The sequence below is a fragment of the Anolis sagrei genome, chromosome 1, assembly GCF_037176765.1.
Source record: "Anolis sagrei isolate rAnoSag1 chromosome 1, rAnoSag1.mat, whole genome shotgun sequence".
Lineage (NCBI taxonomy): Eukaryota > Metazoa > Chordata > Lepidosauria > Squamata > Dactyloidae > Anolis > Anolis sagrei.
The window spans coordinates 23,362,471-23,425,413 of NC_090021.1; the positions used below are offsets into that span (position 1 = coordinate 23,362,471).

Consider the following 62,943-nt stretch of genomic DNA (forward strand, 5'->3'; position numbering starts at 1 on the left):
AACATGCAAATGTGAGTAGATCAATAGGCGGGAAGGTAACAGCGCTCCATGCAGTCATGCCGGCCACATGACCTTGGAGGTGTCTACGGACAACGCTGGCTCTTTGGCTTAGAAATGGAGATGAGCACCACACCCCAGAGTCAGACATGACTGGACTTAATTTCAGGGGACAACCTTTCCCTTTACTTATGGGGTGGCTTATTTTGGCATGGTACTGTATTTGTTTTAATTTCATAGTCATCCCAAATCTTTGAGTCCTGCTTTTGAGGGAAATTACAGATCTCAGATCCCATAAGCATGTGAGATATTGCTCTGAAATTTTATCTTCATTGCTAGATGAGGTATGCTGTAGAGAGAGAAAACTAGTGACGAGTGGCTTAGAGAGCTGGTATATTTTCTTGGGACTTTATTGCACGAAGGAGGCAAACCAACACCAAAGCAACACCATATGTGTGATGGCATGCCCAAGCCTTTGGGAAAACTATATTGTCTGGCTTTACTCGCCAAGGGAAATATGGATGGATGGTATCCTTGAAGTGACTGGCTTGACTCTGAAGGAGCTGGGAGTGGTGACAGCTGACAGGGAGCTCGGGGTGGGCTGGTCCATGAAGTCACGAAGAGTCAGAAACGACTGAACAAATAAACAACAACAAAATCTGATACCTCCTGTTAAGATTAAGAGCCTTAGCAGACAGAGGCACTTTAGGCAAGGTGAAAAGATAACCAAATGAGTTTACTAAAGCAAGATGAATAAAGCGTTAACTCCTCCTGGGATTATCATAAGGTAACTTAAAACAATACATTACAAAAGGAGATTTTGCTGGTTGTAGTCATATTTCTGGAATTTTTGAAAGTCTCTTGCCTCTGGTGCAAAGCGATGGTTATAAACTGTCTCAATCTTCTTCCTTGTGAAACTTAGACTGGCCAAAAGCTTCTGTTGCCTCTTGGACTGCTCGTATAAAAGTACTGCTAAATGTAGGTGCTAAGAATGCCTGTTTTTCGATTACTTGGCCTAGGATTACCAGACAATGCCCCAACCCTCTAGTAACTGTAGAAAAGGGAGGAGTCCAGCAAGAGAGCTCTATACAGGGAAATTGAATAGACCACTTAAGACTGGACTCTGGGGGGTGTTATGCTCCACCCACAAATGAATACAAAGGAAGGTGTCTACATTATTGGGAAAATCTATGAACAGGAGAAACCAAAGCAAAGGAGAGGAAAAGGCAGTGCCAAGACTTCTCAATACGCATCCAAATATTAGTCTGTCCCCTGCTTCTGTTGGGCAAAATGCATAAATAGTTGCTAATCCCACAATGTTCCCATCATGTATCTCAGGCATTGGCAAATTTCAGCCCTCCAGGAGTTTTTGTCTTCAATTCGCACAATTCTTAACAGCCTCGGACCCCTTCCTTTCCCCCCTCAGTCGCTTAAGCTGTCAACTGCATGAAATGGTCCATGTAGATGGGGCCTTGGTTATGATTGTGTAATAAAAAGGTACATCTCCTGGCCCAACCTCCCAAGCCCACCTTAACAGTGAGATATTCTTGTCAAGCTTTTCCACAACCCCGTTTTGTTTGTTCTACCCTTGTGTTATAATGTGGAAATTGTCTCCCTCGCTCACAGCTCATGTAGGTAATAGCCAAAACAGGAAAATGTATAAACAATAAAAGGCAAAGGGGCACAAACAACATTTACTTGTAGTGTTTTATTTGTACAAATCCAACTTCTACGTTTGTAAAAGCATTTAAACACAAATATATTTAATAGAGTTTCCAGTTTTTCTACATTCTGAAAGCTATCTGATGAAGACTCAAGAAATGGTAAAGAGGGATGGAATTAAGGTAAAAATACATACTCAAGGATTTTCCTGTTAAAATACAGTAAAGTATACACCACTGCATACACAAAATCTCCAAAGAAAGACAGTTCTTGAGGCACATGTCTATGAACGGGCTAAATTAGACTGCAAAATCCATTTTTAAAGGGACATTTGAGAGTTTTAAGATGATTTCCATCTCACTAGCGAGAACACCATATGGATAAAGTACGTCAGTGTGACTGCATAGGCAAAAACCTAAGAGAGGGAGAAAAAAGAGAATTTACCATGTGGATTTAACAAACCTAGTTCAGGGGTGTTTGTTTTGCCACTTGTTTCCCATGTGGTTGTTTTCCTGATAGGGTCAGGTGGATCCCATGGCAAATAGGGTAGTTAATCTATTCTGGGGTTTAGAGCAAGCTTTAAAATAGCTATCCAAAGTGCTGAGCCTATTTTCTGGACACCATTTGACACTTTAAATCATTCCCTTAATGCTTGGACTAATTCAAAGCATATTCACAATTCCAATGACAAGCTAGTAACAGTTAACATTGATTTTGACCTTGCATACTATTAATCAAACCAGAGTAAATTAAACCTATAGTTAATACAGTTGTATGTCTGCACCACCTAGTGAAGGCACCATTTTTATATCTAGCAGCAAGCAAGCACAGTGTCAAATCTTATCCAATTCCTTGTACAAGGAATTGTGTCTGCCATTAAACCGGAGAGGGGGCTCAGTAGCCATATATATGTTTTACCTAAAGGCCTGGGTTTCGGTTTCTGGCATCTTAAGGAAAAGGCCTAAACTAGGCAGCACATGCTACAAGAGAGCCAACATAGTGTAGCAGTTTGAACAGGATTTAGAAAGACCAGGGTTTGATTTCCCGCTGAGTCACAGAAACCCATTAGGTGGCCTTGACCAAATCATCCTAACCCTAAGCCTAACCCTCTTCTCACCATTTCTCTGCGCTACCAAAACAGAGTCCCACAGAGACCATCCCATGACACAAGGCCACTTCTAATGGTTTTCTGTGGAACTTTGTTGCGGCATTACAGAGAAATGAAGGGAAGTTTCAGGAGTCAGATGCTACCTGACACCCAACAAGAGAAAATGAGTAGAAGCTGGATGGAAGTGAGGAATGGCAGGGAAAGCACATGAGATGGCTGCCATCCCTAAAGATGGAACCGCACAGTAGGGAATGAAAGAAGATTGTTTCCGCCACTTTTCCCTTCTCTTCCCGTTTTTGTTTGATGAAGTCCTTAAACTTAGAGGAAGCCAAAAGAAAACTTCTTTTGATAAATCTTGCCAAGAGAGTCATCATAAATCAGGAGGGAATATTGTACTAAATGAACAAGTCATGATATTAGAGCCAAGAGTTTTGGCAAGTTACTTTTTGCATCTAAAAAAGGTAGCCCAAAGGCAAAGGATTCTGCGAACTACAGTGCTCAACAAGAAGTTCCATACTGGTAAGTGAGAGATTCCAGGCATTATGGTAAAAAGAAGTGGATTATTCTAGCTGCAGATTGAACCAGGATCAAGCAACGTTCTAATAGACATGTGCATTCTATAGAAACCTTGTCCTGTTTCATGTCCCATCTTTCATTGGGGACCCCGATCTATTATTTGTAAGCCTCCCAAAATTGGGAGGGTTGTTTTCGGTTCTTTTGGACCATTATGGGGGCAGGGGAGCTTCCCACCCATTGGCTCCCCTTCCCAGCATGCATTTTTCTTATCTGGCACCTGCTGTTTCTACTTTTAGAGCAAGAGGTCCTCGGCTGTAGGTACTGATAGGGGTGCGTGTTTTTGTGGCCTGCCTGCACACCCCATCACACATGCACTCTCCTTGGAAAGAGAATGCGTGTGTGGCATGGCATGCAGGCAGGTCCAGAAAATGCGTGCGCCTGCTAGTGGCCTGCTAGTGCTTACAGCCAAGTGCCTCTTAGCCTAGAGCAGTGTTTCTCAACCTGGGGGTCGGGACCCCTGGAGAGGTCACGAGGGAGTGTCAGAGGGGTCACCAAAGACCATCTGAAAACACAGTTTTTCCTGTTGGTCATGGGGGCTCTATGAGGGAAGTTTGGTCCAATTATATTACTGGTGGGGTTCAGAATGCTCTTTGATTGTAGGTGAACTATAAATCCCAGCAGCTACAACTCCCAAATATCAAGGTCTATTTTTCCCAAACTCCACCAGTGATCACATTTAGGCATATTGAGTATCCGTGCCAAGTTTGATCCAGATCCATCATTGTTTGAGTCCACAGTTCTCTCTGGATGTAGGTGAACTATAACTCCAAAACTCAAGGTCAATGCCCATCAAACCCTTCCAGTATTTTCTATTGGTCATGAGTTTTTTTATGTGTGCCAAGTTTGGTTCAATTCCAATATTAGTGGAGTTCAGAATGCTCTTTGATTATAGGTGAACTATAACTCCCAGCAACTACAACTCCCAAATGACAAAATCAGCCTCCTCCCCCAACCCCACCAGTATTCAGTATTTGTGCCAAATGTGGTCCAGTGAATGAAAATACATCCTGCATATTTACATGATGATTCATAACAGTAGCAAAATTACAATTATGAAGTAGCAACGAAAATAATGTTATGGTTGGGGGTCACCACTACATGAGGAACTGTATTAAGGGGTTGTGGCATTAGGAGGGTTGAGAACCACTGCTCTAGAGTAATAGGCGCTCAGCTGCAGGCACGCTCTGGGCCTGCCTGCCTGCACGCCCCACCACACATGCACTCTCTGAGAGTGTTTGTGTGGTGGGGTGTGTAGGCAGGCCCGGAGCATGCCTGCAGCTGAGCTCCAGGCCTGTCTGCCTGCACACCCTACCACACATACATTCTGTCCAAGGCAAGGAGGCAAGTTTGGATGCATACAAAAGCAGGCTTTTGTGTTGAACAGATTTTCTTGTGCTTCCAAAGAAACGGAAGACATGCCCAGGAACAGGAAGGCATCTTTGTTTTTGTTCTCTTTCCCAAACAATGAGGGCAGGGAAGGGGCTAGTTGAATTGGGATCATTGCACCCAGGATAGAGGGAAATTAACTCGGACTAGCCTATATGCTTTTTTTCTCTAACATAACCCCTACTTCAGTGCAAACAAGCCAAAAACATTATAGCAATTGAGAAGACAGGGGTAGCTTTCCTCCTTTATTTTCTGGATCCAGCAAAGATGGAGAATTTAGGGGAGACAATTGGGATTGGGGAGTTGAAACCTCACCTATGTTGCATGGTGGTCTTAATTGAGACAAACCCATGACATGTTTATTAAAAAGTAAGACAGAAAATGAAAACTATATTTAAATTTCACCTAATTTACTCATCAGTAAATTTCATAAATATGGATACAAAGATAAGAATGTTTCTGATTCAAAAAACATCCATGTGTTGGTTTAATTGTTTTCTTTTAACTTTTGTGAATAGAACTGTTCCTCAACTTGTTTTAAATTGTATTGTCGAAGGCTTTATATTGCTAAAAGCTGCTTTGAGTCCTGTGCTGGGAGAATGGTAAGATATTAACACATCAAATCAAATCAAATCAAATGCATATTTGTATCAGATCATGTGCATTTGGCTTTCCACATTTGTAAGTTTGAGTATTGCAGATTGGATTATTTGAAGATTATTTGATTATTTGAGGATTACTAGGAATCTCTAAGTCCTCCAATGGGGCTTTATAGTCAACTTCCTGTGGAAGAAGACCACAAGATTGAGTTGGAGGATCTAGAGCAGTGTTCCCAAACCTGCCTAATGCCACGACCCCTTAATACAGTTCCTCATGTTGTGGTGACCCCCAACCATAACATTATTTTTTGTTGCTACTTCATAACTGTAATTTTGCTACTCTTATGAATCACAATGTAAATATCTGATATTCAGAATGTATTTCATTTACTAGAACAAATTTGGCACAAATACCCAATACTCCCACATTTGAATACTGGTGGGGTTGCAGGAGGGGGGAAGGTTTGATTTTGTCATTTGGGAGTTGTAGTTACTGAGATTTATAGTTCACCTACAATCAAAAAGCATTCTGAACTCCATCAATGACGGAATTCAACCAAACTTGGCACACAGAACTCTCATGACCAACAGAAAATACTGGAAGGGTTTGGTGGCAATTGACCTTGAGTTTTGGAGTTTTAGTTCACCTACATCCAGAGAGCATGGTGGATTCAATGATAGATCTGGACCAAACTTGGCACGAGTACTCAGTATGCTCAAATGTGAACACTGATGGAGTCTGGGGGAAATAGACCTTGACATTTGGGAGTTGCAGTTGCTAGGAATTATACTTCAACTACAATCAATGATCATTCTGAAGCCCACCAATGAGAGGGGCTGGCTGAGAGGCTGGCCAATCACAGCAGAGGAGGGTTTTTGGTGGGAGGATTCACCATCTGTTTCCAAAAAGGAAGGAAATGACAGGTGGAGAGATTTTCAGCCTTCTTTGCCAAAGCCGTTCCTAAGACCATCAGAAATATGTTTTCTGATGGTCTTTGGTGATCTCTCGCACCCCCCTCCCCCCCACCAGTGGTCCAACCCTCAGGTTGAGAAAAGCTGATCTAGAGATTCCTAGCGAAGTGTTTTCTCAAGTTTAAAATAATTTTTAATTTTTTTATTTTTATTCCTGTGTACACTGGTGTCCTGCTTCCCTTAACTCAGGGCCCTTCTACACAGCCCTATATCCCAGAATATCAAGGCAGAAAATCCCACATTATCTGAGTGTGGACTCAGATAACCCAGTTCAAAACAGATATTGCAGGATTTTCTGCCTAGATATTTTGGGATATAGGGCTGTGTGGAAGGGCGTTCAGAGAATGTGAAGGACTAACTGTATATTGAGCTTACTGCTGCAATGTTTGATGAAAGCATCCTCTTCATCATCATCACCCTCATCATCTGCCACTGCCATTTGATTAATCAGGGCACCTGTGTGGCCAGTGTTTTAAAATTAAATCAACCAGTGTCACTGTTTCAATGTCAAGATGCTAATTGAAAAGACAATGTCCTTACTCACCACTGCTGCAATATCTATCTGGTAGTTTTTGTATGGAGCCTGATTCTTCATATGGTACGTGATATAGGCTTGCAAAACTGACGCACTCAAGTAGAAGATCGTAGCAATTACTTGGTAGAAAGCATCCTGGAAAAAAGACCAGAGATTCTAAGAAACCAAACAAACATCCAGGCAAAGGCTGCAATTGCCCCCTTCCCTCTTTGTGCTGCAATAAACGCCTGATCCAAGCAGGAAGCTCATTTTGCATTCATGTTCATCAGTAGCCATTTCATCTACTATATTGTTCAGTAAATATCTTCAAAGGTTATGTATGGTTTTCTGAGGGAAGTTTGTGACACTTTTTTCCTCAAAAGGAAGCAAGAATCATATAATCATAAAGCTGGAAGAGACCTCGTGGACCATCCAGTCCAACCTCCTGCCAAGAAGCAGGAAAATCGCATTCAAAGCACTCCTGACAAATGGCCATCCGGCCTCTGCTTAAAAGCCTTCAAAGAAGGAGCCTCCATCACACAAGAATTGTTATTGCTTTGGTAGAGGCCACTGGGGCCCTTGTCCTATGCTTAGGCAAAAATAGGCAATTGGCGTAGGCTGGATCTACACAGTCATATAATCCAGTTCCTGAATTAAGATTACTTTGTATGGGTGGCGCAGTGGGTTAAACCCCTGTGCCATTGGGACTGAAGGCCGACAGGTCGCAGGTGAGGCGGATGAGCTCCCTCCATCAGCTCCAGCTCCTCATGCAGGGAAATGAGAGAAGCCTCCCACAAGGATGATAAAAACATCAAATCATCTGGGCGTCCCCTGGGCAACATCCTTGCAGACGGCCAATTCTCTCACACCAGAAGAAACTTGCAGTTTCTCAAGTCACTCCTGACATGACAAAGAAAATGGGATTGCATAAATAGTCAGCCTGCATAAATAGGAGTCTAGTGTCTAGATCCAGGGAAGTCATGCTACCCCTCTATTCTGCCTTGATCAGACCACACCTGGAATACTGTGTTCAATTCTGGGCTCCTCAATTGAAAGGAGATGTTGACAAGCTGGAATGTGTCCAGAGGAAGGCGACTAACATGATCAAGGGTCTGGAGAAGAAGTCCTATGAGGAGTGGCTTAAAGAGTGGGACATGTTTAGCCTGCAGAAGAGAAGGCTGAGAGGAGACATGATGAGGACCATGTATAAACATGTGAGGGGAAGTCATAGAGAGGAGGGAACAGGCTTGTTTTCTGCTGCCCTGGAGACTAGGACACAAAATAAAGGCTTCAAACTACAGGAGAGGAGATTCCATCTGAACATGAGGAAGAACTTCCTGACTGTGAGAGCTGTTCAGCAGTGGAACTCTCTGCCCCAGAGTGTGGTGGAGTCTGCTTCTTTGGAGGCTTTTAAACAGAGGCTGAATGGCCACTCTCAGGGGTGCTTTGAATGCAATCTTCCTGCTTCTTGGAAGGAGGGTTGGACTGCATGGCCCATGAGTTCTCTTCCAACTTTATGATTCAATGATTCTATGATTATGTTAATCTAAACTGTCATGGAATCCAGTTTGAAGCAGATAATCTGGATTCAAAAACTGGATTATATGGCAGTGTAGATGGGGCCTCAGCCAGGCAGTGTTGAGTGGCATCAGCAAAGCAGATTGAGTGGAGAGCTATACCATGCACCTAACCTGCTCCTCCTAAAATAGCCTGCCCCTCTTCAGTGCAGTTACCCATAGACATAGTTGGGTTTTGTACAGGGCCTAGGGAAGTGCACCATTTTGTCTTTTGCAACCTTGGAAAGTTTATTCTTTTGAGTTATAGAGCACTTTGACCAAGGAATTCCATGAAGTATATAGTCTAACCTCCAGCAAAGGATCACCGCCTTGTCGGGGCGCTGGAGCTTGAGCACCTCAATGATGTCATGAGCGAAACCGTGAAGGGCCACCCAAGACGGGACGGTTGTGGCAGAGAGGTCAGACCAAGCGTGATCCCTGGGGAAGGCAATGGCAAACCACTCCAGTATCCTTGCCAAGAAAACTAAATGGACCAGTACAACCAGAGATATGTCGGTATGCCATTGGAAGATGGGACTCCCAGGTCGGAAGATGGCCAAAATGCTACTGGGGAGGAGCAGAGGATAAGTTCAACTAGCCCCAGATGTGATGACGCAGCTAGCTCAAAGCCGAAAGGAAGGCTAGCGGCCGACGGTACTGGAGGCGAACGACGAATCCGATGCTCTAAAGATCAACACACCATAGGAACCTGGAATGTAAGATCTATGAGCCAGGGCAAATTGGATGTTGTTATTGGTGAGATGTCAAGACTAAAGATAGACATTCTGGGGGTCAGCGAACTGAAATGGACTGGAATGGGCCACTTCACATCAGATGACCACCAGATCTACTACTGTGGACAAGAGGAACATCGAAGAAATGGAGTAGCCTTCATAATTAATAAGAAATTCACTAAAGCGGTGCTTGGATACAACCCAAAAAATGACAGAATGATCTCAATTCGAGTGCAAGGAAAGCCTTTCAACATCACAGTGATCCAAATATACGCCCCAACCACAGCTGCTGAAGAAGCAGAAGTAGATCAGTTCTATGAGGATCTGCAGGACCTACTGGATAATACACCAAAAAGAGACATTATTTTCATTACAGGAGACTGGAATGCCAAGGTGGGAAGTCAAATGACAACTGGGATCACAGGCAAGCATGGTCTGGGAGAACAAAATGAAGCGGGACGCAGGCTGATAGAATTCTGCCAGGAAAACTCGCTGTGTATAACGAATACTCTCTTCCAACAACCTAAAAGACGGCTTTATACATGGACCTCACCAGATGGTCAACACCGAAATCAGATTGACTACATCCTTTGCAGCCAAAGGTGGCGGACATCCATCCAGTCGGTGAAAACAAGACCTGGGGCTGACTGTAGCTCAGATCACGAACTTCTTCTTGCCCAATTTAGAATAAAACTAAAGAGATCAGGGAAAATACACAGACCAGTTAGATATGATCTCACTAACATTCCTAGCGAATATACAGTGGAAGTGAAGAACAGATTTGAAGGACTAGATTTAGTAAACAGAGTCCCAGAAGAACTATGGACAGAAGTCCGCGACATTGTTCAGGAGGCGGCAACAAAGTACGTTCCAAAGAAAAAGAAAACCAAGAAGGCAAAATGGTTGTCTGCTGAGACACTGGAAGTAGCCCAAGAAAGGAGGAAAGCAAAAGGAAACAGGGATAAGGGGAGATATGCCCAGTTAAATGCGCAATTCCAGAGGTTAGCCAGAAGAGATAAGGAACTATTTTTAAATAAGCAATGCATGGAAGTGGAAGAAGACAACAGAATAGGAAGGACAAGAGACCTCTTCCAGAAAATTAGAAACATTGGAGGTAAATTTCAGGCAAAAATTGGTATGATAAGAAACAAAGATGGCAAGGACCTAACAGAAGCTGAAGAGATCAAGAGAAGGTGGCGAGACTATACAGAAGATCTGTATAGGAAGGATAACAATATCGAGGATAGCTTTGACGGTGTGGTGAATGAATTAGAACCAGACATCCTGAGGAGTGAAGTTGAATGGGCCTTAAGAAGCATTGCTAACAACAAGGCAGCAGGAGACGACGGGATCCCAGCTGAACTGTTTAAAATCTTAAAAGATGATGCTGTCAAGGTGATGCATGCCATTTGCCAGCAAATATGGAAAACACAAGAATGGCCATCAGACTGGAAAAAATCAACTTATATCCCCATACCAAAAAAGGGAAATGTGAAAGACTGCTCCAACTTCCGTACAGTGGCCCTTATTTCTCATGCCAGTAAGGTAATGCTCAAGATACTGCAAGGAAGACTCCAGCAATACATGGAGCGAGAGTTGCCAGATGTTCAAGCTGGGTTTAGAAAAGGCAGAGGAACGAGAGACCAGATTGCCAATATCCGCTGGATAATGGAGAAAGGCAGGGAGTTTCAGAAAAACATCTACTTCTGCTTCATTGACTATTCTAAAGCCTTTGACTGTGTGGATCATAATAAATTGTGGCAAGTTCTTGGTGGGATGGGCATACCAAGCCACCTTGTCTCTCTCCTGAGGAATCTGTACAAGGACCAAGTAGCAACAGTCAGAACTGACCACGGAACAACAGACTGGTTCAAGATTGGGAAAGGCGTACGGCAAGGCTGCATACTCTCACCCAACCTTTTTAACTTGTATGCAGAACACATCATGCGATGTGTGGGGCTGGATGAATGCAAAGCTGGGGTGAAAATTGCTGGAAGAAACATTAACAACCTCAGATATGCAGATGACACCACTCTGATGGCCGAAAGCGAGGAGGAGATGAGGAGCCTTCTAATCAAGGTGAAAGAAGAAAGCGCAAAAGCCGGGTTGCAGCTAAACGTCAAAAAAACCAAGATTATGGCAACAAGAATGATTGACAACTGGAAAATAGAGGGAGAAACCGTGGAGGCCGTGACAGACTTTGTATTTCTAGGTGCAAAGATTACTGCAGATGCAGACTGTGGCCAGGAAATCAGAAGATGCTTACTTCTTGGGAGGAGAGCAATGTCCAGTCTCGATAAAATAGTGAAGAGTAGAGACATCAGACTGGCAACAAAGATCCGCCTAGTCAAAGCCATGGTATTCCCTGTAGTAACCTACGGATGTGAGAGCTGGACCTTAGGGAAGGCTGAGCGAAGGAAGATCGATGCTTTTGAGCTGTGGTGTTGGAGGAAAGTGCTGAGAGTGCCTTGGACTGCGAGAAGATCCAACCAGTCCATCCTCCACGAAATAAAGCCCGGCTGTTCACTGGAGGGAAAGATACTAGAGACAAAGTTGAAGTACTTTGGCCACATCATGAGGAGACAGGAAAGCCTAGAGAAGACAATTATGCTGGGGAAAGTGGAAGGCAAAAGGAAGAGGGGCCGACCAAGGGCAAGATGGATGGATGGCATCCTTGAAGTGACTGGACTGACCTTGAGGGAGCTGGGGGTGGTAACGGCCGACAGGGAACTCTGGCGTAGGCTGGTCCATGAGGTCACGAAGAGTCGGAGACGACTGAACGAATGAACAACATATAGTCTAACAGTCCCAGTTTTACAGGAACCATTCTGATTCACTTTCTGGTGTCCCACTTTTCCAATTTAAAATTGTCCCGGTTTCTCTCTCCACCTAACACTTCCCCCTTTGTTTGTAGTTTATGTCAATTGATGCAACCTGAGTTCAAAGTGCAAAAGTAGTTGGCACTCTATCAATTCAGCAGAGGAGAGGAGCAATCTTGTTCTTTCCTATAGACCAGGCATGGGCAAATGTCAGCTCTCCGTGTGTTTTGGACACAATTCCTAACAGCCTCAGGCCCCTTCCTTTTGATGATTCTATGAGTCATCATCCAAAAACATTACTTTTCCAGTATGCAGACAGTCCCCAAGTTACGGACAAGATAGGTTCTGTAGGTTTGTTCTTAACTTGAATGTGTGTGTAAGTCAGAACAGGTACATATTTAAATGTAACTCCAGACAAATTATATATATATATATATATATATATATATATATATATATATACACACACACACACACATACACACACACACACACATACACACATGTATATGTATATGTACACACACACACACACACACATATAGGTTTTGGATAGCATAGGGAAGGGCTAACACCCTGTGTCTGTGTCCCTGTTCAGAAGATCTAACCTCACTTTCTATCCTTGTTATCATTGGATTTTGAAAAATTTGGCTAGTTGTGGAAGCAAGAATTGGTGATAAAGCTTCAGAGGAGACTCTTTTTCCCCAGGATAACTCTTTAAGGAGTGAATTTCTCTTCCGAGTGGTAGAGAAATTCTTGTTGTTTCACCTCCATTCATAACTATGGGTAGTTTGTAAGTTGGATGTTTGTAACTTGAGGACTTCGTGTATGGGACTGGATTTGTGAGATCATGTATTTTGGGCCTTTCACTAAGTTTTTAAATTCCTTTCAACATGAACTTAAATTCCTTCCAACATGAACTTACCACAGCAACCCAAGCAGATTTCCCTCCGTGAGCTCCACACATATATAGGAACAAAAGCAATGTTGAAATTACGAAGCAAAACACTGAGACGAACATCACCCAGCCTTGACTCATTGGGTCATGAACTCTAGTAGATGCCACCAGGATCCAAACCAGGCCGCCAAAAACCTGCAAAAAAATGGGAAAGCCATCTGTAATTTGGAAGGAAATATACAGACTCCTGGCAGAACCTCTTCCTGCTATTGCACTAATTGCATTTTATTTACTTCTTTAACATATATATAGTCTACTTTTCATTACCAGAGTAATTATAACCACTCTGAAAAATAGAGAAATGGAAATATATAGAAAACTAAGAAGCATGTCATACGTACAAATATGAAAAATAACACAATGAAGTTAAAACTAACAGTACATATACAGAAGTATGGCTTGCTGGAAACAGCAACCTTCCTCAAGCCTCCACAAGTTGTTTCTTATGTATGTAATTCAAATTGCTTACTGTATTGTATATGTGTGCAGTGGTGTGCAGTTTTCCTTAAATATTTGTTGTGGGAGGGGCTGCAGACCATGGGATCAGAACTGGGATTGTTCAGGACTCAGACTCCATTTTAGAAACAGTATGCTTTCTGATACCAGCAGGAACTGTATGCTTTACACTTCAATAGGAACAGTATGCTTAGAGACTCCATTGGACTTTCAGACTAGACAGAGACTCAAATAGATTCTCAGAACAGAGAGATGCTTTGGACTTTGGATTGTTGACTATAAGAAATGACCTACACAGAGAAACTACTTCAAATCCTATTTGTAACTGGATTGATATGCAAAGTACCTGTATGCTGAATACATGAAGTTTGTGAGTAAACCAACTATGTTACTTTTAAAGAAATCTGCTTATTTTTGTCTCTTGAGAGCATGATTTAAATGCAAATATGTTTTAAGGGAGAGTAGATGTGTTTGGGAAACTAAACGAACACTTCTGAAACTCTGCTGTATATATATGTGCATATGTTTGTTCAGAAAAAAACATCTATTTCTGTTTTATTGACTATTCTAAAGCCTTTGACTCTGTGGATCATAATAAATTGTGGCAAGTTCTTGATGGTATGGGAATACCAAGTCTGTCTTGATGGTATGGGAATACCAAGACTTGTCTGTCTCCTCCTCATTGTATAATGACCAAATAGCAACAGTAAGAACTGACCATGGAACAACAGACCGGTTCAAGATTGGGAAAGGCATCCAGCAGGGTTGTATACTCTCACCCAACCTATTCAACTTGTATGCAGAACATATCATGCGATGTGTGGGGCTTGACGAATGCAAGTCTGGGGTGAAAATTGCTGGAAGAAACATTAACAACCTTAGATATGCAGATGACACCACTTTGATGGCCAAAAGTGAGGAGGAGCTGAGGAGCCTTCTAATCAAGGTGAAAGAAGAAAGCGCAAAAGCTGGGTTGCAGTTAAACATTAAAAAAAAACAAGATTATGGTAAACGGTTTGATTGATTACTGGCAAATAGAGGGAGAAAATGTGGAGGCCGTGACAGACTTTGTATTTCTAGGTGCAAAGATTACTGCAGGCGCAGACTGCAGCCAGGAATCAGGAGACGCTTACTTCTTGGGAGGAGAGCAATGTCCAGTCTCGATAAAATAGTAAAGAGTAGAGACATCACACTGGCAACAAAGATCCGCCTAGTCAAATCAATGGTATTCCCCATAGTCACCTACAGATGTGAGAGCTGGACTATAAGGAAGGTTGAGCAAAGGAAGATAGACAGGACTGTAGCCCGGGGGGGGGGGCTTAGTGGTTCAATCCCCCCCCCCCCATTTTTCAGGTTAAAAAAACTGGTTTACTCATGAATTTTAACTGGTTAACCAAATCCCCATGCTAAGTCTATGAGACGCAAAAAAGTCCCTCCAGAACTGCAAGCACTATCTCAAGCAAATATTGACAATTTATTCACACTGTCATTACTTGCAGCAATAGCAAATGTAGTGAAGCAACCAAGTTGGGGGGGGGGGGGGAGTGTTGAATGCTCTCATTAAGGAGGCCAGACTTGGTGGAGGTGGTTGACAGGGGCGGAGCTGCAGGCTATTGAAGACTGCTCTGCCCCCTGCTGTGCTCTTTGCTTCAGCGTGAGCAGGTTTCAACCCTACCCCCCCCCCCATGAAATTTTCAACCCCCCCCCCCCCCTCTGAAATTTTCAACCCCTCCTGAATTTTATTTCTGGCTACAGCCCTGAAGATAGATGCTTTTGAACTGTGGTGCTGGAGGAAAGTTCTGAGAGTGCCTTGGACAGCGAGAAGATCCAACCAGTCCATACTTCAGGAAATAAAGCCCGACTGCTCATTGGAGGGAAAGATAATAGAGGCAAAGATGAAGTATTTGGCCACATCATGAGAAGAACGGAAAGCTTAGAGAAGGCAATGATGCTGGGGAAAATGGAAGGAAAAAGGAAGAGGGGCCGACCAAGGGCAAGATGGATGGATGGTATCCTCAAGTGACTGGATTGACTCTGAAGGAGCTGGGGGAGGTGAGGACCGACAGGGTGCTCTGGCGTGGGTTGGTCCATGAGGTCATGAAGAGTCGGAAGCGACTGAACAAATGAATAACAACAACATGTTTTGTGAAGTGGCATATCTTTGTCCCTAACAGTTCAAGGAGACATTTAAGATATCAGTTTAACAGCTGAGAACCCTAATTGCCTGGCATGAATGCCATTTTTACCAAAAGGTTATGGTATTTTTCAAAAGATGGTTACTTCTAACAATGTCATGCCTTTCCAAAGATCATAAGATCTCCAAAAGGTCGTGGAGATTTCCGTTTTCCAAAATGGCTGTCTAACAGGAATGCTTCAATTGTTCATTCCTGCACAGCAGAATGGGGTTGGACTGGATGTCCTTTAAGTGTCTTTTGTGATTCTATGATTCTGCAATCTCCTGGCCTGGAAACTTGTAATCCAAAATTGTTCAAAGTGGTACTTTGGGAGCCTAAAACAGCAAGTTTTCCAAGTACGAATGCTGTCAGATATTCAGGTCTCGAGTCGTTTAGTTCTTTAAATGTAAACAATGGTGCTTTCAACTGTATTTGGGAGTTCAAATACAGTTCAGTATATGTACTGTTAGTTTCAGCTGCATTATGTTATTTTTCATATTGTATGTATGACAAATAGGTAAGCAGCACAGCTCCTTTGGAACGAGTGGGAGGCAATTTCACCTGGCTGGCCTCATTAAATTGCTGGCAGTGGGATCCACACTCTGTGATGCCGGAGCTTTCAGGTCATCTTCAAGGGCAGCCGGTATGTACTGCACATTGCAGTAGTCCAACTGGGAAATTATAAGGGTATGAACCATGAGCAGAATGTAAATACCACATTAAAACTTTTCTTTCTCCCAGGCATTTTGTAATACAAGAGTTATAAGCTTGTATTTTGTGTAATAGTTTCATCTGGCTTCTGATTTTGAGGGTTTTTTTCCCCCACCAGGCATTTATTTTGTAAGCTGGCTCAGAAATCTTCTGTTGCTGGCAAAAAATGTTTTCCAAAATGGTAGCTGAATGCATATTGAGGCCAAGGAACACATTCTGCCATTGAGAGGGGATATGTTTTCATGTAAATGGATGAGAAGAACATTCTAGTTCAAACTAAATTAGGGTGGTCTTGATTCCCAGCTTCAGCTCATACAGCATTTGAATTGAATTCAAATTAATGTGTATGTATTTGATTTGCATTGATTTATTCAAAACTTCATTTCTCATCTCTCAGCCTTGTAAACTGCCTGTATTACCTAGATCAAGTGCAAGAATGGAAACACCACAATCCAAAAACATATAACAATAACCTCCAGACGGCAGCAATTTCACAGCAATGTCAATAGATATTTCCTTCCAATAGTTTAAACCACCAAAAATACAGCCAAGGGAAGTATTGTGTTTATGAGTAGGAAGCCAAGAATCCTACCAAAAAAATCTTCCCCTGCTGTTTTGAATTAGCCACAGGTTGTAATTATTGGAAATAGCAACCTTCTTCAAGCCTCCACTAGTTATTTGTTATGTATATGAATGATAAATAACAGATGTACAGATTGCTTACTGTATTGTATATGTGTGTTGGTATGCAATTTTCCTTAACTCTATGTTGTGGGAGGGGCTGCAAATCTCAGACCAGAGAGATGCTTTTAGATTTTGACTTTGGATTGTTAAGATTATAAGAAAGATGTCCTATGTTATCTGCACAAACTACTTCAAATCCTATCTGTAACTGGACTGATAAGCAATGCACCTGTCTGCTGACTACATTAAGTTTGTGAGTAAACCAGCTATGTTACAGTCAATGAAGACGACTTATATTTTGGTTTCTTGAGAGCATGATTTAAAACCAGGAAGTTCTAAGGGAGAATAGATGTTTTGGGGCAACTGAAATGAACACTTCTGAAACTGCTGTTTTTTTGTGCATTGGTATATCTTTGTTCCTAGCAGTTCAAAGAAATATCTAGGTATATCAGTCTAACAGCTGAGAAACCTAATGAATACTACTGGATATTTACTACTAAGGAGGAGTTTGACTCACACGAGTTTTTGACTCTTCTCAGGAAGATCATACTTTACAAAAGGTTACAATCTCTAACAAGGTCATCCTTTTCCCAAAAGGTTATGAATAGCCATTTTCCAAAAGTAATGTACTACAAATTGTAGTTAATCTTAATTATGGTGTTTTTAAAAAGAAAAATGAACTACAAATCCCTGGAGTCCACACAATAGAGCTATGACAGTTAAAGTGATGTGGAACTGCTATAATCCTGCAATGTGAATGATCTCCCAATTCCTTCTCTTTTTCACCGGCACCAGGACAGTTGCCCAATAGATTAATGAATTCTCCAAATGGAGAATTCATTTCCCAAAAAGCCTTCAGACATTCATTAATTCAGGACTCCTTTGCATAGTTCAGGACATAGAGTCTGAGGGAATGATGATCACGTCCCAATTTAGTAGTCATCAATTTAGTAGGCATTGTGTTAAACCCTGGACCTTGTAGTCTAGAGGACATTAGAATATGCCACGCATGTCTAATATGAAACAAACATTCCACCAGCAAATAAAAACTTTTTTGACAGCAACAGACAGTAGTGAACTTTTAATAATGTACTGCTTTCTTGGTTTTTATCTTCTGTCTTTTAATGCTTTCATTTCTTCAGGTTGTTTAATTGCATCTTTAAAATAATTGTATATGTTTTGGCAATGTCTTTGTGTGCCGTTTAATCTATGCTTGCGTTAATCTTTGAAGCTACCTTAAGTCTCTTGAGTGCTGGAGGGACAGAATGCGTTGTACCACCTTGTAGCACCGGGACTGTGGCACAGCTGGCTGGGTGTCAGCTGCATTAAGATCACTACTGACCAAAAGGTCATGAGTTCGAAACCAGCATGGGATGGAGTGAGCTTCTGGCCAATTTTGTGTAGCTTGTTGTCAACCTTTGCAACCCGAAAGACAGTTGCATCTGTCAAGTAGGAAATTTAGGTACCACCTATGTGTGGAGAGGCTAATTTAACAAATTTACGAGGCCATAAAAAATCTCCAACAAAAGCATGCGGGGAATGCAGAAAGTACTTCATCAGTGTCGCAGATGAACGGTGAACCGACAGCTCCCCTGGTGGCCAGAAAATTGGAATGTTAAATAGCCTCTGACTGTCTGTTCATATGTGTTGTGTGTCTATGGCACTGAATGTTTGCCATATATGTGTACATTGTAATCTGCCCTGAGTCCCCTGCAGGGTGAGAAGGGCAGAATATAAATACTGCAAATAAATAAATAAATAAATGTATCCATTGTATGGGCACCTGCAATTTTACCTACCACATCCAAAAAGATATGCTCTCTTTAGACATTTTAGGTCCTCCAGTATGATTCTGTGGTATGCTTCTGCCAGAAGATGACCATAGAATTGCAATGGCAAACCTAGAAATGCTAGAGCGTTTTTTTCTATGTTTTCCAATGTGATTTTATAATATGTTTTTACTAGAAGTTGACCAAAGAGTCCAGTTGGAGGACCTAGAACTACTAGAGCAGGCATGGACAAACTTGGGCTTCCCAGGTGTTTTAGACTCCCACAATTCCTAACAGCCTCAATTCCCCCTCACCTTAAGCAGCTGAGGGGGAAAAGGAAGGGACCTGAGGCTGTTAGAAATTGTGGGAGTTGAAGTCCAAAACACCTGGAGGGCCCAAGTTTGCCCATGCCTGTTTTGTAACCATTTTTCTTCAATAAAAAAGGATTGTTTTTCACAGCCAAGTGTGGTGGATAGTTATCTTAGGGCCTCGTTCCCTGCTCTGGATTGCAACAATGCCTATGCTAGAAGCATGATCTTTCTAGGCATTTTCTACCCCCCCCCCCCCCCCCCCCAGCACAGATCTCCAGTATGTTTCCACCAGAAGTTGTTCATTTCAAGAGAGCAAACTATTATCTGAAATTTAACATTTCCACAGTAAGGAACGTATCCCCACATGGATATGGGTTCATATTATAGAATATTTAAGTGCATTTAAGAAAATTAATTCAAATCAAGGGTTGCCATGGCCCACGAGGTCCCTTTGAACTCTGTGATTCTATGATTCTATGATTCAACTAACATGGGCAGCATTAGTCACTACTGTCTTCATCCATTGATACACCCCCTTCTTTCTCTCACTGTATTTTAGCCTGATGACATACAAATTAGTTTTTTTTAAGCTTGACCATTCCTATAGGTAAACTCTTTAATGGCACCAACTTGCTGAGGTGTAGTAATTAGCATTGTTGAATAGAATTTGGGATATATCTAGTTTCTAGTCCTTAGTGAGCCTCGAAACTAACTTGGACCAGTCACACTACCTCAGCCTACAATATAACCATATGCATGGGGTCAGCGCCTGCACTGTCCAACAAAATATGCAAACTCCAGAAATTTTGTCAGTCCTCCAGGCAATTCAATTGCATCTTTCTGCTAGAAGTTACCACAGAGTCACCCTGGAAGATTTAGCAAATTCCTAGAAACATAATATGTAGGAATTACTAGAGTATTTGCTAGGTCCCTGGAGAACCTCCAAGCTGACTTTAGGGTAACTTCCGATGGAAGTTATTCAGTTGCAGAAGGTTTGATACTATCCACATTTTTCTGTTTCCATGATAAGTTCAGGGATACATCATCTACAGGTATGGGAATCATACTGTATTTCAATAGATTGTAGTAAGGATAAATCAAGAAGCTGAGACCCACATATTACATACCCTCTTGAGAACATTGCAAAAAAAAATGGCAGATATAAATATTTCACCAGGAGATTCAATTTTGGGGAAAGCTGTGTTAATAGATGGTGTCTACTTGCATAAAATATACACTCCTGGCTTAAGAGAAAGGCAAGGGCAAACCTCCTCTGAACAAATTCTTCCAAGATAATCCTATGGTAGGTTCATTTTGGGATCACCATAAGTCAGAAGTGACTTGGCGGAATACAATAACAAGAAAGATTTCACCAGAAATAATTACGTTTATAGAAAAGGTGAATACATTCAATTAATTGCTAAAAAGCTCAAAGCTTTTTAGCAGTCAGTTTAGAATGAGAAAAAGAATTGGTAGTTATATATTAAATTTCCATTTTAACTTGTATCATATGCAGCCATTTTAATTTGTATCATATGCAGCCTTAAAAGAAAGAACCTGAAAAATCCCATGCAAAAAGTAAGAAATAGTTTTGAAAATATTCAAAAGGGCTCAATTTTGACTAAACAACCAACTGACAAGTCTCCACTTTATTAGCTTTTTAGCACCCTGTAATTAAATTAATAACCCAATTAATAAACAAATCCTAGAATTCAATTAGCAGTAAAATGCCTATGTAATTCAGTCATTTTAGTTTTACAAATTAATGTAATTAAGTTGCCCGTTTACATTATAAAATTTCCAACTTAAGAGATAACTTGATTGATTGCAACTAATTAGTTCGTAGTTCTATATCTCACTTTGTTGTGTAACTAACAATAGCATTAAGGAGCCTAAAGACGTTTTGTCAGGAATGAAAGGTTTCATAGGTCAAATTCCAAACCCCTTTGTAAAATGTATCTGAGATGCCTAGAAAATGTCAACCTTGTACACAATGTACAAAAGTCAAGCTCAGCTGCTCACACCCAAAAGTAGCTTCTCCTACATACCTAAGCTGGTTCTTTATAGTTGACCCCAAAGCATTGGTTCTACCACAAAAACAATGATGTTGACGTGGGAACCCTAAAAAAGAGCCATTGTGTTCTGGTTGCTTCATGATTATTTCAACATTTATGTTTTCCTTTTTGTAATGGAAGGACTTTTGTAATGTGGTGTTGCAGGAAAATTCTGAAAGTACCTTGGACTGCGAGAAGATCAAACCAGTCCTTACTCCAGGAAATAATGCCCGGCTGCTCACTGGAGGGAAGGATAGTAGAGGAAAAGAAAAAGTACTTTAGCCACATAATGAGAAGAAAGGAAAGCTTGGAGAAGACAATGATGCTGGAGAAAATGGAAGGAAAAAGGAAGAGGGGCCAACTAAGGGCAAAATAAATGGATGTTATCCTTGAAGTGACTGGCTTGACCTTGGAGGAGCTGGGAATGGTGACGGCCAACAGGGAGTTCCGGCATAATCTGGTCCATGAAGTCAAGATGAGTCGGAAGTGACTGAACCAATAAACAAACAGCAATGGAGGGACTGCATCTCTGTTGCAGGCACCCTGCTATGTGTAGATGTAAAAGGTCAACCTTCTCCAATCAAAAGGCATCTTAATAGCAAATGATTGTAGATTGTAAAACTGGAAGAGATCACAAGAGCCATCCAGCCTAACCTTATTCTGCCATGCAGGAACACAATCAAAGCACTCCCCACAAATAGCATATCTAGCCTCTATCTAAAAGCTTCCAAGGGAGGAAACCCCACCACACTCCAAGGCAGTGTATTGCACTGTCAAGCAGTTCTTACAGGTGGGACATTTTCCTAATATTTAGGTGGAATCCATTGTTTCATGACTTACTCAGATTTTTAAGAGTTTTCCCTTTGGACTACAGCACCCCAGAATCCTCACAGTCATCCCAAAGACTAACTTTTATAAGAGCTGAACAAGACTTCTATCAGCAATCCTGAAAGGTTGTTGCTGCTCAAAGTAAACAATAGTGAACTAGGTAGGCAAATCCTCAGACTCTGGTGAAAACAGCTTCTTCTGCCCCTTAAAGTAGACTCTGCTTAATCTTGGCAGTGTGATGCAGCAGTTAAAAAATCAGCTGCCCCTCTGTTTCTTTGGCAACCCGCTTTGACTGGCTTTGCCAAAAAAAACACCTGGCTCATGTGATAAGGTCATAATAGAGTCTATTATTCTATTATTTCCATGTTGTGAGGAAAGTGTTTGATGATGCTCCACAGTTGGGGGAAGAGGTCCTGCTGGAAGTCACACAATGTTGTGTGATGGCCAGCGTGAGGCTCCACCCATTAGATGGATAGAAAGTGCCCTAGGACACTAAATCCCCCCTGTCTGATGAGGCCATAGTTCAATATTAATATTAAGTCAATGCAAAGTTTATGATATGGCATAATATAGGGTATAGTATTAAAGGTAAAGGTAAAGATATCTCCTTGACTTTAAGTCTAGTCGTGTCCAATTTGGGGGTGGTGCTCATCTCCATTTCTAAACTGAAGAGCAGGCATTGTCTATAGACACCTCCAAGGTCATGTGGCCAACATGACTGCATGGAGTACCATTGCTTTCCTGCCAAAGCGGTACCTATTGATCTACTCCAATTTGCAAGTTTTCAAGATATAGTATTAGTTGAATCTATTTATAATAGTAACTCTCAAGCAACCAGAAACAGCATTTACCCAGCATCTGCCAATAACTGAGTGTCTACTGTAAAATGTCAGGTATAAATATATTCAGCAACATTTGCCCAATCTAGATCCACCACAATATACCTAGCTTTCATCAATAAGGATTTTAAAAAACCAATAAAGCTTGGATTAATCAAAGAAATGCATACATCCAAAGCAAAGCAACAGCAACAATAAAAATGCATGTTGGCTGGGGAGGAAGGAACTTGTATGTCAACCCAATATATGGAGTATATATGAGCAGGGAAGGCTGAGGTAGAGGTCTCACTACACTACAGCATAAAACGTGTCTACTCAGTAGCCATTCCTTCCAAGTGCACTATATCGCGTTGCAACATTAGCATATTAAAATTGCAGCCCTGGTTAATCAGTGCATCACTTTGATGGGTTTTTCAGAGTGGAGTCATTCTCTACCTCATTGGCATTCCGGGGGGGGGGGGGGGGGGTTACACAGATAAATACAGTTATGGTTGTAGTTTAACTCGCCCTCTGCACACAAATGGAAACAAAGGCACGCCAGTATAACAACGGATGTTGCCAACTAATCAGAACAAACACTTTGGATTTTTTATTTGTTTTGTTATCAGTAAAAATAATTACCATTTTTACCAGTTTCTTTTTATTCTGTTTACACAGACATATGGGAAGGCATCATATAACTATTTTAGCTGCACATGCAAGAGAAAAGCAGGGTAGAAGTGTTGTAAATAAATAAGTAAAGGAAGTCTAATATCAAATCAACTGATGTCTGTCTCACTTGATATTAGGGTTGGCCAATTAAAATGGCCACTCCACAGAAATTCAAATGACCTATCTACATTTTCTCCCCTCTCCCAACTACCACACTCTGGCCTCATCTGCATTCACAAACAATAAGATGGCTAGGTAACTATTCTGATGGCTAGGCATCAATCTTGAGATGCTTGTGGATGGTGTAAATTTGAGGATGATGTTTCTGACTTTGGGCATTTGCCCTTGGCTACCCAAGCTGCTTAGGAGTTCAGGCTTGGAAAGGCCAATGATTCAAACCTCTGGTGCTGAACTAGAGTGAGAAGGTTGTGATTTCTCTGTGTTGTTGTGGTGTTGTGGTGTTTTCGGTGGTGTTGTGGTGTTTGTGTGTTGTTGTGTTTTGTCGTGTTTTGTGCTTTGTTTTTGTTTTTTTTATCGTTTCGGAAACAAATTGAGAATATACTGTAAGTTGCTTCTGGTGTGAGAGAATTGGCCATCTACAGAGATGTTGCCCAGAGGATACCATTGTGTGGGAGGCCAACCCTCTTCTTTCTGCCATATAGCAAAAGCATAATCAAAGCACCGCTGACAGATGGCCATCCTGTCTCTGAACAACAGCAATAAAGATGTTACTAGTTTGTGTTATTTCTTGTTTCTTAATTGTGTAGTCCTTACTTTGAAAATAGTTGTTGTGCTCTAGAAACTTTGGTTTTGTGCCCACAGACTATGTTAAATTGGTGGAGACTATATGAGATACTCAATGATTGAGAAATTAGAGCAAAATATGCTATAACAGGCTGCCTCTCCTGCAAAGACTTTTTTTTCAGTTTAATAAACATTTCCTATGTGTTTATGATAGAACCACTTAGGAAATGATGCTTATAACCCAGGGGGGAAAAGCATAGTCCAGGAGAGGAGGTGTATCTTTTCACAAAGAAAACAGGGAGCCCTTGAGAGCCTCTTGGAGCATATCCAGGTACAGGAAAATAGCTGGACATATCTCTGCTGGTCTCCCCTCCCTACAACAACATGGCAATGGCTATGCTGCTTTAAAATTGTGGTTTCGATGAGGTAGCAGCACCAGGAGCCATGACTACAAGACACACATACAACTCCTAACACAAGATCCCAACCCTTATTTCAAAATTCGGCAATCCTTGAGTAACATCTCAAAAAGACTTGCTCGTTTGTGCAAAAATATTGACACATGACTCCTCAGGGAAAGTTAGACTCAACAGCCCCAGGCAAAGGGGGTTTTAAGTTTCCTTCCTGGTAAAAACATCCACTTTAAAGCAACATGGTGGCAAGATTTATTAATACTGTTACTATATACTCAGTAGGCCTATCATCTCCTTGCTACAAAACACTGGAAAAATGACTCTTTTGGACATTGTCTCTCCAAATTTTCCAGCAAGCATCCCCTTTTAAAGTCCTTTAAAAATCTTTTTAGGAGCAAGTGTTGGCATAGCTGTTCAATACCATTTGATCAGCAGTGCTTAAAAGTTACCAACTAAAATCCCCTTTCCCCCCTCAAATCACAGCTTATCTTTAGCCAACATCACTTTAATTGCAACATCCAGCATGAATCTCCTAAAACCTATGTCACCAGGAGTAAAATCAATCAAGTGTCCATTGTCACCAAAACTCAGCCCATATTCCTTCCCAACCTCCAGAGGGTGGGCACAAATGGACAGAAGACAGTTTCAAATACCACCAATGATGGTTTATTAGAATTCCTGCCAGACCACTTGGCCAATCACCAGCTGAGGTTTGGAGATATTTAAACCTTTGGCCAATCAGCAGCCAGGAACAGCCCTTCGCCCAATGATACCGCAGATCCTAGAAGAGCTCCAATCCTCTCTGTTTGTCATGTTACTAAATAATTCAAAGTGCTGGCTTTAGCATATAAAGCCCTAAACAGTTCTTGCCCAGCTTACCTGTCTGGACGTATCTCTCCTTATGAACCATCCAGAAATTTAAAATCATCTGAGGAGGCCCTGCTCTCGATCCCACCTTCCTCACAGGCATGCTTGGTATGGACGAGAGACAGGGGCTTCTCAGTGGTGACCCCCTCGACTGTGGAACTCCCTTCCCAGGGATATTAGATTGCTCTCCTCCCTCCTGACCTTTCAGAAAAAGAGTAAAAACCTGGCTCTTTGAGCAAGCTTTTGGAAACGCAGTGTAATTAGATAAACACAGTATGATGAAATAACGAACACGGAACAGCTTAGACGATGCAAATGGATAAGGAATTGAACTGGAAGACATGGATTATATAGTTTTAATTGGTTTTATATGGATTTTTATTATTTGATATTAAATGTTTTTAATTTATAGGTATATATGTATGTATGTATGTTGTGGCATCTAATGGTTGCCAAGCTGTGTGCCACCCTGAGTCGCCTTCAGGCTGAAAAGAGTGGGATAAAAATACTGTAAATAAATAAATAAATGTGTGTTTTTCTATATAACACCCATGAAAGCATGCTGGATATGGGAACTACTTTCCACCAGTGTCCATTCTAGCCAGAGCGGAATAAATCGATTTCTGTTCCTGCCTTCAACTCCTGTATGTTTCATTGGATCAATTGGGAGCTATAGCCCACCAGGAAGATGCAAGAATTCAGGCAACATATAGATGAGGGAATTCCGATAGTCATTCAGTGTGAGATCAGGGTCTGTGAGAGGAGTGGCTTTGAACATCCCAACCAAGTGAAGTCAACAACTCTTGTGTTGCATGAGCGGTGTGCGGATGTGCATTGTCATAAAGGAGAAAGACTCCCGCCATCAGAATCCCATGACGTTTGTTTTGGATGGCTCTGCAAAGTTTCTTCATGATCTCTCAATATATTCCGTACCCATTTTGTCACATACTGTCTTGACATTACATCCTCTCCATAAACTGAAACAATTTCGTGATGAATCGCAACGGCGTTCATGCCTTTAGCATTTAGGTAGCATGTTACAGCGTGCACTTTACACTTAGAGGGAAATGGAATGAGGACACTCATCTCCAACCTTTGCCAGTCGATGAGCTACTGACAAGTGGCACTGCTTGTTCGCTTCCGCTGGCTTCCCACTACAAGGCAGTGATGCCAGCTTCCCCCATGAAAATTCCAGCCTTGTAACCTCACTTTCCAGATAACCCTCATAGCTAAGCAACATCAGATTACACAAGTTATGTATTTAAGATTAATACAAAAACTACAAGGGGCTCCAGCAGGTTGCTTTTGTCATAACTTTCTTTGATTATGCTCACTCCTTTTTCCTGCTGGGCTGAGTACTGAATCTTTTTGCAATTTTAACTCTGTTGGCAGCAACAGAAAGAAGAGGGAAAGTGGAAGGATGAGTCTTCCAAATGTGACTACATTGATGCTACATCGATATTATATGGATGATCCCTGTTTATCATAACAACAGTCTTCAGGCTTGACGTTTGTATCCAATACTAGGGCTTATCTGCAACCCACACCTCTTCTTAGGTAAGACTTCACACACAAACTGGATTAGACCACTTTTCTCTAGCCATGCGCTGAATTTTGAAACATCTAGGTGACACAGTATGACAAGCATGACTACTGAATGCAAGGGACAGCTTTCTGAGCTATAGGGAAAGGACTTATTTCGAAATCCTTGCTGCAGGGCATGTTTCCACACTATGTGTGAGTGAATTTTGGCTGACTGTTGCTGAGTACTTTTCACATAGGCAAACTGAGTTCCCTTTGAAGTGGGCATTGCCAGTTTCATGCTTTCTTCTCCCCATGTGGGCATATAGCCACACCAATATCTGTGATATTTATAACAAGCGAAACATGAGCAAGGGCATTCAGCCCAGAATGGCATAACAAGAGATAAGCACCAGTGTTTGGAACACATGTTTGGCAACCCTAACATGGGATCGAGACCCCCACTAGACAAAGTGTGAGATAGTTGCATTAGGTAGTAGTGAGTATTTGGATATGTGAAAATATGTATACTGTGCACCATGATCAGGAAACTTAAGTTAGCCTGAGTTCCTTTCATACTTCATGACTACTGCCAACTCAGATTCTGGATAGTAAGGAAGGTAGGATATAAATCAAATAAAACACAAGTATGGAAGTTTGATTTATATTCATTTTAATTGCATCTTATGAAATCCTAGGCTTTGTAACCTGATGCAGAGTACTGTCACTTTCTGGGAATTCTAAAAGGTTCCTAAAACTATTAATTTCAGGACTCCATGAGATGCAACAATGGAAGCCAAAGTGATATCTTTCATAATACACATTTACAGCTTGAGCACCCCTTCTCAAGAATTCTGGTATCTGAAACATTCCAAAATTGTCTATATTGGGGGGCTGGAATAGTGCCACCATATAGAATTGTTTTTCAGTGGTTCAATGTACGCAAACTTTGTTTCACCCACAAAAATATTTTGAAAATATTGTGCATAACATTACCTTCAGGCTATGTGTATGTGAAACATAAATGTGAAACATAAATGAATTTCATGTTTAGATTTTGGTCGTATTTCCAACATATCTCAATATGTACATATAAGCACTTATTCCAAAAAAATATGAAGTTCAAAACACTTCTTTTCCCCAGTATTTTGAATAAGAGTTTTTTTTTAATCATGTCAGAAGCAGCTTGGGGCAAGTTGCTCCTGGTGTGAGAGAATTGGCAGTCTGCAAGAACATTGCCCAGGGGACACCTGGATGTTATACCATCCAGGTACTATCTGTCAGTCCCTGCATAGGAATCTGGGGCTGACAGATGGGAGCTCATCCCATTTGCAGATTCGAACCGCTGATCTTCAGGTCTTCAGGTCAGCAGTTCAGCAGGTACAAGGGTTTAACCCATTGCGACACCACATATTAGGAAAAAGACCCTAGTGCTTTCAGATAGAGCTCAAAATACTTTCCCATCATCAGAGTTGAAATAAAATTTAAAGTCCTTTTCTTCAGGAAACCAAGACAGGGTTCCAGTATGGTTCTATGGTGGGATAAATACCATGATGTAAGCAGTTGCATTGTACAGAAGTGAGATTGTATTCAAAGTTGTGCAAGCCCTGTGACGCCAACATAAATTTGCACAACTTTATGAGTCCTCCCAAGGAGGTTTCCTCAGTGTAGATTTTAGCGGTGGGTGTGGCGTTGGATCAACAGCTGAGCAATGAGATTGTGCACAGCAGTACCACCCATTCCACAATCTGTTGTAAAATAGCAAAATGTAATACTGCAATAGAACCAATAATGTGCCTGAATGGGGCAAATAAAGCGGAAACCAGAATTCCAAGAAGCTCCAGAGTGATCCTGGTGTTTTGAGGTGTGGACAACTGGATCTGGATGGATCTGGCCTGAACTAGTGTCAATATATCAAACAAACCACTGCTGTGTCATGGTAGACCTTGGCTAGCTGCCATGCTGTGATCTCACCAGAAGCAACACCATCAACAAAGCTCTGCTAGAGAGCAGCTTTTGGCCAGTGAAACAACAATGGCTACTAGGATTTTTAAATTATTGTTCTTTGTTTCATGGCTCTCCTCAGTTCTCATTTGGTGCCTTCATATGTGGTTGTCACAACTAGTAACCAAAGGAACCCCCGGTGGCGCAGTGGGTTAAACCCCTGTGCCGGCAGGACTGAAGTTCGCAGGTTCAAATCTGGGGAGAGCACGGATGAGCTCCCTTTATCAGCTCCAGCTCCTCATGCAGGGACATGAGACAAGCCTCCCACAAGGATGTTAAAACATCACAACATCAGAGCATCCCCTGGGCAACATCCTTGCAGACGGCCAATTCTCTCACACCTGAAGCAACTTGCAGTTTCTCAAGTCGCTCCTGACATGACCAAAAAAACCCAAAAAACTAGTAGCCATTGAAAATTGTATCCCCCAGGAATACCTCTGTTCTCCTTTTAACCCAGATTAGTGGCCATCTTTTCATCTTGTAGAAACAAATACCACAATGTAACTATATACTTTTTGCACCATAATATCCTTTTTATGCCCAAATTCTCTTACCATTCTACTTCAGTGAAAAGATCACTCTCAAGCAAGGATGTAAATATACACCCCTATTTTGTTCTCACATGTGAAGATGAATAATTACAATTGTTTAGTTTCCACTAAGGAAGAAAACAAATACTCTTTTACAGAGATCTTGTCATATTCAAACATCTCAAAATGCTACAGAGGAATTATTCTGCCTAAAAAACCTCTTTTTTGCACAAAAAATGTTTTTCTGCACATAAGGGAAGAGTTTACCATGTGGTAAACAATGGTTTAGGTGCAGGACCCAGTTGTTTGTGCAGGAAACAGGTTTTGATATTAACAAAAATGTATTTTTCTACTCAGATTAATTTTTCTGCAACACTTCAGGACATTCCAATAAAGAGCTGGGGGTTGTACAATATGGTCAGAAGCGATATACACAACCACCAATGACTGTCACTCCTATATTTTTAGGATACTTCTAAGAAGTTTCTAAGAGCAATCACATAAATATGGACAGAGGTCATTTTTAAATTTTCCTGTTATGCAGAGAACATGACTGGCACATGGGATGCATTGAAGGCAGTACATGTGGCTTCAGTTCCACTACACAAGCTGAAATTCCCCATTTAGACATAATATTGGGCAGGTCTAATTACTAGTGATAACTGATGTTACATCCTACCTCTATACACACCACTAATTCGCATTAAAGTGTAATGGAATTGGTAGTTTCCTTTTCAAGCCATTTCCTAATGATTTCCTGTTTTCTCTACTAATGCTCCCACCTCATTGATTCATCTCTCAATGTATTCACCACAACCCCAAGATCCCTCTCATTAGTCTAATAAGTCATTGACAACTTAGACAATTTCACATATACTGACAAAGCATATAAGTGAAGTAAAGTACATTTTATCCCAATACGGACCATTATTGACTTCTTTGTATTTACATTAATTTCCCTATTCAAAGAGAGCCTCTTGAGCTTCTCCACATTTCATCTTTTCAAAACCAGATTGAATAATCTTGTATAATGAACAACCTGATGGCCACTTTACTACTGCTCTAGGTCAATCATGATCATCTTAGAAAGCATAAATGTTATTATTTATTTATTTATTCTGGAATTTCTACCCCCGAAGGGGGACTCAAGACGGCTTACAATGGGCACCGATTCGATGCCACTACATAACAATTACAACAATAAAACCACAATTGAACATAAAATATAATTAAAACAAGTAAAACAGTAAAACAGTCTCAATCAGCCATATTGCCGTTCCAGTCAATGTCCCTCTAAAGTACTACATACATCTACTGACCGAAAGCCTGGTCCCAAAACCATGATTTTAATTTCTTTCTAAAAGCCAGGAGGGAGCAGACACTGGGTGAGATTCTATGCTGTACTGAAGAACCATAATACTTTGCCAAGCACAGCTATGCCCTTTCTCTGCACACTCAGCCTACCTGTTTTCTGGCTGGGTTTCCTCCCCCAAAGCTATTTATTGTCTGGGGAAGAATTAAAGGAAGATGAGGGACAATCAATTCCTTTCATGCAGCCACCTACATGAAGATGGTGGCAACCTTCCAGACCTTCAAGGGACCCTGAGGAAATCCCAACCCCTCTCCACAGGAGGTATGGATCTGGCTGTCTGCTTGGTTGTCTTTCATCTCCCCCTCCATCCATCTTTCCTCAATCACTGAATGGCCACAGGGTGGAACACCCTAGAGAGGGAAAGGTATTGGATGGAATGGCTGGATTGCTCCATCTGCCATGACCCAAAAAGTTGCAGAAGCATGCATAACTCTCAATAACATGATGCTGGACCCTTGGTTGCCTCAGGCAACACCACAAATGATGCCTCTCCCAACTCCCTCAAGTCAAGTCATCCACAACCAGTCAAATACTTTTATCACACAAGGCAGAAAACCCCACAGACCCCTTTCCTCATCCACACCAGTGAAAAATACTAAAACAATTGACAATAAGAGCTGGCAATTTATCGCTAATAACATAATATGACAGCTAATAAACAGGGATGGTTATCTGTGGAAAACTATTGTAAGGCATATACCCACACAGAGTTTGCCAGCATTGTCCTAGTGGTACATACATTCATTTGCATATTGGAAAGGGCATTGCATGTTTTGACACGCTCATGCAGCACAGGAATAGGTTATAGAAAAAGGAAAGGGGGCTGGCACTTCTGGAAGGAAGGAAGGAAGGAAGGAAGGAAGGAAGGAAGGAAGGAAGGAAGGCTGCCTATACAAGCATACCCTCCAACTGTCTTGATTAGGAAGGGACAGTCTTAATTGATCCTCTGTCCTCTCGGGGCCTGTCCAGACGTTACCTTTCTCCCAGGAGTTCCCCCAGCAAACAGGAGAGTGGCCAAATGCCATTCCCTGTAAATGTGGAAGCAATAGCTACAAACGGCAAAAAAGCGAGATTTTCAGGTGCGGGAATATCCTGGTTCTGAGCAGAAAATCCACATCTTTGAATGTCTGTATGTCCCTGCACTTTGAATTCATGGGTTGTTTATCTGGGTTTGTTCCTGGGTTTTAGGGTGCATCTAGACAGACCCTTAAAGTGGGAGCTCTCACATTTTAAAGTGCAGATGACGTACCACAGAAAAACAATTTCATTTGCCACAAAGTAGGAAAACCCTGGTTTGTCATGAATTTATTTGTTAGTGGGTTTGTTCCACTCTTTCTTGGAAGACGCGGGACAAACCCACTACTTCAGTTGTCTGGACTGCTTCTTCAGGAGTTCTGGACTTTTGAGAAAAATAAATCATCCCAGAAATCCGCGAGAACACCAACCCTCTCCCCAAAACCCTCAAAACAAAAAGGAAACTCACTGGAAGCCATTTGGCTTCTCCTTCTGTCTGAAGAAACATACCAATGATGCCTGGAAAAGAAGTGGGGAGTCAAATCATTCCTGGCTCCCCCTCTGTTTTCAGGAGTCATTGGTATGTTCCTTCAGACAGAGAGAGAAGCCAAATGGCTCACGACGAGTTTCCTTTTTTATTTGGGGGGGGGGGGGGTTGGGGGGGGTTGAATGACCACATGTTACCCCAGAAATGTTCGGGATGGCAAGTGGACAGCCAACAGCCAACAGGGAAAGCCTGAGTCCCTCTTCGGAGGTCAAGAAGACCGGGTTATAAAAGCTCTAAATAAATAAATAATTTTTCACCTTCCTGTGTGGATTTAAATGGCCTTTGGAGCAGGTTTCTCAAATGCGTGTGTGGAACCACCCTTAGATGTTTGTTCCTGATTGGTCAGTTCCTAAAAAGAAGGTGACAGTTGAGTAGGACACGAACACTTTGTTTGTGTGCCAGTAACATCATGAAACATGTGGAGGGCACATTTTTCTCTGGCCAGGACAAAGTTGCGGCCCCCTAGTCAACGTTGTACATCTTTTCACAATAAGTGCAATCATGAACAGACATATATAACCCAGGAACAAAACCCTGTCTGCACAGATGACCCTGCAGCTTATATAACTCAGGAACGGAACTTATACAATGAGTTGCATCTTCGCATCTTAAGTTGTTCTGTTTTTTTTAAAAGCCAAAATTTCCGGTAGAAGTCTCACAGCAGCCATTTTGGAGGCTGCAAAATCCCACAACAAAGCAGCAAGGGTGGATGATGGAGGCAGAAATCCCGGCACCAACAGATCTATATCTGGACATCTTCTCAGGTCCCAGAGTTTTGTTTGTTTGTTTGTTTGTTTGTTTGCCCCTGATTAAAGCACGTAATTTAGTGCTGTCTGGAATTGCCCTTGGATTTTAAAAAGATGCTTTTAAAATGGATCAGTTCCCCCCTTCTTCTTTGACTTGCTTCATTTGCTGAGTTTGAACCATATTAACTCAGCAAGAGAGAGCTGAGGAGGAGAATTTTGCCTTTTACTGTAGTCTCAGGCAAAAGCCAAACTCAAGGAAGCCCCTCGAGTGCTAGATGAGTGCCTGACCGCTGTGGCTGTCTGGATGAGGACGAACAAGCTGAAGATTAATCCCAGCAAGATAGAGGTCCTCCTGGTCGATCGTAAACCAGACCGGGGTATTGGGTGGCAACCTGTGCTGGATGGGGTTACACTCCCCCTGAAGTCACAGGTCCGCAGTTTGGGGGTCCTCCTGGATTCTTCACTTACGTTTGAGGCTCAGGCGTCGGTGGTGGCCGGGAGGGCCTTTGCACAATTAAGACTCGTGCACCAACTGCGACCATACCTTGGGAAGGCGGATCTGGCTAAGGTGGTCCACGCCTTAGTCACCTCTAGATTGGATTACTGCAATGCGCTCTACGTGGAGCTGCCCTTGAAAACGGCCCGGAAATTTCAGATGATCCAACGGGCGGCAGCCAGGTTGTTAACTGGGGCTCCTTACAGAGAGCGGTCAACCCTCCTGTTCAAGGAGCTCCACTGGCTGCCATTCATCTACTGGACCCAATTCAAGGTTCAGGTTCTCACCTACAAAGCCCTGAACGGTTTGGGACCCGCCTACCTACGCGATCGTATCTCTGCATATGAACCCTTCAATCTTCTGGGGAGGCCCTGCTGTTGATCCCGCCAGCATTGCAGGCGCGTTTGGTGGGGACGAGGGAGAGGGCCTTTTCAGTGGTGGCACCTCGACTCTGGAACTCACTCCCTAAAGATATCAGACAGTCTCCAACTCTAGCAGTCTTCAGGAGGAGCTTGAAGACGTGGCTGTTCCAATGTGCCTTCCTGGAATAATGATCCCATAGCACTTTGTCCTCCAAAGCACTTTACATTTCCCTGAGTCTGTTTGTATGCCCTCCACAAACACCAGTATCACCTTGCATTCATGCCCCAGCATTATTTCCAATTTTAACTCTACATTTGGCCTTCCCACTGTTTTAATTTTGTGTTCTTTTTTGATAATGTTGTGTATTTTATTGTCTATGTTTTTAAATTTGCTGTATTGATGTTTTATTGCTTGTATTGTTGTGTTTGGGGTCGGCCTCATGTAAGCCACACCGAGTCCCTTGGGGAGATGGTAGCGGGATACAAATAAAGTTAATAAATAAATAAATAAATAAATAAATAATAATAATAATAATAAAGCAAACTGCTGCTTAACTTATATGTTGTTCCCTATTAATAACTTATACCATGGGGACCACATTTTAAACTTGTTTGGTTTTCATCTGTTATACCTCTGTAAAGCTACAGCATCTCCTCCCCAATCGCCAGAAGACAATGCTTCAGATACTCCCAACAATGCCTGCATTGTTTTGTCTCTTTACATTCCTTCCTTTCTATCCCCCCCCCCCCATAACAAACTGCACAAGGGTGCAGGAGTCTTCTGTTCCTTAGCAGACCGCCTGGTTTAACAGGTTTCTGGCTCCTGCCTGCTGCATACCACATAAAATCGAATGGACCATTAATCCTTCCCCTCTTTCCCTCCCCAGTGCTTTCTATCCCTCTTTGCACACTGATCTTGCCACCACCCCTTGGCTAAATCTTTGCTCCTTATCAGATTTTCTGCTATTGTCCTGACTGGGTGGAAAGTTGATTTTAAGCAGTCAAACTCTGCCCCCGTTCCCTAATCTTTCACTGGGTGGGCACCACCTGTGCCAGCTTTAGTTCTTGCTATCTCCACAACAGCTCTCCTATGCATTATCTGTTTGTTTAACAGAGGAAAAATAGACTGGGTGTGCTGGAATCTTTTGACTTTTGCAACAAGCACACAGTTTGGTCTCCTTCTCTTTGCTGCTACTTTAAGGTTGGCCTCTCTAGAATGCGTGTCACCGAGATGTTTCCATTTCCATTTGCTGTAAATTTACCCAGTGAACATCAGCATTTGGGGGAAATGGAATGGCAATGCAAGTTGGTCGATATGGCCTTGAAAAAGTTGTGTGTGTGTGTGTGTCAGGAGCAACTTGAGAAACTGCAAGTCGCTTCTGGTGTGAGAGAATTGGCTTTCTGTAGGGATGTTGCCAAGGGGATCCCCGGATGTTTTGATGTTTTGAGGCAAGTTGTTTCTGATGTAAGAGAATTGACAGTCTGCAATAATGTTGCCCAGGTGACACCCAGATGTTTTACTAACCTGTGGGAAGCTTCTCTCATGTTCCTGCATGGGAAACTGGAGCTGACAGATGGGAGCTCACCCCACTCCCCGGATTTGAACTGTCAACTTTTCGGTCAATAGTCCTGCTGGCACAAGGGTTTAACCCATTGTGCCAAGCTATGTCTCACCATATGCTAAATTAGGTCAAAACCAACCCTCTTTAACAAAAATAGGCATCTTTCCAGTTAGTTCAAGCTATAGTAGAAACCAATAGATTCATTTGTTACCTTTTCTATAATGTTTGCATTGTATTTTAAAGCCCAATTTCTTTTTGTTCCATTTCAGTATCATTATGTGGATAATTTTAAAGCAGATACCAATATTTATATGCAGTTTTAATTGAGCAAAAAAAATTTGTGTACATGTTTGTACATAATTTCCCCTCATATATGTATTTTCACCTCTACGTTTTGCTTTTTTCTTCATAAGGGGCGCATTGTGTATGCAAATTCACCTGGCATACATATTTTCTTTAATCAGAGAACTGCATTACAAAATTTGAAAGGTAATTGTGTGTTTCCATCCACATTATTAATTCAGGAATTGTGAAATAGGTTGGTTAATATTCAAATGAGAACACAGCCAATTTCACCCCGTTCCCTAGCTAATAGCTTCTTTTATCTGCAATCCAGTTTCCAAGGTGTCTGCTAATTTTTATTTTTTTTAAAAAAAATGCAACAATAGAGTACAGAGCTAATATTTTCACCCAGAATCAAAGCATCACTATCAATTGTCAGACTCTGCTACTAAATACAGCTTTATTTTATTTTATTTTATTGGGGGAGGGGGGCACATGTTACTCCTTGAAGAAACCCAGATTGGACCTCTTCTTTGAAGCAAAAATTAAACTGTCCATCCATATCCGAAGTAAAGATGACCACTTGTGGGGATGGGTTTGTTAAATCTTTATCATTCCAACAGCAGTCTCACATTGTCTGCCACCAGGCATGTAGCCGGGGGGGGGGGGGGCCTCGGGGGGCTTCAGCCCCCCCCCCCCCGAAATTTTCATGGTGGTTCGCGAAAAGGCCTTAATGGTGCATTATTTAAACTGTTATGTTTATTCATATCATGATCTGATCACCATACTCAATATATCCCATATGCATGGGGGTATTGGGGTAATGATACAAAAGGTTTGCTAGGGTAGACCCTCTTTCACTCAGACTCAGCCCCCCCCCCGAAACTCAGCCCCCCCCCCCGAAACCCCCCCTGAAAAAAATTCAGCCCCCCCCCCCCCCCCCGAAACGAAATCCTGGCTACGGGCCTGTCTGCCACCCTACTGATTTACTTTTCATAACACAGTCGGCTTCCCCTTTTATGGGTTTAACATTTCTGGATTTGATCTTGCATGAATTTGATGGATATGGTCTCTCTAGAAATCTCCAGGTCTTCCACCATGATTCTGTGGTATAAGTTGTTCTTAGAGTTGTGCTGATGACTTCGATCCTTACCAGATGCACTCTTCTCTGTGTCTTCTCTCTGTTTTCAGGTGTTGGCAAAATGGCATCCCACAGAAGCCATCCCATAATGCACAGCCACTTCTGGTTGGAATCCATGTTGCCAGAACCTGAACACGGAAAGTTGTTCTACTTGATTCCAAATTGCAAAAACTACAAGGGATGGGAAGCCATCCCAGAAGACTTGGAAAGGCAGTAGGGAACAAAGGATGGCGGATCCCTCTGCTTTCCCTCACTTTTCCCTACTTTCCCCCTGCCTGTCTGATGATGTCCCTAGAGATTCCTACTACTTCATCACACTAGAGAATAAAGGAGTTAAAGGGTCCTTCCTAAACTACAACCCCCAGAATTCTGCAGGATTCATTCTCTAGTGTTATGAGGTTCCTAGAAAACATTTCTCCACAGTGTTATGGTGGAAGACCTGGAGATTTCTAGAGAGACCATATCCATCTAATGCAGTCCTATGGTATGAAATAAACTGGACCCTATCGAAAGTATAAAAATCTTTTTTACTTCAAAGAATATCTTTTCAGGGAATTCTAGGGAATTCAGTTCACCTCTGTGGACTGGAGGACCTAGAATTTTGTAATTTTGCCAATTTTGTATTCTTTTGACAGGTTTTCAAATAAAACATTACCTGAAAGTTGCTGATAAAGAACACTGGTCATTATGTTTTTGGGGCTATATCTCTTAGGATTACTCATTTGGGGACCACATCTCCTTGAATTACTTGTGAGTTTTAATCCAGAAACTATAAATCCAGTTGATATCCAGAAAAAAAGTATTTTTTTTAAGTGTGGCCAAATATTCTAGATATAAGAAGAAAGAAAATTAGGGACTTTTTCACATGGCCTCTGGGGCCGTGCCATTTCACCAGCAGTCACTGGTGAAACGGAAGGCAAGTGGAGAGCCTTATGACACCCTACGTGCCCTCCTTCCCCATCATATGGTGGGGATGACACAAGGTGTGTTGGTGCCCTCTCCTTGTCCCCATCAGATGGGTGAAAGGGCAGCAACGTGTGTTGCCCCATCGCCCTTTCCCCTGTCATATGGGGAAAAGGAGATGAAAGTGCAGGTAACTCTGTCAGAACTACCCAAAAACACTTTCCTCTCCATTGTAGAGGAGGAAGCATCTTGCAACACTTCATCTCTACTTTGGGAGGAATGTTGAATGGGGCCAAGCCACTGTCATCTGATGACGCTTGACGAGCCCTGTCAACAAAAAGAAGAACGGGACAAAAAAAAAATACCCATGTGAAGAGGTCCTGATGCCGATATCCAAAACAGGTTTTAAAGTTCATGCTGACTATCATGAATGAGTGAGTAAACTGCTCCCCTCTAGATATGCCTATCAAAGAATTAAATGTCCCTTTTTTGTGTTCCAAAAATCACATTATGTGTTCTAGAATGAATTAAGAACTCTAATAACCCAATATCCTAGAAAGCATTGTTATCATTATTAGGCATCTGTTTTAAAATGCTGAATTTATGTATTATTAATTATTACAGCAAACAAGAATAACAATAAAACTCCTCCCTGTTTCCTTTCCCTTGATGAGAAATTAATATAAGAGGAAAGGGGGTGGGGGGAGAGAACAAAGGAAAGAAGGAAGGAAGGAAGGAAGGAAGGAAGGAAGGAGAAGCATTTTTTCAACATCCTACTTTCATCTCTATTAAATTGTAATAATAGAGTTTATAATGAAGAACACAGACGATCCAAACTAATCCATCCTTTCAGATCACAGTTACGTAAATCATTCTCCCCTGCATTCATTGGGAACTGTAATGCCTATGTTTTCATCACAGCCATATTGAACTAAAGGATAGCAGTTTTTAAAAAAGGTTTTGCTTCTGGTTTATCCCAAAAAAGTATGAGACAATTTTTTTCATAATGCCTATAAACCATAGCTTTCTATGCCACAGATAATGCATGGCAATTTTCCCACCCTTGAGTTATTTACCAAACAAACAGCTGTCGTACAAAATGAGTGTCTGGCCTCATACCTGAATAGCTCACTCCTGACACCAACAGAGTCTATGACAGGCATTTTCTCTAAGGCACAGTTTTTCAAACTGTGCTCCTCCAGATGTTTTGGACTTCAGCTCCCACAATTCCTAACAGCTGGTAAGCTGGCTGGAATTTCTGGGAACTAAAGTCCAAAACACCTGGACTAGCCCAGTTTGAGGAAGGAGGAGCACAGTTTGCTCTAAGGAATAAATTCTAGCGTTTTGGAGCAATCTCCAAGGGCCCTTCCACACAGCCATATAACCCAGAATATCAAGGCAGAAAATCCCACAATATCTGCTTTGAACTGGGTTATCTGAGTCAACACTGCCATATATTCCAGTTCAAAGCATTCAGTTGTGTGGAAGGGTCCTAAGAAGGACCTTCCTGTGTCCCCAGCAAAGAGGTGTCTGTGTGAGGATAGTGAGATGGAAAGAAGATCCTGTGGCCACAATCTAGTAAAGTTGGAGGTGTGATTTATTGCTTTCCATTTTAAAATGCTAATCCATGCATATTAAATAGGCATGATGGACTACAGATACCCAAAGACACAAATTCTCCATGCTTTAAGTCTTATTAAGGGACTTTCCCCCCTTTTCTCAGAAAAGGTTTATCACACTCAAAAGGTCATATATATAAAACCGATAGTTCGTGTTTCACTTTATTTTCCTCTCTCTGTGGATTTTGAGGGAGTTTTGTGCCATAAAACCACTTTTACTGCTGCTAAAATAGATTTACGAGATTGTCCAGATGGTAACTGGCTTGCTTTTGCATCCAGAAATATGTCACAACTTTTATGTCCGCTTTCCATCTTGCAACATGGTCACAAAGCAGCTGCAACAAGAACACATTTACACTGATGTTTATTTGGAGGACAATACTCCAAAGAACTTTTCACACCTGTAGTGCTATGACATAACCTTTCACTGCCTTAATTTGACAGGTACAGTTCCTAGTAATCTGTTGCCATTGCACCTTTCAGTTACTTTATAAAATATCCTATTTCTTTTTGCTTCATGCCAGAAGGCTGAGAGGAGATATGATAGCCATGTATAAATATGTGAGAGGAAGCCACAGGGAGGAGGGAGCAAGCTTGTTTTCTGCTTCCTTGGAGACTAGGACGCGGAACAATGGCTTCAAACTACAAGAGAGGAGATTCCATCTGAACACAAGGAAGAACTTCCTGACTGTGAGAGCCATTCAGCAGTGGAACTCTCTGCCCCGGAGTGTGGTGGAGGCTCCTTCTTTGGAGGCTTTTAAGCAGAGGCTGGATGGCCATCTGTCAGGGGTGCTTTGAATGCAATATTCCTGGTTCTTGGCAGGGGGTTGGACTGGATGGCCCATGAGGTCTCTTCCAACTCTTTGATTCTATGATTCCCCCCTTTTTTCTCTGCTTACCTTAGATCCTGCAAACTGATTTGAAAGCGCAAAAGTAGTTTGCGTTCAATTAACTACTAAGGGCGAAAAAAAGGGAGTGGCAGAATCTTGTTGAGGCAAAAGCAAACTGCTACAGCCATTCCTGGTTTATGTGTTCTTCCTCATTAATAACTTCTTGACCACATTCTGTTGTTTCTTGGTCACACAGATGCCAGATTTTGCATGTGAAATGTAGGGTATGCTTTGATTCATTCCTGCATCCCATGGAATCTTGTAGTTTAATGAGGCACCATTTCGCTCTGGCTGAGAATTGCAAGTATCCTCTTGTCATCTTCATCAATTTGTATTAAGGCTTCAGATATCCTCCTTCTAAAGTTGTAGCATTCCTTTGTGTTTCTCTGACTCCTTCCATTCCCCCCCCCCCCCCAAACAGAACAATCCTATTGCTCACAGTTGAAAGGCACTGTGCAACTATTTAATCTCCACTTATTAATCCTGGTAATAAAAGTGACAAAAGAGAAACCATGGCAAGATTACATAATGAAGATGCTGTCTGAATTTCCCATAAAACTGAGGCACTGTGATGGTGAGTGAAGGCCTCATTTGGAAGCAAGCTTGCTTATGTGGACTCGCAGAGGAAGAAAAAGATGGAATAGCCACCCAAAGTCTTTCGTAGTCTTCTTTTGGAGACTTCTGGACTACTACTCCCATCATCCCCATTCAGAATACTGGAGAGAAGTTTTAATTTCACCCTCTTTCCAGCAAGCTTGCCTTTAGTAGAGAAAAGCATACAGATATAACTATATCTGAAGGGCATGAGTCATGTAGCCCTCCCATTGTCACTGCATTACAATTTCCAGTACCTTTAGCCATCTTAGCTTAGGAATTGCAGTTCAATAATATCTGGAGAGCTCCTGCTCTACCTTTTTTCCAGCTCAAGTGGGCTGCTACTTAAGAGGGAGTGTGAAGATAGTTCTTATCTCTTGCTCTACTTCTTTTCCAGAACAAGCATGCTGCTACGTGAAAGAGATTCATTATCCTGAAATTATTGGGCATCCAACAGCTCACCAAAGAACTAATTGACCATTGGGGAGCCAATCATGCTTGGAAAGTAAACAAACAGGGATAGTTTTCCTATTGACACCTCTATGGCTCTCAACTTAATTGGGCTTACAATAGTTTGCCAAATTTGTCAGATGGTTTAAATGAAAGCTTGGAAGAAATAACTTGGGGTGGGGGATTTTGGGAACTGTCATCCTCTAAAGCAGTGGTTCTTAACCTGTGGGCCACAAACCAACAGTGGGCTGCAAGGATGAAAATTTGGTCTGTGAGCCTCCTTCCTCTTTATTTTTTATTTTATTTTATTTCTACTCCTTTCACGTCACCTGCCACTTCTTTCCTGTCGCTGACCAGCCCCGACCCCTTGGATAGATCATGTCAGCTCTAGATTTTAAATATGGTTTTCTGTGGGCAAGCTTATGGCGACTACTGGATGGCATATGTTCTGTATCAGAAACTAGAGCTGATGTGGTCTATCCAATGCAATTTTCTGAATCAGCATCCCAAATGACCAAACTGAATCGAAAGTTGACCAAAAGTTGACCAAACTGATTTGTAACCCTTTTGATACTAATGTTGGAAAGTAGTCCCTGGTCAGTTTCTCAAGTCGCTTCTGACACAAAAAAAATCCCTGCCTTAAAAGCATGTCTGGGGATTAGGGGTATTTCTTTTGTATTTTGTTCATAAAATGATAAAACCTTCACGTGTTTGTCAATTGTGTAATGCACACCAAAAAGAAAAAGCAATTCAGACCAGGTGGAGTTCACCCAGTATCATAGGCAACACAAAAAGTTATTTCCTTCTATATGTTATCTAACTGTTAAAAGCATAGATTGGTTCACAGGGATGGCAGGATGAATTGGCCACTGTAAAGGCTCACCCCAAGCCTTAGCAACACTAACAAATGTTTTGGAATTTCCCCAAACTTTAGGCTGTTGTTGAAATAACCAAAAAGGCTCAAGTCAGCTGCAGGGGACTCCCTGGTTGGAGGAAATGGGTAAACACAGCTGGTGTAACTGGCATGGCTTGAGTCATAAACTGTGATTTGGAAGTCTCAGAATTGGAACTCCCAGCAACTTTTTTTGTCAGAAACTATATCTTTTGACCCTGGCTTTGACTTAAATCCAAAGCCTTCTTTACGTCCCTCAAAAACTAGACAAAGGGCAGCTGAATCCTGGCAAAATGTCAGGCAAAATCACCACTAAGACACCTATGTTACTAAGCATCCTCAGGAATCAGTCGTCATAAATTTACTAAAAGAACAACCACTAAAAATACTACAACAGCGTATTGTTATTAAGCCTTCCCGGGAGCAATACTACCTGCAATCTGCCCTATTAAAACTTGATTGGGCATAATCTCTGTTGAACACAGGGAAGGCACTTTTAAAGTACACGTTGTTCTTGTAAAAGTCTTCCTATTGAAGGATATTTCAATAATATTGTATAGAAAAAAAAAATTACCATCCTCCTGCCTATACTTGCAGGTTGAGGGCCTAGATACCCTAAAGTGGGCATGGGAAAACTTTCTAACTTGTGGGCCACATGGCGGGCCAGTGCAGGATGGGCAGGCTGGAAGGGAGGGGGTTCTCCCCAAGCCCTCCTCCCTGCCCTTTCCTCTCCTTTCTCTTCTCTTTCAGAGACATAAAATGAAGGAAAGACAGGAAACGTTTGGAAAAGCATTGGCCTTGGTCAGGCTGAGATGGTGGACTTGAGAGAAAAACTGTATCCATTAGAGACCCCGTATTGCCTACTCCTGATATAGAATCCTAGAATCCTGGAGATCCCCAGGTGCCATCGAGTCCAACCCCCTGCCATGCAAGAAGGCACAATCAAAGCACACCGGATAGACAGCCTTTACAGAAAAGCCTGCAGAGAAGGAGACTCCACCACACTCCCAGGCAGCCTATGACACTCTCCAACACCTCTTACTCTCAGGAAGTTCTTCCTAATCCTTTCAGTAGAATCTTTTCCCCTTCCATTTGAAACCATTGCTCCCTTGTGCCCTGGTCCTTTTAAATCCTGAAACATGGTTCTCATGTTCCCTCTCAACCATCTCCTCTCCCAGCTAAACATCTCCAACAGGAAAGGAGTAAGGAAAAAAGAGAAGGATGGAAGGGAGGGAGGGAGAGAAGGATGGAAGGGAGGAAGAGAAGCAAGGAAGGAAGGAAGGAAGGAAGGAAGGAAGGAAGGAAGGAAGGAAGGAAGGAGGAAGGGAATGGAGGGAGAGAAGGAAGGAAAGACAAAGGGGAAGGGAAGGGAGGAAGAAGGGAGGAGAAAGAAAGAGGGGGAAGGAGGGAGGAAAGAGGAAAGGAAGGATGAAAGGGTGGAAGGAAAAGAGGAAGGAAAGGGAGATGGAAGGAAGGATAGGATGGTGAGTGAGAGAGGGCCTGAGAAAAGAACCCAAGAGGACGCATCTGGCCCCCGGGCCTGGGTTTGCCCATGCCTGCCTTAAAGGCACCAAATCCTATTGGAGGCTAAGGAGGGTCATCCCTGGTTAGTATTGCAACCATTCCAGATATATACTGTTGAAACATTACCTATTGAATATCTGCCTTTTTGCCAGCTGCTTATATTATGAACCAGATCTCTAATATTCTACTGCAATGGACAGACTTTTGGAAACTGAGGTCCAAAGCATTCCCTGGGACCAGTCACATACCTTCCCTCAATCTAAACTATTTCAGGTGGTTGTTGTGAAGATATGTGCGAGAAAAAAGTTATGACCATGCCTTGCTCTGAGCTGCTGGAAGCATGGACTAGATAGAAGTGTAAGAAATAATTTTCCAGGATGGAAATGAAGTGATGGAAAGCATAATCTTTTAGCTTGTTGTAAAGGAGTGTATCAATCTATTTAGCACTTACCAGTGCTAAAATTGCAGTGGGTTTTCACCTTAGTTGGAAGTTTCTCTATACATTCAAGCAGTCAAATTCCTGCCATCTCTCCCTATCCAAGAGCAATGAGCCATGCTTTTCCAGTGCGCTGCATGCCCAGTAGCCCTTGAAAATGTGCTTCTGTACTCTATAGGCCACCAATTCAGCCAAGTAATTAGCTGCTTGAATGCTACACACACACCTGCACAAAGTAAGGCTGCTCCACACATAAATTAACAACAGGAGAGTATAGCCTTGAGGTTCAACCAACTAAATTTGCTCTGTGCATTAAAATTTGGTCGACAAAAAAAACAGAAGCAGAATTTAAATACCCCAAATCCCATCAGTATCCAAGAGAGGCAAGTAAGGAAGTTAATCAGCTTCATGTGTTGTTATCGAGGAGAGAAATCCTTACAGAGAGCATTTCTGGCCATGATGATTTGAAGATGCTGGAAGTTGTAGTTGATTTTTCCCCCAAGCTCTGAGGCAGGGAGGTAAAGAATACAGTGTGACCCCCTTATCTTTGTAGACTCATGCTGTACTTATTAATACTTGAATTCCCAGTTCAAAAAGGATATCTCTACACTCAAGAAACCAAACCGGAGGGGGGGGGGGAGAGAGAACAACTACAATATTAGGTTCTTGTGTGTTTTTTCGGGCTATATGGCCATGTTCTAGAGGCAATGCCTCTAGAACATGGCCATATAGCCCGAAAAAACCCACAAGAACCTAGTGATTCCAGCCATGAAAGCCTTTGACAATACAACTACAATATTCTTTTTATTTCAACCTTTGTTCAAGAAAATGTGTTTATAAAAATATTCTTCACAGAAAAGGAGTTTTCTATGTTTTCTGATTTAAAAAGCAATGTGTTTTTGAAGGTTTTCATAGCCAGAATCATTGGGTTGCTATAAGTTTTCTAGGGTGTATGGCCACGTTCCAGAAGCATTCTCTCCTGATGTTTCTCCCACATCAATGCCAGGCATCCTCAGAGGTTGTGAGGTTTGTTGAAAACTAGGCAAGTGGGGTTTACATATCTATGGAAGGTCCAGGGTGAGAGAAAGAACTCTTGTCTGTTTGAAGCATATATGGCATCTATAGCAGGCATCCTCAGAGGTGAGGCCAGGCTTTGAAGCTGCAAGGACATTGAATGCTAATCAAAGTGGCCAATTGCAACATTCACTCTTGCTTTGAAGAGACAAGAGTTCTTTCTCCCACCCTGGCCATTATTTCACAGATATACATACCCACTTTCCTAATTTACAATAGACTTTACAATCTCTGAGGATACTTGCCATAGATGTGGGTGAAACATCAGGAGAGAATGCTTCTGGAACATGGCCATACAGTCCGGAAAACTCACAGCAACTCAAAAAACCCACCAATATTTTGTGCAGGCAATGGGGTAAAGTGATTTCTTCCCATAAAAGAAATTCTAAACAGTAAAGGAAAAGACAGGCTTTTTGCCCAAACCAGTTTTTCCAAAGTTTCAAGGTGTGATGATAGTTGCACAGAAACTCTTCCAGTTTTGCAAAGCATAAGAAAACTGCTGTAATTCTTCATCCTTGACTATAGCACTGGTAGAAAAACATGGGGATGGATTACACATTGAAGATGACATTGACTGGTCTCCCAGTAAAATTCCATGAACAACACCAGGCAATTGCACAACAAAAACCATTATCTAAGAAGAAAAAATCCAAAGTCCCTGAGAAACCCAGGCTGGAATTCCCACTTAACCAAGGCATAAGCCACTTAGGAAGCACTGGAACCTTCTCCAGAATAAGTAGACAGAGAAAGACAAGTCAGACTTACAAATTCGACGATGGCAAGAGCATCTGGAAAAGAGGCCAGAACCTTGATGCCACTTGGTAATGAAGCCCCGGCTGTTGTTGAAGACATCTTTCCGGTTACTTTCCAAAAACCACCACACGCAAGAGAAACACAAGTCCTCAATCTGTACAGGTAGAGTCTTTCTTCCTTCCCTCCTCTGAGGCTAGTGAGTTCTTAACTGTTCTGCTATGTTAATCTTACCCGCCCTCAAGGGAAGGAATTGAGCATAGGTGTGGCCAACAGTGGAGGTACCTGTCCTTTATGTTTGTCTGCCCTCCAACGAAGAAAGGGACTGTTCTGAACTGAAGCAACTTTGCATTCTCCCAATTTTGTTTTCATGATCTCACTTTGTTGCAAACACCTTGTGATCCTATGTATAGGTCAGGTGTAACAAATGTGATTTAAAGCCCAAATTCCAAGGGATGGCTGTGTTCATCCGTTATAGTAAAAATGACACAATCCCATGAAACTTTTAAGACTGATGAACAGATATGGGATATTAGGCAATGAAAAATCATGCTCTAATATAGCTAGTCTATAACTGGTTATAGCCCTATCGGGGATGAGAAGGGCTTATAAGTACAGTGAATATATAATAAATAATATTTTTCTTGGGTTGTTGTAGGTTTTTCGGGCTATATGGCCATGTTCTAAAAGCATTTTCTCCTGACATTTTGCCTGCATCTATGGCAAGCATCCTCAGAGGTTGTTGAGGTCTGAGGTGAGGCCAAGCTTTGATTAGCATTCAATGATTAGCATTCAATGGCTTTGCAGCTTCAAAGCCTGGCCTCACCTCTGAGGTTTCACCCACATCTCCTTGGCTTCTTGAGTTTCTTGACATTTCTCCTACATCTACGGCAAGCATCCTCAGAGGTTGTTGAGGTCTGAGGTGAGGCCAGGCTTTGATTAGCATTCCATGATTAGCATTCAATGGTTTTGCAGTTTCAAAGCCTGACCTCACCGCTGAGGTTTCACCCACATCTCCTTGACTTCTTGAGTTTCTTGACATTTCTTCTGCATCTATGGCAAGCATCCTCAGAGGTTGTGACCTCACAACCTCTGAGGATGCTTGCCATCGATGCGGATGAAACGTCAGGAGAGAATGCTTCTAGAACATGGCCATATAACCCAAAAAAACTACAGCAACCCAGTGATTCCAGCCATGAAAGCCTTCGACAATATTTTTCTTATTGTTTGTGTTGCTGTTAAAATCCCAGTATGTTTTAATTCAGACTGAACTGTTCTAAATCTAAGATTTTATTGTGAAACAGACCCTAAATGGGGTCATCATCATCATCATCATCATTGGTGATCACTCATGTCTGCCTTCCAAGTGTAGGGTCTTGATGTTGGGTCCATAGGAGACTGTAGAGACCTATTCTTGATCTGCAAGTTCTTCTCAGTGAGGACATCAGTTTCCAGATGGAAGGTGGTCCCAACAAGGGCTGGCTTGACACCCCTTCCTCTTGACACTTTTCTGCCTTTCACCCTGATTCGTACCTCTACAAATTTCACAGAACTGTTGGTCACAACTGACGCCAGTTAGAATGCTCAACAACCAGGGCTCCCCATTTCTCGGTATCTATGCCATAGTTTTTAAGATAAGCTCTAAGCCCATCTTTAAATCCCTTTTCCTGTCCGCCAACATTCCATTTTCCATTCTTGAATTGGGAGTATAGTAACTGCTTTGGGAGACGATGATCAGGAATTTGGACAACGTGGCCAGTCCAGAGAAGTTGATGGTCAACTTGATAACACTGGTTAGCTCAGTGATCTTACGCCAGCTAGTTCAATACACTTCAATTCACATGTGTCAAACTCAAGTACATGTGAAAAAGAACTTGGAGTCCTCGTGGACAACAAGTTAAACATGAGCCAACAATGTGATGTGGCAAAAAAAAGGCCAACAGGATTTTGGTCTGCATCAATAGGAGTATAGTGTCTAGATCCAGGGAAGTCATGCTACCCTCTATTCTGCCTTAGTTAGACCACACCTGGAATATTGTGTCCAAGTCTGGGCACCACGATTGAAGGGAGATGTTGACAAACTGGAATGTGTCCAGAGGACGGCAACTTAAAATATCAAGGGTCTGGAGAACAAGCCTTATGAGGAGCAGCTTAAAGAGCTGGGCATGTTTAGCCTAAAGAATAGAAGGCTGAGAAGAGACATGATAGCCATGTATAAATATGTGAGAGGAAGTCATAGGGAGGAGGGAGCAAGCTTGTTTTCTGCTGCCCCTGAGACTAAGATGCACAACATTGGTTTCAAACAACAAGAAAGGAGATTCCATCTGAACATGAGAAAGAACTTCCTGACTGTTAGAGCTGTTCAGCAATGGAACTCTCTGCCCCGGAGTGTAGTGGAGGCTCCTTCTTTGGAGGCTTTTAAACAGAGGCTGCATGGCCATCTGTCGGGGGTGCTTTGAATGCAATTTTCCTGCTTCTTTGCAGGGGTTGGACTGGATGGCCCATGAGGTCTCTTCCAGCTCTATGATTCTATGATTCTATGATTCTAAGGTTTGCAGTTCATGTGACCCTCCAGATGCTGGACTACAACTCCTATACTGCTCATAATTAGACATCATGGATTGTTCTAATAGGAGCTGTGATACCATAATATCTGAATTGCTGGTTTGTTCTGTTTAGTCAAGACAGTGGAGTTTGGATTTAGAGACAAGGCTTGTGAGTGTGATGTCTGACATTAAGATGTCTTTTAACCTTTCCTCAAGCTCAGAGCCATAAATGCTGTTGAGTTGTAATTCCCATTATCCCCAGTCTAGATGGTGGATAATAAAAAGTGATGGGAGTTGTCATTCAGTAACATCAGGGGACCCAAACTGAGTAAAAGCTAAAGAGCACTGACACACTATGTAAAAAAATACAGTTGGCCTTCTGTATCCATGGATTCATCACCCGTGGATTCAACGGCCCCTTGAAGTTAAACATAAGGCTGATATGGTATGGTCCTTGATGAAAATGGGTTTGACACCGCTGTTTTCATTCATTTTTCCAATGGGTCCTTTAGAGCACCACCACTAGATAACATAACTAAACATTATCAGATGTGTGTTATTGACAGTGTATGTCAGCACTACGGTCAGACATCTTACTGTATCATGACTCTTCCTTGAGAGGCAATGTGATGTTATGTTTGGAATTCCTGATTAAGGCTCATGGAGACCTGTGGTCAAATACTCAAGTTAACCTACTGAAAATCCTTTTGATAATCAAGGCAAAAGCCACTTTTGATGGCAGAAAATAATTTGTGCTAGCAAAACACTTTTTCTGCTGGATGATCTCAGAGATCTGCCCATACAATCTGACAGCCCTGTTCTGCTGGCCATGATCTGCCCCAGCAGTCAAGAAAAGAGGCAAAGTAGGAGAAACTTTTGTCATTTTTATTTTGACATATCTGAAGATTTCTGTTGATCGCCATATTCTGTTCCCTATTCGAATAATTATCAGATACACAAGCAAACAAGTGAAATCAGAGCATAGTCAAGCTGACAAAAGTTGCAAATGAGGAAGAATACAGAACTGGGAGAGGCTGCAGCAGTTTGCTTTTACCTTAGTCTTTTGGAAAAGATAGAAATATGTCTTTCTGTTGTTCTCTTCCATCTTTGAATTGATTTCAAGTTAGTTTTGCACTTTGAAAAATTTGTACTAAAATAAGTTAGATGCGGAGAAAAAGAGAAAGTGGGAGGAGAAGAGAGACCCTAGGACATCTTAAAAACAGCTGAAAATGTAGAATAAATCAAGACTCCCTGAAAAACTGGTTTCATTGGAGGGTATGGAATGTATTGCTTTCACTGCTCACTTGTAGATGACTGTAGCATGACATTGCAAAGTTTTAAGGAGAATAAATATAAACTCAAACTCAAAGCAAACAATCAAGTCTTCTGACAGTCATGCAAGTTCCGCCCAGAATCCAGTGTTTACCTGCTCAGGGCTTCACTTCAAGGGATCCTGCAGACCCTGCAAAACTGGCTTGCAACAGACATTGGCCAAAATTCTATATTGCCATCTAAATTGCATAACTTTACAGATACTAAACTACCATACATACCAGAGGCCCTGTGGAATGCATGGGCTCTACCAATATTATTATTTATTTATTTACAGTATCTACCAATATTCTTATTTATTTACTTACAGTATTTATATTCCACCCTTCTCACCCTGCAGGGGACTCAAAAGTCAAAATGCATCAAAATTCCCTAGGCAGTGTGCAAAATGAGTGCCCAGTGATGCCCAGTGTGACTTTACTAACTCCCTTGTGTAATAATGTCACGAGTAGCCCATTGTCAAATATGGACATTGGGAAATGATTGAATTATATGTGCCACAGCTGTGAATCCACTTATGTGATGTAAGTCCCATAATGAAATCCAATCCCTGTTCTATTTGCCCTTGCTTTATAACTGCCCTGTGCAACCCCACCCTGCAAAGATGATTCCATACTGATTAAAATGATAGGGGCCGACAAGAACTCACTTTACAAAACTGAAAGGGCAGCAATCCACAGATCCTCAATCAGAGTGACGCTCATACAACCCTTCAAATGTTTTTGAACTGCTGTTTCCAGCATTGGTCAGTGTTGATTGGGGCAGTAGTCCAACCCCTGCATTAGAGAGATATACTGATGGTATATCCAGTTGAATTTGTTTTACTGGCCAGTGCTGTTGCATAGAAAGAGCTTGTGCTGAAAGCAAACATAGGTCTTTCTGACATCATGCATGGTGTCATAAAATAATACTGAGTTTAGACACTACCAGTGTGCTTCTTCCTGTGATATTATAGCCAGTTCCAGTTACCACAGTTTAAGAAGGATATTGATAAGTTAAAAGGTGTTCAGAGGAAGGAGACTAAAATTGCCCATGGCCTGGAAACCAAGCCTTATGACAAACAACTGAGTGAGTGGGGTATGGAGAAGAGACAACTGGAAGATAATATGATTATCATCTTTAAATATCTAATGGATTGTCATGTGGAATTTGGAGAAAGCATATTTTCTGTTGTGCAAAGAGTATGGTTGTGTCTACACTAGCTGCTCAATCCACAGCCAGTCTGGAGCTGAAATACTCATTTAAGCAGGGAAAAGTTAAAGGGGTATTGATGCTATTGCCATTTCCAGCTGGCCACAGAGCTCCTTGAAAGATCCTTACCTTCACGGTTATCCCATGCGGATATCAGCAGAGATGCCCACGCCACCAGGAAGAATAAGCGGAAATGCTATCAGCTAAGCACAAAAAAAAAGAGTATGGAAAAAAATGTTTTGTCAAAGGCTTTCATGGCCGGAATCACTGGGTTGTTATAGGTTTTTTCGGGCTATATGGCCATGTTCTAGAGGCATTCTCTCCTGACGTTTTACCTGCACCTATGGCAACCATCCTTAGAGGATACTTGCCATAGATGCAAGTGAAACATCAGGAGAGAATGCCTCTAGAACATGGCCATATAACCTGAAAAAACCTACAACAACCCATGGAAAAAATGGCCCATGTAACTAGTGGACTGATCCAAATTGGACTTGATAGACTTGTCCACAGTGCCCTAAACCCACAGCAAACTCCAATCCCCTGACATTTACTGATGCAAGACTGAAATAGATTAAACTGGAAGTGGAAGAAAAGTAATGAAACAGCCAGGAGTCAACTCAAGATGAGTTTGGGTTTGAATGCTCAGGGATACAAATCAATGGATTTGAAGTTCAACCTAAACCTTAGAAAGACCTGTTTGCCAAGGGTTCACTTACACGTAACAAATATTCCAGACCCAGTCCACAATAGCAATCCTATGGACTGGCTCCAGAGGTGGCCGCACTTTTCACATCTGTCCCACAATGATGGAAGGGTGTGTTGTGGAGTCACAGTAACACCTCCCCCCAAAGATTTATAGTTTACTAAGAAATCACAAATCAATATGGGATTTTTCCTTTTTATTAAAAACCTTTTACGGAAATCCAAAATTACACAAGTTTGAAGCTTTCGGAAGGTAAGCATCAACTGTACCCCATGAACTATATTGTATCTAAAGCTTTAAAAAATAGTATCAATTAGATGATTTCTGTGTAATTTGTATCTTTCAGACTGTGTCCTATATCAGTTTCTTATATTTACTTACATACACTGTTTCTCATATCAAAATACCTTCCTGTGACCTTGCATAATCACCTCAGAACAGGGATGTTAGCCAAATCCTTCTAGATATTTCTCAAACCAGATAATTATCAGATTCATTGGTGTATTCAAAAATAGTGATCTTTATCAGCCATATAAACTCAAGATGTTTGTCCATTTTAACCTGTGGCTGAGAGTCTGCCGCTCCTCGTGGAAAAGAGGGCCTAGAATATGTGCAGTTCTACACTGACAGCCAAAATCTTCTAATTTTCTACACTGACAGCTACATGCACAATGGAGGACCTCCTTGCAGCAACACCAGAGGCACTCCAAGTGGCCAGATACTGGTCAAAGGACATTTAATCAACTACCAAGCTTGAAAACTTTGTGTTTTGTCTGTTTGTTTGTTTGTTTTGTTAAAAATGTAATACAACTGTCTGGTTGCTCCTGACACGATAAATAAATAAGCCCAAATCTTGATTGCCTAAGATCAGCATCTATGCCTCTTGAGTGTTGCATCTTTGTCTTCTGAGCTCCATATCACGTGGAACTAGATGTCTGAGCTAATCAAAATCTTATCACCATATGTTTACCATTGTTTCCTTATGGACTTCGCCCACCCAGGGGGCTTCTCTGCAGCTGATTGGCTCCCTACACAAACCAATCCTTGGCTGCTGTTTCTCCTGCCCAGGGAATCCCGTCTGTAGGTGCAGATGTCAAGGGAATCCCCAGCCAACCCCAGTACAGATCCTGCCCGGCCCTTTTCTTAGCCAATCAGGAGAGAGAGCAGGAGTTTTGAATGGCTGTCAGAACTGTATAAGATCTTGCATTTTTCTATATGTTTATGCATGTACCTTTTGAAGAAAGTTCCTTGTACTTATTTCTTTTCTGGCCTAATCATATTAAATCTTTGTGGCATTGCCTTCAACCTGCTGAGTGTGTTTCTGGCCTATCTGGTTTAGCATACAGTCCCCAGACATGCACTCTCCAACTGCAGTCCTAGCTTAACCATTACTGGTCATAGTCCAGCTGGACCAAAGTTGCTTCGGCACTGCGGAGTCATCACCTTACATTTCCAATTGCTATCACTGCAACAAATGACTGCAAAGTTCTTGGACATAACCAGGAACTCTCCTGGTTATTTATTTGTCGTGTCAGAACAACCAGTCAAATTATATTACATTTCTAACAGAGCAAAGCAAACAAGCAGATTACAAAACTCTCCTGGTGATATCAGCAAAGTTACAAACATGACCAGGGAAAAGGAAACTTTATCTCCAGAGCATTCCCAACTTTGTTTAACGTGAATTACCTTGATCAACTCTGAGTTAAGGGCTGGAAGTCATGAATATCATTTGGACTTCTAGGAGTGATTTCTGGTCTAATTCAGGTTTTAGTGCTACTGGAGACAAGCTCTATAAGAGCTATTGGCTGTCCCTGAAGACACTGAACCCTCCTCCTTTGGATGCTTTTAAAAAGATGTTAGATAGCCATCACTCAGGATTCCTTTAGCCATGTGTGTGTGTGTGTGTGTGCGCGCGCACGCACGCACGCACACACACATGCTCATGCCAAGGGCTTGAGGCAGATGGTGATGGATTTATATGGAGGCTATTTTTTTAATATAAGGAAAGAGTTTGAGAATGTTAAGCCTCCACCTGTATCCTCTTCCTAGAAAATAAAATCATCCAGTGGAATAAGTCTAGTCATGTCCAACTCTGAGGGTTGGAGCTCATCTCCTTTTCTAAGCCAAAGAGCAGGCATTGTCCATAGACACCTCCAAGGTTATGTGGACAGCATGACTGCATGGAGCGCCGTTACCTTCCCACTAGAGCGATACCTGTTGATCTACTCACATTTGCATGTTTTCCAACTGCTAGGTTGGCAGAGGCTGGGGCTGAGAGCAGGAGCTCACAGCACTTCCTGGATTTGAACCTGTGAACTTTTGGTAAGCAAGTTCAGCAGCTCAGCGGTTTAACTCACTGCGCCACCGGGGCGCCAAAGGTAAAGGCAAAGTGGGAAGAAAAATACTTAATATTTCAAAATTATATCTATATTCTAAATTTTAAATTGGTACAAGCTGCACCAAGAAAGGGGTTAGGGTTCTGTTTTAGTTTTGGATTTTGACCAATTGACTTTTCTATTCAGAAAGACCTTCAGCAGCTGAGATTGTCAGAATTTTTAAAAATCTGAAACTTTGGGTACATTTCAATATACAACAGTTATCCTGAAAGTAAGTTTACAAGGCATGTAGCTCTGGCAAGCAATTTTCACGGGGGAAGTTGGTATCACTGCCCTGTAACGGGAAGCCAGCGGAAGTGAACCAGCAGTGCCAGTCGTCAGTAGTTCATTGACTGGCGTTGTGGTGAAGGTTAGAGATGTGCATCCTGATTCCATTTCCTTTCTATCTCCTTCATGACAATGCACGTCCACACACCACTCACGCAACACAAGAGTTGTTGACTTCATTTGGTTAGCATGTTTTAAGCCACCCCTCTCACAGCCCCAATTTTGTACTCAGTGACTATCATATGTTCACTAAATTGAAGGAACACCTGGGTGTATTATACTTCTCCGACAATGCTGAGATGAAAATCGAAGTAACGAACTGGCTGAAAAAGGTAGAGAGAAACGTCTATGATACAGACATCAAAAAACCCATCGCACGGATGGCAAAATGTATTGAACTGAATGGTGATTATGTGGAAAAATAATGTAATACCTATGCTACAATCCATGTAAGCTTTATTAAAATATATTCATTCTTTGTATTTTTTAAAAAATCTTGTAACTTTACTTTCCGGCTATCCTTCATATGTAATTTACTGCTATCTTAGTGAAAAATTCTTTTAAAAAATAACTTTTAAGACACTTGATAGCCCAATCTCATTGCAGAGGTTATTGAATGGTAAACTATACCATTTCATTTGGAATGATTATTGAATCAATTTCCTTTCTTTAAAAAAATACTGCAAACAGCTGCTAACCTTTCACGAAAATCCTCATGAGGCTTAGTCTGTGAGTACAGAAATGAATATCATTTTCTCTATATAGTCAAGCTGATATTATCTATTTGCAGGTTTTACTTCCAGCAACTGCTGTTGGCATGGAGATCGCCTGAACTTTGAATGCAGACACTGGCATTTTGATGCAATGAATGATGTCACAAATGAGAGAAGTTGAAAAAGTCTTGACCAAGCAAGAGACAATTAGCAGAGTGAAGCTTAACAGTAGCAAGAGGGGTCTTCATAACAGATGATACATTTGGCATCTGAACTAATGTTGACCATGGGGAAAAGTTTGAGTACGCTTTGCTGACTATAAATTCTTCTTGTCAGTTCTCATCCAGCCAACTGGGCCTAGTCAATACACATTTTAAATATTTTACCTATCAAGGAATCAATCTTGTATGCAACTGAGTAGTAGTTATATTTATTTATTTATTTATTTATTAGGGGTTCTTTTACCCTGCCCTTCTCACCCCGAAGGGGACTCAGGGGGCTTACAGGAGCAAAGGCACAATTTGATGCCTGCAGTACAGAACAATCAAAATACAGAATTACATCAATTCAACAACAGTTCATGCATTATATCAATAAAAACAATAAAATCAATAAAAGTAATACAAACCCAATACAAACCCAATTCCTCCTCTTACATGGTCAGCATTCGCTAACTCATAGTTCTAGTTTTCAGTTCCACTTCAACAGTCTTGTTGGTCTTACTCGCCTGGTTGTCTTATTTAATTGCCAGATTGCCCAAAGGCCTGGTCCCATAACCACGTCTTCACCCTCCTCCTGAAGGAGAGGAGGGATGATGATGCCCTGATTTCCCCCGGGAGTGAGTTCCACAGGCGGGGGGCTACCACTGAGAAAGCCCTGCTCCTCGTCCCCACCAGCCTCACTTGTGACAGTGGTGGGGTCGAGAACAGGGCTATATGTCTTCAAGCCACTTCCAATTCATAGGGTTTTGTGAGGCTGAGAATATAAATGCTCTATACTCAAGGAACTACTTTTTTCAGGGATAAGGAACAGGGAATTTTAAGATTTGTGAAATCCCACAAGTTAACAAGACTTATAAGGAACTCATAGGAGGGAGACTGATAAATCAGGGGAGAATATAACTGTATATATCTGTATATCTGTATATATACCTGAATGATGTCTGAACTGAGAGGTTTTGTAACTGTTTCTTCGATTGGGGTATGTTGCCACCTTTTCTAATATTCAGGCTGAGAGGATACTTAAGAACACTCTTCTGTGTTACTATGGGGTTTATTTTCCTCAGAGGGTTTAGATATCAATGACATTCACACACAGGCTGTGGTAAAGAGTTAACTATAACAAAACGTTTGTTTAACAGGTTTAAGTTCCGCTGGTACAAATGTGTGATGGTTTCAGAAGTAGTTCAGTGCTTGAATTACAGGTTCTAGTCAAAACCTTTAAACTGAGGAACTCTTATTATTCCACTAAGCAGATTCTCCAATACAAACAGCCCAATTCTCCAGGGTCTGTTTACACCAATAGTTCTTCCTTGAAGCAATTATTAAGAATTTATCACAAACTAAACTTCCTCCTTTTTCCCTTTTCAATTCCTAACTGCTATCCCCAAACTCCAACTGTCAAAACCCAACTGCCAACTAAAGCCTCAGAATTCAAAAAGGTACCTTTTTTCTTTATCTGAATATTAGGCTCCGCCCCCCTATTCTAACCAATCCTGGCCATCTACGCTTTTCTTCCTTAACAAGGACACGCCCCCTCTAAGAAAACCTTACCTAAGATGATGTCTCCCTGTTTCCCTAATCTAAAATGGCCACCGAGGCTTCACTAGGCCCATATCCTAACTGTTAGAGGTAAGAGTTCACCACACTTGACCAATGGATTTCTATGGCCTGGTTGCGAATTGAACCCTGGTCTCCAGAGTCATCATCCAACATTGAAACCCCTATACCATATCATGTTAGAGAATGTAAAAAATCAGTTGGTGTGTGTGTTAACTGAAAAATGTGAAGCACTAAGCTGATTGGTTGGGCCACGCCCAAGAAGCTAGCTGAGCCTGGGAGTTTTGGCAACAGTTACATGTTTAGGCTTTCTATGCAGGAGCTTATGAAGACATTTTTGGCTTCTGGGCTGCTGGAAGAAGATCCTTTGCATGGACACCTAAAAACCATTTGGATCTCTCTCAAAGGACATTGTGTGAGTCAATGCAACTATTCACCTAACTGTATATATGTTGCTCTGCATAACAAAGAGTATTCTTTACTGATCATCTGTGTGGTATATCTTTTCTCTAGCAAGACAGTGTGTGTGGATTGGTAAAGACATGAACTATTTTCATTCCACCACATGTTGGTCCAGATGTAAGTCCAGTGTAACATGACCTTTTTCTCTGGTTCCATGCATGGTGTCCATTATATGACTTCAGTTCCCAGGAAGCTCAGCCAGGATGACCATTGGTGATGGATCTGAGAGGTTGTAATCCAACAAAAACTCAGAAAGTACCAGCAGAAAGGTTAGTGCATATGTATCATTTGCATCAATAAATGAAAGGTATTTGGTTCTGGGAAGTGCAAGAAAACCAGTTTGGCCAGCATTAAAGATGGTGTTGATATCAGGCAGCAGGGGCCCCACAGTTCAAAAATGAGAAAGAGTTCATTTCAGGAGATGTTTCAGAACTAGCTTGATAGCACAAAATACTTCAGGACATTCATAGGGTTTCAACATCCATTTGCAAAATCTATTTATAGCTGTAGCCATTTGCATTTTACATGTCTTACCATGATTCATTTTGTTTTAGCTTTTTCTTTATATTTCAAAATTTTTTAAAGTGAAGCATGAGGGGCAATGGCACTAACTTGAAAACCAATAGAGAATGTGGTGGTGAAAATCAAAGACAAGGGTGCTCTCCTGATATTGTTGGTGCCTAATGACATGTGATGAACCAAAAATTGCGCAACCTTAACCAAAAACCTTTTGTTACAATAACTAGGCAAGAAGACAAAATTCCTCCTATATGAAGAAATGTAATGTGTATTAGCAATGTAAGGCAGTGGTGCAATACAAAGAGCAGGTGAGAGAAAAATAAAGGTCTATTCACTGAATGGGAGACAGACAGACATGTTCTATTGTGTTTTATTTATTATACATCTTATTGCTGTAATTTTTTTTAGATTGTAAGCCTGAGAGCAAATCAATAATTTGCAAGGGGCAAAGCAAGCCTTTCTGGCTAAAAAACAGGGTATAAATAAATTGCATCTGTCTGTCTGTCTGTCTGTCTATCTATCTAAAAGTCAGTACATATGTTTGTTGGTACCATATCAGGCTGAAAAATGCGGTATAGAAATAAAGCAAATAAATAAATAAATACCATAAAAGCTTCTACATGGTTTGATGGATCTGGACCAAACATGGCACCCGTGCCCTTAATTATCCAACTTAAAATAAATGAGGGAGTTGAACTTTTAAAACCCTATTCCTGTTGGACCCAGAGAAGAGGGAGATAAAAGGATCAAAGCAGATTGGCTGCGGCTAGGGGAAGTGGCTCTTTGTCAAATGACAGGAAATGAAGTTAAGTCCATTGGCTGTTTCTAGGTGACCTGTGTATGAGGAGGGAGGGAGAAAAAGAAAAAAGGGACAAGAAAGGAAAGGAGGGGAGAAAGAAAAAAAGGAGGGAAGGAAGAGAAAGGGGAAAGGTATAAGGGGAGGAGAGGGGGAAGGAAGGAAGGAAGGAAGGAAGGAAGGAAGGAAGGAAGGAAGGAAGGAAGGAAGGAAGGAAGGAAGGAAGGAAGGAAGGAAGGAAGAGGGGGAGGGAAAGGAAGAAGATTGGGAAAGGTGTATGAGGAAAATGGGGGAAGGAAAGAAAGAGCCTCAAAGAGAGCTTGATCACCATTTCCAGAGTATTGGTGTGGTAATATTATGAGTTAAGCCTTCTCAGGACTGATGAAGAAAGCAGGCAGGCAGTGGCTCCTCTGATATCCAGGCAACACTGGGTATAATATTCTCGAGTGCAGTGGTTCTCAACCTGCGAGTCCCCAGATGTTTTGGCCTTCAGCTCCCAGAAATCCTAACAGCTGGTATACTGGCTGAGATTTCTGGGAGTTGTAGGCCAAAACACCTGGGGACCCATAGGTTAAGAACCACTGCTCTTGTGGCTCATAAGAGGCTCTCTTTTCATATTCCAACTTCCATTGTTATGACCTCTGAGGAAGAAAAGCACACCAAGGCATAGTTCAAATGTGTCTGCCCCTGGGGCTCATGACAGGTCCTTTCTCCATGTCCCAACTGCCATTGTTGTGAAATCTTCGTGATCTCATGGACCAGCCCACGCCAGAGCTCCCTGTTGTCCGTCACCACCCCCAGCTCCTTCAAGGTCAATCCAGTCACTTCAAGGATGCCATCCATCCATCTTGCCCTTGGTTGGCCCCGCTTCCTTTTTCCTTCCATTTTCCCCAACATAATTGTCTTCTCTAAGCTTTCCTTTCTTCTCATGATGTGGCCAGAGTACTTCCTCTTGGCCTCTACTATCCTTCCCTCCAGTGAGCAGTCGGGCTTTATTTCCTGAAGTATGGACTGGTTGGATCTTCTCGTGGTCTAAGGCACTCTCAGAACTTTCTTCCAGCATCACAATTCAAAAAGTATCTATCTTCCTTTGCTCAGCCTTTCCTATGATATATGTATATATGTAAAAATGTATATATGTAGCAAAATTTTCAAGTAGGACTTTGAAACTTTACTTTTTTGGAGTACAAACTCCCAGAATTTCTCAGCAGTTACTATGTGAGCTGGAGAATTCTAGGAATTATAGTCCAAAAGATAACTTTTCTAAGCTCTGCTCTCAAATCACATTCCTTTTCCACCTACCCTGGACTTTATCACATTGGGATATACTATGTTGATATCAGTATCCATCCCATACTTTTTTAGGATTGGATGTATACTGTATTCAGACAGGATGCATACTGACACCCGTGGCTTATGTTTTGAAAATACTGAACTTCAGCTCATTACACCACAGAAGCTTGGGTTCTCCCAATCCATCTGGATGCCTCCCTACATCTTTTTTTCATTTCATTTTTTTTCTACTATTGCACAGTGACATAGCCTGGAAGTCCTTGTGAGATTTTAGCTGATGGAATGCATACTGATTTTGTGATCACACATAAAGACAGTGCCTCAGAACCATATTAAAAACACAATTAGAATCCCATGTGCAATTACTCTGTTTCTCCAATGTTTTGCAGATGGATTCTAACAGATTACTGACCGAATGAGACAAATGTCATGTGATGGGACCCATTCAGAATCACATTCGAAGAGTCTCAGAAACTGATCAGAAATGGAAGGTAAGAATGTGCCCCGAAGTACAACTAGACAAGTTTTGACTAACAGACTAAAGAATTATATAAACTAAACATCTGTGGGAAAGGGTTATTCCCTTTTTTGTCTAACACGGCAGTCACAAATCACGATGGCACCTTTCATACACTTTTAAAAACAACTATGAGATCGGATCATAAATCTGAAATGTCTTGTCTACCTGGGTGCTTAAGTGTTGGCCAGTAAAAACAATTTTGTGTGTGTCCATTTTGAATTTTGGTACATAAAACGTGCTCTGCTAAACTACTCAAAATTTCATGCTAGAATGGACATGAAAATGAATAGTCAATTTGAATAATTTGGGGGGGGGGATGGGGAACCTAACTGCAAATATTGATTACACTGCCTAACAAAAAAAATCTCAATTTCGTGGTTTTTAGGTCTGTTCCTGGGGTCATTTGGGGCACTGATTCAGAAAATTACATCGGATACACCTCATTAGCTCTAGTTTTTTTTAGATATATTGTATTTATTCTAATCTAATGCTCACTTTTTGGCTAAATCAATGTGCCAAAATTAAGATGCACTTTAGATTCACTTAATGTGGGAATTTTATTGCTGAGCCCAATGCAAAGAGTAAACTGCTTCAGGAGTGCCTGCAGCTCCTACTTGCAGGATGCCATCTGTAATTTAATTGTCATAGTTCAATGCTCTGAAATTTTGGGATTTGTAGTTTGGCGAGGCATCAGTACTCAAGAGCTTTACCACAGTATTTAAACCAAGATATATTCTGCAGTACAAAATGTCACTCAGGCTTGTGAAACAAGTAACAGTATCTTTACTTTAGTTTAAAAGTTCAAACACGGTAACAATATATACATCAGTCTCTTTGAATTCAGGCAGAGATCAGAGGAATAAAATAGTCATTTTAAATAGTCTTTAAAATAGGCCTCATGCCTTAAAATGATCAGTCTTCAAGATATCTCTTCACTGTCCAAAGTGAGAAAAATGGCAGAGTGACAGTTAGAACCGTTGGTCTCAGCAACTAACCAGAGGCAACAGCCAATCAGAACTCTGGCTTCTGGCACGTTCAGCCAATTAGCTGCTGACACATCTCTCTCCAGTCAACCCACCATATAATTGCGTCCTTTTTCAAATCCTCACATCCAAGATTCCATAGCACTGAACCAAGTGGAAAGTGGATTAAAGTGGATTCAGGTGGCTTTTTCCTCTTTGGGTGTTTTGGCCTACAAATCCCACCTTGTACACAGCTTTTTTTTCATGTCAGGAGAAACTGAAAGTTGCTTCTGGTGTGAGAGAATTGGCCGTCTGCAAGGACGTTGCCCAGGGGATGCCCGGATGTTTTGATGTTTTACCATCCTTGTAGGAGGTTTCTCTGATGTCCTTGCATGGGGAGCTGGAGCTGACAGAGGGAGCTCATCTATGCTCTCCCAGATTTGAACCTACGACCTGATGGTCTTCAGTTCTGCCGGCACAAGGGTTTCACCCTTTGCTTCGCTGGGGGCTCCTGTACACAGCTAATAGTAAGGGACTGTGCAAATTCTAGTAAGTAATACGCAGAGAGCCAGAGTTTCCCAACTCCTTTTGTAAACCCATTGGGTTAGAAGTATGAAGCCTTGAAAAATAAAGCTGAACTTCCTCCTCTCTTTTTGGACTGTTTTAATAGACCATGATCCTTCTTTAAGCTTATTTCTTTAATCTCCAGTCATTGTGACTCAGGTTCTGCCTTCCTCTGTTAAGCTGCACTGCATTTAATGTTCAATAAATAGCTGCCTATTTCCTGGTGCTTAGGTCTATATCACTTCCATCTATGTAGACTAAATGCTTTTAGTCGTTTTACTGGGTCAACCACATTCCCTGGCATGGGAGGGGGGAAACTCCATCTATGGCCTCATATGTAACGGTAGGACTCCTCGCTTACAGGATGAAAAAAACCCTTTGCCAATTGCCCCAATTTATGTTGTTTTTTGTGTCAGGAGCGACTTGAAAAACTGGAAGTCATTTCTGGTGTAAGAGAACTGGCTGTCTGCAAAGACGTTCACCAAGGGGATGCACAGATGTTGCCCCAATGTGAGAACATGCCATTCGTCAAAATGCTTTCAGTGACAGTGGGAAGAGACAGTTTCTAAGATTGCAAACCTTATGTACCAATTTTTTTTTTGTGTGTTGCTTCTGGTGTGAGAGAATTGGCCGTCTGCAAGGACGTTGCCCAGGGGATGCCCGGATGATTTGATGTTTTATCATCCTTGTGGGAGGATTCTCTCATGTCCCCGCATGAGGAGCTAGAGCTGATAGAGGGAGCTCATCCACCTCTCCCCGGATTCAAACCTGCGACCTGTCGGTCTTCAGTCCTGCCGGCACAGG

At 41.7% G+C, this 62,943-nt stretch overlaps 1 protein-coding gene across 1 annotated transcript; it reads right to left on the minus strand.

Annotated features, from left to right (window-relative positions):
- Positions 1 to 1,690: 1,690 nt before the first annotated feature.
- Positions 1,691 to 46,377, minus strand: MAL (mal, T cell differentiation protein). Its single transcript, XM_060755100.2, has 4 exons — positions 46,107 to 46,377; positions 12,849 to 13,016; positions 6,845 to 6,970; positions 1,691 to 2,074 (listed from the first exon to the last, which is right to left on the minus strand). Exons 1-4 carry the CDS (start codon positions 46,191 to 46,193, stop codon positions 2,000 to 2,002), a joined length of 456 nt encoding a protein of 151 aa, XP_060611083.1. The 5' UTR covers positions 46,194 to 46,377; the 3' UTR covers positions 1,691 to 1,999.
- Positions 46,378 to 62,943: the final 16,566 nt, after the last annotated feature.

Bases quoted from the DNA above. Each gene is read 5' to 3' on its own strand.
- MAL (XM_060755100.2), bottom strand. From the start codon at position 46,193: ATGTCTTCAACAACAGCCGGGGCTTCATTACCAAGTGGCATCAAGGTT. The intron at 13,017-46,106 runs GTAAGTCTGACT...ATTTTTTTGCAG, and splicing joins CTCTTGCCATCGTCGAATTT to GTTTTTGGCGGCCTGGTTTG. The intron at 2,075-6,844 runs GTGAGTAAGGAC...TCCCTCTCTTAG, and splicing joins AGATAGATATTGCAGCAGTG to GTTTTTGCCTATGCAGTCAC.